The 72089-nt window shown below is 47.7% G+C and overlaps 1 pseudogene; it reads left to right on the top strand.

The window, feature by feature from the left end:
- The first annotated feature begins 25758 nt into the window (after positions 1-25758).
- On the top strand, positions 25759-26724 carry LOC146754476 (olfactory receptor 14C36-like; annotated as a pseudogene).
- Positions 26725-72089: the final 45365 nt, after the last annotated feature.

The raw sequence follows: 72089 nt of genomic DNA, 5'->3' as shown, positions 1-72089 counted from the left end.
CCGTTCCCAGCCAGCGGCCGCCTGCCCCTCCGCACACGTCCCTCGCCGCGTTGTCGGCCTCTACGGCGCCCCCGCCCTCTGCTTCGCCCACGTCGTTCTCTGCGCCTTGCCATGCCGCCCCCCCCCCTCGTCGTGCGCGGCTGCGTCTGTGCAGCCCGTGTATAACGTGGTTAAAGATGCGGATGGACCGAAACCAGAGGATCGTTGTGACCCCGGTCCTGTAGATCCAGAAAGCGAATCGGATGCATTTCCTCCTGATGATACTTTGTTTGGAGCAGGAATGACAAATTTCCCTACAGCGTACTGTGATGTCTTAGAGCAATGCAGAAAAGAAACAATATTAAGGGGTGATGCTGACACGTTGCAAACCTTTCCTAATCAGGTCCCCCATTTGGAATCCCTGCCTTGTGAGGCAGTGAAGGAGCTAAGGGAGTCAGTGAGAACATTCGGAGTTCAGTCAGCCTTTACATACAATCTTTTGGTTGCAAACAGTGACAGTTACTCTATGACCCCTCACGATTGGAAAACTGTGTTAAGAATGATCCTCTCTCCTACGCAATACACCGTGTTTGTGACTGAATACCAGCTACATAATTTGACTGATACCTCTTTGCCTCAAACTGGGACAAATCCATGTGGCACAGCACCTCTTCAACTGTGTCAGACAAATGTCACTCATGTTCCTGAATTTGACTGTCTAAAATATGCACATATAACGATAGATACTCATTCTTCTTATGTATTTGCCACAGCACATACAGGTGAACACAGTCATGACACCCGTAAACACTGGTTATCTGCTTATGCTGCTATGGGAATCCCACATACTACAAAAACAGATAATGGGCCTGCATATACCTCTAAGGCCACTCAAACTTTCCTCCAAGAAGGGTGTGTTAAACATACTACAGCCATTGCTCATTCTCCCACTGAACAAGCTATCACTGATCACATTTATCAAACACTGAAATCCATTCTTATTATTAAACAAAAAAAGGGGGAATATGGGAGACACACTACAAGAAATATTATGCAAGGTTTTGCTTGTGCTGAATTTTTTAAAAATATTATGTAAGGTTTTGCTTGTTTTGCTTGTGCTGAAGTTTTTGAATCGTGTTCATACAGATACAGCTTATGTGGATCGTCATTTTGAGGCTTCCCCAATGCTAAAGGAACAGCCTATGGTTAATGTTTGGAATATGGCCACAGGACTTTGGGACTGTTCCCTACCACTGACAACTTGGGGTCATGAATATGCTCGTATTTCCACAGGGACTGGCCCTATGTGGGTTTCAGCATGATATCTTCGGCCTCATCTGAAGGCAGAAAATAGCATCCAGCCTTTATAGTAATTGTAATTGTGTGTTTCTTCCTTAGTGGTATTGCTTTGTAACTTGCTGTGTTATAGATAATATTAGTAATAGTTTGACATAGTGTGTGATAGTGATAGAACTAGAGGGAATGGTTTTAAGCTGCATCAGGGGAGATTCAGGCTGGACATTAGGAAGTATTACTTTTTCGGAAAGAGTAGTCAGGCATTGGAATGCACTGCCCAGGGAGGTAGTGGAGTCACCGACCATGGGAGTGTTCAAGAAACGCTTGGATGTGGCACTGAGGAATATGATTTAGCCAGGAAGTATTGGTAATGGTTGGACTAGATGATCTTCTAGGTCTTTTCCAAACTTGATAATTCTGTGATTCTGTGATTCTGTGATTTTCTGTTTTACCAATGCAGTCTCAAGATTTAGAGTTTAAAGCATTAGCTAGGATGTTGTGTGCTTCTTCTATTTTAGTAATAGATCAGATGTGTATTAAACAGGATTTAATCTAATCAATGCTAGAATCTACAGGAATAGCTCTTTTAATGTTTTAGTACTGTTTGGTTATGATGTTATTAGCCTATTAATTAGCTTTTCTTAATTTGCAAAGACAAAACCTGGAAAGGAATCCCAGGCAAAGAGATGACCCTGTATCATAGAACGGATACCTCTTTTACATCCAATTAATTGGGATCTGAAAATAAAACCATGCATCATTTTAGACAAAAGTGCATGCTAATAGAACTAAATTTGATAGTTTATTCTGTTTTCCAAGCAGGTGTTCCACTTGGGCTCTATATCATGCACTGACCATGCAGATATGGTGTACAACTGGAAGAAATCCTTCAGACCCTGAATGCAGGAGAGAATCTGTGATGGGTGAGAGAGGAAATGTGCACCTTGAAGCAGGGGACGCCCTGCTGGCACTACCTGTCGCATCCACCACCAACATGGCTTGCTGTTTCTCAAGGGTCAATAAGTAATAATGCCCCTAGTGATACTTTAGTACATTTGTCCTCTAAAATTGGTTCTATTTGACATGCTATTCCATTAAATTGTGCGATCATTAATTAATCAATTATTAGCCCGGATAACTCAGTTGGTAGAGCATGGTTATGAGCATCCTAAAATCATTTATTGCACAAATTTTAGTGGTCATTAAAATCAATATATCAGAGTATATGAAAATTGAAGACTTTTCCTGATCAGTTACAGATTAACACAATGGGACCTTCACGGATTTATTTTTAGGTTGCAGAAACTTAGGTTGCAGTACAAACATGTTTGTTCTTTTTAGTAGGTTTAACAGTAATGTTGTTAAGTTGTATTTGACTTGTCTCTTTTTTCACTTTTAGAGTATTGTCAGTCGAGGCCTTGATTGAGTTATAATAGTTATGTTATTAATTGTAGTGTTGCTATTCTATAGGCAGTATTGTAAGAAGGATTCTACGGAGCGTCAGTCATGGATCCAGATGAGAAGTTCACAGAACAGCAGCTACGAAGCAGTATAAAACTACATGAGAACTGACTGAACAAATGAACTGAACTGCTTGTTAAATATGATTAATCGGTCGTTAAATCAAACCCTTTTTCATCCTAAAAGAAAACGGGGGAAATGTAGAGAGTGTTTTTTACAGCTAGTTAGCTGAGAAGGGTCGTAAACACGGTGCATCTAAGCAAGCAGCCATAACACCTGCAAGGACAGCAAGAACAACAGGATGCCCTGGGATGGTGAGAAACTAGCCATGGTTCTGGGAACTCAGCAAGGGAGTAGCTTTCAGTTGATAACAACAAGCTGTTAAGATACTCGGGGATGGTATGTAATTGGGAACCAATGATGAGCTCTACTTTTGCAATATGTATGAGCTACTTATCCGTATTATAAAGGTACACGCAGCCAAGGAATAAAGGAGAATAGCTGATCATATGTCAATGACAGGTGTGGTCGTCTGCTTTTCTCCCACCGTTCTGCAACAATTCATATCTGCAATATTACTTCCTTATTCTTGTCAACAAAAATTGATAATTTCAACTAGTTCCATCCATGGAATGGCTCCTTTCCATGAAAGGAGAGGCTGAAATCACTTCACATATGACAGTTAACAAAACTAGCAATTGACTGAAGAAGAATTGGGAGTCTTAGAGCTGTGTTTATATTTGACAGAATCACAGAATCACAGAATCACAGAATTATCAAGGTTGGAAAAGACATAGAAGATCATCTAGTCCAACCATTACCAATACTTCCAGGCTAAATCATATTCCTCAGCACCACATCCAAGAGTTTCTTGAACACTCCCATGGTCGGTGACTCCACCACTTCCCTGGGCAGTGCATTCCAATGCCTGACTACTCTTTCCGAAAAGTAATACTTCTTAATGTTCAGCCTGAATCTCCCCTGACGCAGCTTAAAACCATTCTCTCTAGTTCTATCACTGATTACACAAGAGATGAGGCCAACCCCCAGCTCACTACAACCCCCCTTCAGGAAGTTATAGAGAGCTATAAGGTCTCCCCTGAGCCTCCTCTTAGGAGGAGACAGACCCTTTTAGATTTCTGCTTCCAATTCTTTCCCCTTCCTTCCAAACAAGAAATATAAAATCCCTGCCTTGGCTCTCCTTTTTAAAAAGAACCATCAGAAACATTCAGTTTTGCAGTGGAGCTGTGATCCCCTGCCCCAGGCAGCAGCTGTGGCAGCACAAGCCCTGCCGGGGGGCTCCTTCCCCCCACACGTCTTCCCGCAGTGCCCTGGGCAGCTCCCCGGGCAGGCTGAGTGCTGAGCCTGGCAGGCAGTAGAGTCCCATACCCGGCACACAGCCCCTGGGGCACAGCAGGGACCCTGCTCTGCAGGACAGCCCTGGGCACCTGCCTGCAGCCCCGGCTGCACAGCCTGCAGCCGTGCTGGGACACGCAGCCCTCAGGGCTGAGTTGCAGCACAGAAGCCCTCAGCTGGAGCAGAAGGCTTTTAACACAGTAAATGTATGTGGAGTACCTGCAATCAATTCTGCTACGGGATGTCCCGCATTTTGTACCTCTTTGAAATGATGTACCTCATTTTGTACAACCCTCTTTGAAAAGCATCTGCATGGTCTGCAGTGAAACTTACCTTGCCATGTTCTGTGAGTAATGCTCCTGCTGTGTGCTCACAGCCTGATCACACCGTACACATCCTGGAAACTCTCTCCCCTTTCTCTCCTCTCTTTCTGTCAGCTGCAGGCTGTGCTGTGCACAAGAGCTGCTCCTGGGCACAGCTGTCTCTCTGCAGCGCTGTCCACTTGTATGAGCTCCCTGTGTCCCAGGAGCCCGGCCCAGCTTGGCACACCCAAGGATTTGAGTTTCTCTACCTCACTGCTTCCCCGGGAGATTTCCCTGGGTCTCCAGGGCTGAAAGCTGATGATAGACAGCAGGCTCATCTCTGCTAAATGCACTTGGATGTCAGATCAGTTATTCACCAGTGGAAAGACTGATTCCAGAAGCATGGCTTTGAGTTGTGGAATCAAACTCGATAACCCCGAGTAAGGATATATAGTAGGAATACATTTATTAGGCACCTGGTGTAAGGGGATCACTCCTATCTTGCATACCTGCAAGCAGAATTATTACATATTTGAAAGCCAAGCTTATTCATATCCAACAATTTTCCTGGAACTCATCTTCATATTCATTATTTTCCTGAAACTCATTTACATTTTGCCTGCTTGTACCAGGGGGCGGACACATGTGCAGGACATATGGGTCAAGTGTACTTGGTGCATGTGTCTGTTCTGTGTGCCCTGGGCTGTGGATGTCCAGAACGTAGGGGGATAGCCTAGCTGGTTTGCCATTCAATCAACGTAGGTCCTTAGCATCATGGCAACATTTGGTGACCCTTACGTGATTCAAGTGGGTGCACTCTCATGGTGAGAGAAGGCTGCTCATTATGGCTTCATTGAAGTGAGTAGTGAGTATGCTAAAAGGGACAGGGCAGAATGTGAAAGATCCAGTCCATGAAAAGGAATTGAAGCCGCTAATACATTGGATGATGAAGAAGGGGTTTGGCTCAACCCCTGGGGAATGCATTAGTAAAAGTAATTTAGAGAAGGTGGGAGGATAACTATTCCAGAATTATTCTTGCGCTGGTAGTAAGGAAGCAGCAAATCTGCTTCCAGCCTTTGGGTCATTACGTCTTTTTTCCTGGACGAAGGAATCACAACAGCTATGGCAAGCAGCGCATTACTGCTTGTCTAATAAGGTTTGTCCTGAGTCCAAGTCTGACAACCTTGCCACACCCTCAGATGTGGCACTAGACAAGGGGAATCAGATGGAGCCTGCGGCTGGTGAAATACCAAATACTGATGCCGAAGAGACTTTAGATCAGGAACCATCAACAGGGGTGGGAGAAGTCAAAGAAGTCGGGCGAGAACAATTCAAGAAGAGCCATGGTGGTTGCTGTAACCTCAGCCTTAATGTATCCTAAATCCCTTGTGGATAGCAGTGACTCCCTGGCACTATGCATTGTCATTGTGTTTGCAGAATCAGACCAGATTGGACAGCCAGGGAGTCCTATACTCCAGACAAAGATGTTTCAGTTCAAGACTAGATTTGTTAAATCCTGAAATACGCTCTTCCAGGAACTCTAGGGTAAGACCTCTACAGTGCCCATCCTTTCTTCTTTCACTTCTGCTCTACCATGTGGCATCTAATTTCTGGAAAGAGTTGGCCACTCTGACTTCTCACCAGGAGAATGGCATGATATGCCTGGCCTTATCATCTGTAGGAGACACTTTCTCGCTCAGCTCATTTGGGGTTCCCCTCCCTGGGTATTTCTTGAAGCCAGGGAACTACAGTGCAAGACTTAATACCTCAGTTATGACCTTCAGTGCGTTGGTAAACACAACCGACTACCTGACATGCCATGACACATCGTGAGCGCGAGCCCTCATTTGCACCTCCTCAGAGGCCATGTCGTGCAACATTCCAGGGGTGTTTCGAATACTGGCAGATGATGAGGATGAGGAAAAGGAGGAGCTTCAGAGGAGTTGAACCCTCCATTGGCCACTAACCAATGTCACCGGGATCGCGGTAATGACTGAGGTTCTTAACACGCTCAAAAGTAATAGAACCTCCGATGGGGAAAAGTACACGTGTGCCCCAGTGGCGCAGTGGTTAAGGACGCCGCCTTGCAACACTGGGGCCCAGAGTTCGAATCCCCCCTGTGGCGCAAGTGGTAGAAGTGCCGCTCTGCTACACAGAGGCTCGAATCCCGGGGGCTGGACTCGATGATCTCTAAGGTCCCTTCCAACCCGCATGAGACTATGATACTGTGATGATGATGATACACCACTACCTCCCTGCAGCAAGTGAAGGATGCTGAGCAGAGGCTCTTAGAAAAGAAAGGGTACATAAATCGCGACTGGTGTGGCAGCAAGCTGGGTATCTCTGACTTCTGGAATTGGTTGTGGTTCAGTCGTGTTCTCTGCACTGTGCTCACGTGGCTGGGAATTGGCTCTGTGATCTTATGCTTTGCACCAACCAATGTCCGGCTCGTCCAAGGCCTCATCAGGAAACAGATGATGGCCGCGCAATACGTGCTACTTGCAAACCAAGAGTCATAAGTGCTATAGTTGAAGCTGAGACATGATTGTTGTGTTTTGTCACGGAGTTCTCTCTAGAGCTCACTCTGTGAAAGCAGGAACAAACCTGGGGAGAGAAGGAACAAAGTACCTCCCCTCTCTATCAATGCTGTGTGGCGGCCCAGCCACGTGCACTCCAGAACGTGGTGGGTGAACAGTTGGCCAATTGGTCAAGACCAAAGGACTAAAGTCATTGGGCTCAATGAGGCTGGTAGATGGTCCCTATCAGGAGTCCCCAGGGCTCCATTTTAGGGCCACTTCTTTTTCATGTTTTTGCGGATGACTTGCATGCAAGACTAGAAGATGTTCTGAGCAAGTTTGCTGATGAGACCAGATGAGGAGGTGCTGTTGCCTCGACTGAGGGTGGACAGGACTTGCAGAGAGATGTGGACAAGTCAGAGAACTGGGTACCAGTTGGTACTAAGCACCAAGTGCATAAAATATAACAAGTGCCTGATTGTGCACCTGGGTAGGGGCAACCCTGGACATAAACACAGAATGTATACAGGACACTGGAGAGAGGTCTGACTGAAAAGGACTGGGGGTCCTGGTCAACATCAAATTGAATGTGAGTCAGCAGTGTGCCCAGGCAGCCAGAAAAGCTAACGGTCCCCTGGAGCGCATCAGGCAATTTATTGCCAGCTGGGTGAGGGAAAGGATCGTCCCTGTCTTCTCTGCACTGCCGCAGCCTCACCAGGAGCACTGGGTGCACTTCTGGGCACATAAAGGACATCAAACTATGGGTGAGTGTGTACAGGAGGGCACTGGAACTGAGAGATCTGATGTTCAGAGTTGCATTGGGATTGACTGCTTGTTCAGACTTGGCCCTTCTCACATCCCACATCCTGCAATGAAACACAGGGTGCATATGGGACATGAACCTCAGAGCGTCCTTGCACCCCATGCAGAGCCTGGGATCTTCTGTCCCCATGTCTTTCATTTAACATAATACAGACTTCCAACTCACTGCCCCAGGAAGAATCCTTAGTCAGCATGAGGTCCTGCCTGCCAAGGGTCTGGGGATCAGGGCTTGGCCTTTCTGCTTCATAAGGCAAAGGAGGGATTTCTCAGCATCAGAGCCACCATGCCAGTGCCTTTGCCTGACTGGAGTCATGGCTTCCAATTATCTTCTCTAACAAGTCCCTTGGGAAGCTTGCTTGGTAATGTTCCTCAGTGGCCCCATTCATACTCCAAGAAACTTGACTGTTACTTCTGACTTTGTCTTGTTGAGCACTCTGTGCAAATTTCTCTCTGCACTGGAAGTTGATGGACTCAGCAGCAAATGCGCCCTGGGGCCCATTATAGCGTTTAGAGCCTCCTGTGCCTTGTGCCTTCCCATTATCTTCTTCAGGTTTTCAGAACTTGTTCAGCAAAATGGAGAGATATCTGGAGAGAGCTTAAAGAGGAAGAATACAGCAGACATTTATAGTCTATTTATTTATAGTTGTGTTAAAACAAGACATTAAAACAGCACTGTGCAACTGATAGTGATCAGGATGTCCCAATGATTTCTATTCTCTTACTGTGTTGACAAAGCTCCTCAACATCCCCACCCCATTTCTACTCACCTGTCCCCATGGGATTTGCATCATTTTTTCTCACATCACTCTTCTCCTCTGTCACCCGCTAAGTGTTAAACCTCCTTTGCACCAACTCCCACTGGCTTTCCACAGAGAACCGGATGCACATGGAAAAGGAATGACTTCTCTTTTTTTGGCCATCAAACGGAAGGAAATGTGATGCAACTGAATCAACACTAAAACACAGTGATCAACTTCATGCCATGTACAAGCTGCGTCTATTGAGGTTTGTCTTTCACAGGGAATATTTGTACAGGAAATGAGATAGACACAGATAGGATGGGATAGATAGAATCATGGTGAAAGAGCTGACAACAGAATCCATCAGACTTTTGAGGAAGGGAGCAAATTCCAGTAATCTCCCTGGGATAGATCTGTCAGGTAGTTGGGAGGTATCAACTTAAAACTGAACAGGACTCATGAGTTCTTCACACATTGAGATGGGTTAACACATTCTCATTGATTTCTATCTTTGTCTTCAACTCTTTTTTTCACCTTTATTGGCATTAATGAACATCTTTTAGGCATTGTGCTTTATAAAAAAAGTAAGAGAAAAACAATAAGAAAAAGAAGAAGGAAAAAAAAAGAAAAAGAAAAGAAAAAGAAAAGAAAAAGAGTAAGAAAAAGAAAAAGAAAAAGAAAAAGAAAAAGAAAAAGAAAAAGAAAAAGAAAAAGAAAAAGAAAAAGAAAAAGAAAAAGAAAAAGAAAAAGAAAAAGAAAAAGAAAGAAAAAGAAAAGGAAAAAGAAGATAGAAAGCGATAGATGGAATCATGGTGAAGGATTTGACAATGCAGTCAATCAGACTTTGGAGAGATGGAGCAAATTCAAGTAATCTCCTTGAAAGCCAGAAATCAGACAGATAATTGGGAGGTATCTGACTGAACAAAGATGGGGAAATATGGCAGGCAGTGGGAGGAGCGTGTGCCCAAATGGTATGCTGAAAACATGCCCTTAACCACGGCCATTTAGTTACAGGGCATTGGCTCTGGCACCGCTGTCTGTGTCCCTGAACCTGAAGGCATCTGAAGACACCAAATCCTCTCAAATACTCATATTTCTAACTTAAAATGGAACAGGACTCATGAGAATTTCTCATTTGAGATGGGTTAACACATTTTCATTGATTTCGATCTTTGTCTTCAATTCTTTGTTTCATTTCCACTGACATTAAGGAACAGCATTTAAGCTTACAACCTCAAAATAAATAAATAAATAAATTAATTAATTAATTAATTAATAGATCCATTTGCATCTTGCACATGGCCTGATGCCCCTTTGACCTTCACAATTCCCACCAGATCTTCCATGCCGGAGAGTATGAGATCCAGCAGAGAACCTCTCCTCTTTTGTTCCTCCATGGCTTGGTCAAGAATCTCCCATCTGTGCTCTCCACGGATCTGCTGGATGGCACATGCCCTGCTGTTCAGTCCCTGCAGAAGACACTGGAGTGCAAAAGGCCCCCAAAGGTGACAAGGGCCTGAAAACATCAGATTCCCAACAGTCTGCATAAGGCACCTTCCATTTACTCTCCATGATCAGGAAGACAGGAACAGACACTGTTCTCTCCTCCGTTGGCTATTTCCATTAGCTCTGACTTGGCTGCTCTTCCATCCCCAGGCAGAGCTCAATGCACTCTCACAGAGGGCAGTCGCCCTTCCTTGTCTCCTCGCCCATTCATCCTAAAGACTCTGTATTCCCCTTTCGCTACAGTGCAGTTGTGGAAAACATTAAACTGTGTCCCCATGATCCAAACAGGAGCTCAGGCCTGCAGCTCTACCAAGATTTCTAGCTTATTGTGTGTTGGTATTTGCATTAGTGCAAATCCACAGAAGTAAACATCCTAATTGGAAAGCATCACTGGACATAGCCTGACTGGATAGCTCATCTATGGTATTAGTGCGCAGAAGGTGGCACACAGACATTAGACCGATCATGGGTCTTGGAGGTGACACACGGACACACCATGGGCATGGCTTTGCTGAAGGCCCTGTGCTGCTTTTGAAGCTGCATGTGAATTCACCAGACAGCCGGTACTACCCCCTCTCTGGCCCTCAGCTGATGCCCAGGAAGGAGGTGTCTATCTCAGTGATTTCCCACACGGTTTACAAGCACAGGCACACATCAGGAGCAGCCCAGGCACCTTGGGCATCACCCAGTGTCTGTGTGTGAGCAACTGCCTCCCAGCTGAAGGACAGAGGACTCAGAGCAGGAGCTCACATGCAGGCGACTCCTCGTGCACTTCTGAACTGAACCAGAGGAATCCCAGCTCCTGTGGGTGTGTAGGGAGCTGAATCCCATTTTCAGCTTCAGGATTTCTGTCAAGGGTTGAGACTCCTGAACTAACTCAGCTGGATCACTGTCCTGCACAGGGAAAGTCAAAACCTCCCTGTCCTTGTCTGGGTGCCCTTACTGTTTCATCAAACGATCTCTGGTAGTACTCCCCATATGTCTCCAATCAGTCACTGACAACTGGACATGTGGTGGTTAATTGAGCAGATTTCAAAGCACAGTCATGATGCTGTTGTCTTTCAGGAGCTGTTGGCCATGAGGACCCAGGGACATGTCAGGGGAGATGAATGAGAAGGATAAAAATGACATCCTCTGCTGCTGAGCTGGGCCGAGCTCCTGGGACACTGTGAGCTCATAAGAAGTGGGCAGCACTGCAGAGAGACAGCTGTGCCCAGGAGCAGCTCTTGTGCACAGCACAGCCTGCAAGCGTGTCACGGTTTAAACAAAAAATCCACCTACGTCTGTGACAGGGGCCGTGGGCCCCGGAGGGGCCCTAGGCCAAAAGGAAAAAAAGTTAATTAGGAAAAAGAAAACAGCGGCAACGATCTAAGGAGGAACACTTATTTACTAAATACTATATCGAAATACAGGATAACACAATATAATACAATATAATTGAAAATTGAGCTAACGAATCAAGCAAAATAGGAGAGAGAATGAGTCCCGTAACCGAGAGGCCTACTGTGAAATCGAGGCGAGACGGTGAAGGCTCCCACACACTCCCCTGAACTCCAGAACTCGAAAGACATCAGTCTGTTCTGCGACCAAGTTAATATAGAGTCCAGGTCCCGTGACTTATAGTCTTGTTCTCTGGGAGATGTAGTCTTCTTCTATAAGTTGCAGATTCAGTAAAATTATTCATGCTTTATATGATGTTATGATGTGGAATACTGATAGCAAAATTACAAAATTATTAAACCATGACATTCCACCCCTTATTCTACATCATTACATTATGTTTATACATACATACACACTCATACGTATAGTTGTGAACAATCAGCAACCTTATTTTCTCAACAATTTATATTTATTCCATACAAATCCCTAAGTTGAGAACAAAACTCTATAACTTAACCTACTATTTATTAATTTTGAGAAAATGGCAAAACTGCCAGAAAAAGGAAAACATGTCAGTGGTGGTAGAGAAAGGCAGCGCTAGTAGGGCGTCCCCCACATCAAGGTGCACTCATCCCTTCCCAGCCACCACAGCAGATTTCCTTTTGACTTATACTTCTTTCCATGTGTGCTCTACACATGCATGGCCAGAGCACGATATACAGTCCAGATGGAAAACTTGCTTACAGAATGCCTAATTAAGGTATATAGGAAAAAGTGTTTCCTTAACATTCATCCGCTCTATCTTAAGTCCTGTACCTAATTGAACATTCGTCAAATATTTTCTGAGACTCTACCGATATATCTACAAGAAATCATTGGCTGCACTCCCCCAACATCAAATTCCCTTGTGGTACACATTGAACATTCCCGTTTTTGTCCATCACCCACCACGTGCATCCAGGTCCCTGGTCAAAGACAGTACCCCGGAGAGGTTTGCCCTTTCCAGACGCTGGAAGGACCCAAACCGTTTTTCCCAACACGCTCTTTATGTGTACTACAGGAACCTTATCTCCCTCCACGGTACGTAGGGAGCTGGATTGGTTAGGACCATTACGATTACTAGATCCTCGAGTGTTGACTAACCAGGTGGCTTCTGCTAAATGGTTCTCCCAATTTTTATATGTGGAGGGTGTTGCGCTCGGACCGGAGGGCGTTATGCTCGGACTGAAGAGTATTGTGCTCGGGCTGGAGGGTGCCGCGCTCAGACTGGAGGGCGTCATACTTGGACTGGAGAGTGTTGTACCCGAACCAGAGGGCATTGTGCTCAGTCTGGAGAGTGTTGTGCTTGGTCCGGAGGGCATTGTGCTCAGTCTGAAGAGTGTTGTGCTCGGTCCGGAGGGCATTGTGCTCAGTCTGGAGAGTGTTGCGCTCGGACCGGAGGGCGTTATGCACGGACTAAAGAGTGTTGTGCTCGGACTGGAGGGTGTTGCGCTCGGACCGGAGGGCGTTATGCTCGGACTGAAGAGTATTGTGCTCGGGCTGGAGGGTGCCGCGCTCAGACTGGAGGGTGTCATACTTGGACTGGAGAGTGTTGAACCCGGACCAGAGGGCATTGTGCTCAGTCTGGAGAGTGTTGTGCTTGGTCCGGAGGGCATTGTGCTCGGTCTGGAGAGTGTTGTGCTCAGACTGGAAGGTGTCGCAATTGGGTTGGAAGGCATCATGCTTGGGCTGGAGGGTGCTGCGCTCAGACTGGAGGGCGTCGTACTTAGACTGGAGAGTGTTGTACCCGGACCGGAGGGCGTTGTGCTCTGACCGGAGGATGTTACACTCAGACCGAAGGGCACTGTGCTCTGACCGAAGGGCGTTGTGCTCGGACTGGAGAGCGTTGTACCCGGACTGGAGGACGTTATGCTCGGACCGGAGGGTGTCGAGTTTGGATTGCATACTCTCATTCTCGGCCCTGAGACTCTCTCTCTCAACCTCAAAATCTTCCCTCTCGGGAATGGTATTGAATAAGGCCCGATAAGCATTAGCTAGGCCTCAAGTCATTTGTGCCTCCTTAGATCTGCCTGAGCCACAACATTCCTGTCTCAAATATGCGGTCAAACACTCAGGATTCTTTAAGTGTTCAGGAGTAAAGCTCCATGACACTAGAGATGTCTGCCCTCTAAAAGTCTCTCCAAAGTCTCTCCACACTCCCTGCCACTCAGTATTCTCTGATTCTAGGGAAGACTTCCTCCTGATGTAACAAATGTAATAAATCCAAGAAGCAATAAGTAAAAAAGTCAACATTAAGTTCAGGGAGATTGACACAACTGACAGTGTGGTCCACTGGGACAACTGTTCATTCGAAGACTGCTTAAGGGATGCAAAGAAAAAAGGAAGAGCACGCTCAAAAACCACCATTTCCGTACTACTGGTTGCATTAGTTACATTAGTTGCTCCCTCTGGAGCTGCATGCAAATACCAAGTAAGCGTTGCTAACCATGCTTTCAATCTATTATACATTCCTATAAATTCATAGGAAAAAAAGGCTAGCTTAAACATAGTCCAATATTTTTGGAGCATTATAAAAGAGGAACTAATGAAATGCAGTACCTTATAAAGCAAACTTAGTAGAGGGAGCATTTTTTTTATTTATTTATTTATTTATTTTTCAATAGAGAGGGAAAGAAAGTAAAAAAGCAAAGCTCAGCAGTGTTTATAAAATAAACCGGGGTATTGGCAGTCCGCCTGGCCTTTCAAGGTCAAGCTCACAGGTGCAGAATCGCAAACCTAAGATAGCTCCTTAACAAGGAAAAAAACTTGTAGCTCTGTTAACAACTAAAAGAGCAACAGAAGAAAACACAGAAAAACAGCAACTCAAATTGCCCGCATTCTCCACCAAAATCTGTCATGGTTTGAACGAAAAATCCACCTGCGTCCGTGGCAGGGGCCGTGGGCCCCGCAGGGGCCCTAGGCCAAAAGGAAAAAAAGTTAATTAGGAAAAAGAAAACAGCGGCAACGATCTAAGGAGGCACACTTATTTACCAAATACTATATCGAAATACAGGATAACACAATATAATACAATATAATTGAAAATTGAGCTAACGAATCAAGCAAAATAGGAGAGAGAATGAGTCCCGTAACCAAGAGGCCTACTGTGAAATCTAGGCGAGACGGCTGAAGGCTCCCACACACTCCCCTGAATGCCAGTACTCGAAAGACGTCAGTCTGTTCTACGACCAAGTTAATATAGAGTCCAGGTCCCGTGACCTATCGTGTTGTTCTCTGGGAGATGTATTCTTCTTCTGTAAGTTGCAGATTCAGTAAAATTATTCATGCTTTATATGATGTTATGATGTGGAATACTGATAGCAAAATTACAAAATTATTAAACCATGAGAAAGTGACTGAAGGAGAGTAGAGAAAGGGGAGAGAGATTGCAGGATATGTACGGTGTGAGCGGGCTGTGAGCTCACTCACAGACAATGACAAGGTAAGTCTCACTGCAGACCATTTAGCTGCTTTTCATAGAGGGGTAACTTAATCTAGTACATCACGTAGCAGATCTGGCTGCAGGCACTGCATGTTTGTTTACTTTGTTAAAAGCCTTCTGCTCCAGCTGAGGGCTTTAGTGATGCAGTGTCAGAGCACAGCTCTGAAGGCAGCCTGCTTGTTGAGCTGCCCAGGGTGCTGCGGGGAGACATGTGGGGGGAAGAAGCCCCCCGGCAGGGCTTCTGCTGCCACAGCTGCTACCTGGGGCAAAGGGATCACAGTTCCACTGCAAAACTGTATGTTTCCTAGGGCCCTTTGCAACAGGAGAGCCAAGGCAGGGATTTTCCATTTCCTGTTCTTAGGGAAGGAAAGAGGATTGGTGGTAGATATCTAAATGGGTTGTCAACTTTGAACACAGCTCTGAGACTCCCAAATATTTCTTCAGTCCATCCAGAGTTTTGTGAACAGTTGTTCACAGGTTGTTCTTTCAGCCTCTCCTTCCTAAAAGGATGCAGTCTGTTTCAGTTACAGTTGTTTTCTGCAGACATTAATAGTTCACTTGTCCTGTTAACAGGCTGATATCTCTGAGACAATTTAAAGTGTACAGAGGCTGGGGCTGGGGTCTCGAAGAGCAGCTGCAGTAAAGAGGAAAATATCCAGGAGGCTGGAATACAATTATGAAATGAGAAGAAAGAAAGAGCTCCCTAATCTTCTACTCCTTAAGAGATGCTGAAGGTCATGAAAATAAATACAAGTTGTGGAGCTGAATGATCATTTTCCCATGGGAAAGGAAAAATTTATAGTACAGCAGGAGGAGTGTCACTGAGAAAGGTCTGGACTTGTCATTATCTTCTGCACTCTGAACAGGACTCCAAGACCAGGAACAGCAGATGTCCAACAGCAGCTCCATCAGCAAGTTCCTCCTTCTGCCGCTGGGAGACACGCGACAACTGCAGCTCCTGCACTTCTGGCTCTTCCTGGGCATCTACCTGGCTGCCCTCCTGGGCAACGGCCTCATCAGCACAGCCATAGCCTGCGACCAGCGCCTGCACACCCCCATGTACTTCTTCCTCCTCAACCTGGCCCTCCTCGACCTGGGAAGCATCTCCACCACTCTCCCCAAAGCCATGGCCAATGCCCTCTGGGACACCAGGGCCATCTCCTACACAGGATGTGCTGCACAGCTCTTTTTCTTTATCTTCTTTGCCTCAGCAGAGTATTTCCTTCTCACCATCATGTCCTATGACCGCTACGTTGCCATCTGCAAGCCCCTGCACTACGGGACCTTGATGGACAGCAGAGCTTGTGCCACCATGGCAGCAGCTGCCTGGGGCACTGGGGTTCTCCTCTCTCTTCTGCACACTGCCAGTATGTTTTCACTGCCTCTCTGCCAAGGGAATGTTGTGAACCAGTTTTTCTGTGAAATCCCCCAGATCCTCAAGCTCTCCTGCTCAGCCGCCACCTCAGGGAGGTTGTGCTTAACATTTTTAGTTCCTTTTTAGGGTTTGGCTATTTTGTTTTCATAGTGGTGTCCTATGTGCAGATCTTTAAGGCTGTTCTGAGGATGCCCTCTGAGCAGGGATGGAACAAAGCCTTCTCCACGTGCCTCCCTCACCTGGTCGTGGTCTCCCTGTTTCTCAGCACTGCTTCTTTTGCCTACCAGAAGCCCTCGTCCATTTCCTCCCCACCCCTGGATCTGACAGTGGCACTTCTGTACTCAGTGGTTCCTGCAACACTGAACCCTTTTATCTACAGCATGAGGAACAGGGAGATCAAGCACGCTCTCAGGAAGGTGTTGCAATACACACTATTCCATCTTCAATAAAGTGCACGTCTTCCTCACATGATTTCCAGTGATGCTTCTTCATGTGTTATGCATCTTTGATTGTCTGATTGTGTGTCATATAGCAATCCACAAAAAAAATGTTATTGAACTTTTAAATAAAAATTTATTTCACTTCACTAATTTCCGTTTTCTCGCTCCAATAGCTCATGTAAACCCGGAACCACATTCCCTGAATAGGTTAAGGGATACCTAAAATGCTTTCAAAGTAGACTTTTCCTTACCTTTTCTCTCTTCCTACTTTGTCATGGCCTGGGGGAGGTACAGCCACGGACAGCAGCACAACAGGCTCTTTTCATTCCTGCTCTCTTTCCAGTGCTGCAGTGCTCTGAAGTCCTCTCATTTGTGCAGGCCTGAAGGTCATGTGTGTCTCACAACTGTCCTGTGGTCTCTACAACAGCACTCCAGGGCTGCAGTCATTAGGCAGCAATATGAATGGCTGTGTCAGAGCTGGTCTCCTTGCTGGCACTGCCATAACAAGAGGGTCACTTCAGAGCAGCACCAGAGAACTGGAGGCCTCTTCCAAAGCTGGTGTAAGGAATATACCTCAGGAACTGCTCCCTGAGAAGCCCTCGAGATCTTTTGGTGCTCTTCAGTGTGTGACCAGATCAGATGGAATAGTCCCATGGAGATCAGTAAGCGACTCAGGACAGTGCTGTGGTTTAAGGTTTATGGGTTGAGATAAAAAGAAAAGGATAATAATTATGACAAATGTATTTATAAATATATAATATATTTAGTATATTTTCACACATATAAAACATTTGCTGTTGCAAGCATATATGAACTAATCCCTATTCTTACCTGTTTGCAAGTCCAGGACTAGTTGCAGGGCTTTTAACAGCCACAGGGTTCACTGTAGGAGCTGAAGTGTCAGTGAAGAAGTCAGGCTGTTGCAGGAGTTGAAGGACCTCAGAGTTCATTGCCAGAGCTGGAACCACCATAAGGACATGTGATTATGTTGGAGCAGCCACTGGGCTCGTTGGAGGGGTTGGAGAGACCACAGAGCTGTACCTCCTGGCACAGTGCACCTCCCTTGGGTGGCATTTGTTGCATTTTCTTATCGCAATACTTGGAATAGCTACAGGACCTGTAGCAGGAGTGACTGCAGAGCTCATTATGAGGGGTGGAGTGACAGCGGGATCTGTCCCAGAGCTTGGAGCAACCACAGGGCATGAAGCAAAACCTTGGAGCTGCTGCAGAATCTGTACCAGGAGTTGCAGAGGCTGCAGCACTGTCAGCAGATCCAACTCTCTAGATCTGGCACACTGCAGTCATTTGTGCATGTTTGGGATTACCAGGGCCACTGCAGACCTGCCCCCAATATTCTACCAGTTTCTCAGGATCCTTCAGTTGCTCAGAGATGAAGTTCCAAAGACCTGGGGGTGCTCACCGCTCCAGGCAGCTGCCCAGACCGTCCCACACCCCCTGCCATGTAGAGCCTTCTCACCTTGTGGCAGATATCTCACTGATATTCCTGAATAATTGTTTAACCTCAGTCATAGAATCATAGAAACACCAAGGTTGGAAAAGACCTAAAAGATCATCTAGTCCAACCCTTCACCTATTACCAATAGCTCCCACTAAACCATGTCCCTCAACACAACATCCAGTCGTTCCTTGAACACCCCTGGGCTCCCAGAGGAGACTATGTAAAATGTGTAATTCCTAATCATATCGACAATATTACTTCTAAAACCCAAAGAGGACCACAGAGCTCAATGTGCACAAAATTTCACTTTGTCAGCTGCCAATTTTATCATGATACAAACTAAGTTCAAACAGCATACCAAAATAAATACCCTAATCCAGCCCTCAGAGTTGACAAATGCAGCAAGGAAAAGAAGCAGCAAGCAAGGAGCTGTGCAATGCAGCTTCATGAGAAGACTCAACAAGCTATCCAGGTCCTTCTGTAGTTCCCTTCTCCCCTCAGGCATATGAACACTCCCTACCAACTTGGTGTTGTCTGCAAATTTACTGAGTGTGCACTCAATGCCCTCATCAAGATCATCAATGAAGAAATACAGAAGCTATACAGTATTGCAGCGTTTGAGGCACGGACTCAGATGTGAATGATCCAAATCATTTATTACAAGTTCTCACATCCCTTATATACCTTCACAAGTTGTTATTTTCTAACTTTCCCATCCGCCCTTACAACTTTCCCAAACACCTTTACATGTCAACAAAGCATTCTACAAAATACTTTTCAACTGTCCATGCAGGCACATATCCAATCAGAGCTGTGAGACTTCTTCTCCTTGCAGAGGTGTCCTTGGTTCTCATGCTGTTTATCTTGCTCCACAGCTGCTGTTCTGTACAGCTTTTCTTGTATTCCCACACAATATAGATTCCAAAACCCAAAGATGACAACTGAGATGAATTTGCACAAAACTTCATTTTGTCAGCTGCAAGTTTTGTCATGACATAACCAAAGTCAAACAGCATAGCAAAATAAATAACCTAATCCAGCATCCAGATCTGACAAAAAATGCAGCAGGGAAAACAAACACCAAGCAAGGAGATGTGCAGTGAAACTTCCTGAGAAGGTTCAATGAGCTCCACAAAGAGGGAAACAATCAGCATCATGGCCAGCAATTCTCCAGCTCCCACGGAGCCCTGAGTTATCTCGCTCTGGACAAATGTGCTGTTATCTCAACCCTTGGAGCCTCACATCGGGCACCAAAATGATCGTGGTTGTTAAACCCAACATGTGGCTCAGCATCACACAGTGATTGTGCACTGCCCATTCCCAGTGGGATGGGGAACAGAACTGGAGTGAAAAAAAAGTTCAACTTGTGTGCTGAAATGAAGCTATTTACTAAGAGAGATAAAAGGAGAGGTGTAATAGTTACCACTACATATCTTTTCATATGGAATAGTACGTAACAATTGACGCACAAGCCCTTGCACAGCACTACCACACTGATGCCCAGCTGGCCCCTAGGCAGCAGAACAGAGCTAGATGAACTCCCACCCCTTCCAGTACTCCTCCTGCTTGCTGTCAGATGGTACAGAACGACCCTTTGGCCACTTTAAGGCATCTGTCCTCACTCTGTTCCCTTCCAGCACCTTGAGCCCTCCACTGACCATGGCCTTGGCTCTGTACAACACTCCAGAGATTACCAAGTCCAACCCCCCTACCAAAGAAGGTTCCTTACACCATGTCATAGAATCATAAAATCACCAAGTTTGTAAAAGACCTAAAAGATCATCCAGTCCAATATTTCACCTATTACCAATAGCTCTCCCTAAACCATGTCCCTCAACACAACATCCAGTCATTCCTTGAACACCCCCAGGGTCAGTGACTCCACCACCTTCCTGGGCAGTCCATTCCAGTGCCTGACCACCCTGTTTGAGAAGTAATATTTCCTAATGTCCAGCTTGAATCTCCCCTGCGGTAGCTTGAAACCATTCCTTCTGGTCCTATCACTAATGACATGAGACGAGGCCGACCCCCAGCTCACTACATCCTCCCTTCAGGAAGTTATAGAGAGCAATGAGGTCTCCCCTGAGCCTCCTCTTCTCCAGGTTGAACATTCCCAGCTCCTTCAGCCTCTCCTCATAAGGCCTGTGCTCCAGACCCCTCACCAGCTTGGTTGCCCTCCTCTGAACAAGTTCCAGGGCCTCAATGTCTTTCTTGCAGTGAGGGGCCCAAAACTGGACACAGTACACGAGGTGTGGCCTCACCAGAGCTGAGTACAGAGGAACAATCACCTCTCTGTTCCTGCTGGCAACACTGTTTCTGATGCAAGCCAGGATGCCCTTGGCCTTATTGGCCACCCGGGCACACTGTCGGCTCATGTTCAGCCGAGCATCAATCAATACCCCCAGGTCCATTTCCTCTATACAGTCCTCCAGCCACTCTGCCCCAAGCCTGTAGCGCCGTCCAGGGTTGTTTTAGCTGAACTGCAGGACCTGGCACTTGGTCTTGTTGAACATCAACATCCTTTCCCTTGTCCACCAGACGGGTCACTTAATCATAGAAGGAGATCAGGTTGGTCATGAAGGACCTGCCCATTGTGAACCCATGCTGGCTAGGCCTGATCCCCTGGTTGCCCCGCATGTGCAGAGTGATCTCCCTCAAGACAATCTTCTCCATAACCTTCCGTGTCACTGAGGTCAGGCTAAAAGGCCTATAGTTCCCTGGGTCCTCCTTACTACTCTTTTTGTAGATGGGAGTCACACTGGCGAGCCTCCAGTCTTCTGGGACCTCACCAGTCAACAAGCAGTGCTGATAGATGGTGGAAAGCGGCTCGGCTTCTATCCATCTATCACATCCATCCAACACTTCCATCTATACATATCTCAGTCCATCTTTCTATTTTTCTATCAGGGCTAGTACTGTTCTACCCCTGCCCTGGGTTCAGTGCATGATCCATGCTGGTGAGGTGTGGTCTGCAGTGTTGTGAAGGCAGGGGAAGAAGAGGAAGGAGGAGATCAGAGCTGTGTGATACAGCAAAAAGAAATGCTTATCTCTCAGCATCTTCTGGTATCTGAAAGCCATACTGTAACTCACACAGCGAACCTTGTCCACAAGATAAAACAAACAGCCCTGTGGGGGCACAGCCCTTATCTAAACCTGAAGGGGAGGTGGATTTGATCTGAATGCAACCATTCAGGTATGAGACCTGAATTACCTCCTTGGTACAACCTCAGAACCTCAGTCTGATGAAAACCAAAATGTTCCTCTCTCTTTTCCTAGTCTACAGCCTCCAGTGACAAGAACTACTCATACACTAAAGTATTTTCTCTCTCAAGCCCGTTAGGTTGTCCCATATACTCGAGAGCTAAGGGCAACTTACCTTTGCCAACATCAGAAGATAAAGTGGATGTTCACGTTGGCTCAGTGAGTTGCAGAGATAGGACAAAAATTATCTTCTGTGTCACACGTTCCTCCCAGAGAAAGTAGAAAGAAAGGCTTGATGTTCTTTCTGTTTACATACCAGTACACATGTAGGTCTCACAGTGCACTGGCCCTGCAAACCAGGACAGCCTCTCTCCTTCCCCATCCCCAGCGCAGATGCATCCAGCTCTGCCATCTCTCCTCACCCACTGCCAACACCCCAAATACTGAAACCTGCTGATCTCAGAGTGTTTGAGCAAGGGCTGAGTCACTGATGAGATAAAGTCAGGTTGAAGTTAGCACAGAGTGAGTTCAGTACACTACGGTTGATTCTATTCTCCATCAGTTTCCTCAGATTCTCTTCTCTTGCTGACCATTCCCTCACTCCTTATCTCAACTACCCTTATTCCCCTTGTTGTTTTTTTTTTACTTTGTATTATTCTTTAAAACTCTTTCTAATTCTCACATTATCCATCTTACAAGGGAGGGGTGGAACATGTACCTTCAGCAGCCACAGTGTTAACAGAGGACATGATAAACCATTGGTACTCACATCTGATCAACATTATCTAACAATCTATCACACCGCCAGTGCAGATCTATTGCATTCCAACATATCTTATCACCAGTCCATGAATATTTATTGATTGCACTGAGATCACCAGTGTCCTCTCCCCTTTCTATCTCTTTATCTCTTTTGGCTATCTAGGCATTTTTGTTTTGTTCAGCATCATGACAACTATGTGACTAACACAGCCAACAGAGAAGCTGAACAAGCCATGATGCCCCAGCATAGAGTGCCATCACACACATCTATTTACAGCAGACCAGAAGTAGACACGTGTTATTGTGGTCTTTTACTATCAACCCCACTGCACGTGAAGAAAAAAGGGGGGAAGCTGAAAAACTACATGAAAAAAACACGTTCTTCATATACAAGAGGAATTCAGGTTGTCTGCATTAGGTATTAACAATGCGTTGTTCCGGCAAACTAACCCAAGACTCCTCCCAAACACTCCCATCGTTCAGACCATGCTTGTGCTCTTCCTAATATCTGTAGGAGCAGGCACAGCACTGCAGAGGGACTTTAATGTAATGTCACAGGTGTGACTGCCAAGATTGTGAGCAGGAAGGGTAAAATGGGGAAGAAAACCCACTAATGTCTTTTCAGAACTTGTTCCTGGTGCTAGAAACCATCTTACCTACATAAATGAATGGACACCACTTTGTGGTGCGTAACACCTGACAACACATCTGAACTGAAAGGCAAAATAAGACAAAACTATTTTCAGTGGGATAAAAATATACAAGAAAATAAATAAATAAATCACAAGTAAGGAATCAAAATAAACTTTCAGAATCAGAATTCCATCTCCAGAGGTGAGGGAGCACATGGTTATGGTGCTGCCCCATGCAGGGAGCATGGCAAGAGCCAACACCAAGCTGGTGCCTTGCCCTACAGAAGCCTGTTGGCTGGGAAAACTTGCAGCCAGAGTGCCTAAGGCCAATGATACGTAGGCAGGTGGGTGAGCTGGCAGCAGGCAAGGCAAGCTTGCCTGTCAGACAGCCTAGCCAAGGCCTGATTATTTCCACTGAAAGCTTTGGCGGAATCGAAACGTTTCCGTGGAACATTTCAATTCAGTCTAATCAGCATTTTTGGATGGAAAAGTCTTCTGAAGGAAAATTTACTTCCAACTCATTTATTTCCGTGGCCAATGAGTGTGGTGTGGGTGTAAGGCATGGGCATGTCAGAGAGCTGGCAATTGACACATCCTTTGGCAGGCAAGAATCATCTCCCTCCTCAGTATCAACATACCATGCCACCCTTAGCAAACACCAGAAACTGATTTTGGCCATGATTTGGTGCATTTGGGGAGACAGGCTGGAATGACATGCGTGGGGGTGGATTTTACTGCGAGCAAGTCACCAAAGAGCTTATCAGAGTCTTTGGTAGACCTTATCACTGTGAAACCCTCGAAGACCAGAGTGTGAGAGAAGAGCAAGCAGTGCCTGTTTGCTTCTAAGGATGGACAGGAGGTTCCACTGATATGCATTGTTAATCCTGTTATTCTTAAGAAACCTTTCATCCTTTATCACTGTTGTTTGGGAGAAGCTGGGATCAATTAACTGATTAGAAGAACTGTTTGAGGAACAGGAATGTCTTGCTTGTAAGTGAATGCTATATAAGATGTACGCTGAACACAATAGAGACTACACTGATGCTACAAGAAACTAAGAGAGCTCTCTAACTCGACTGAGCACCGACAGACATGCAGTCAAGAACCCTGGACCTAGAGCGAACAGGAAATCCTGTCTAGGCATGGCAATATGTGTGGCCATCTATTGTCTCTTTGACTGTCTTTCGGTTGTGTTTTTTTTTTTAATTATTATTTTGTTCCCCAGAACAGTGCATTTCAGAAATGCACAACCTAATACTTTGTAAATTTGACACCAGATTTAAGTCTAAGACTTTCATCAGTGAAACTGTTTGCTTATGCCAGAATTACAAATACACCCACAGACATGCATAAAAAGGATATTTTTGTCCTACTTTTGTGCAGGTGTTGAAATTACGTGGATGCTATGCTAAGATGGACAAAGTGGGGGTTTCTGTGTGTTGTGTGCGCATGTGCAAAACTCGCCTTCAAAAACCCAGTATCTTTATGACAGTAAACAGGGGAATCACCAAACCAACTGAAGGATGAGAAAAGGGCCCCACAGTAAGGGAGAGAAAGAAACTGTCACAGAAACTGGGACAGGAAGAGTGAAAAGATCGTTTATGTCAAAGCTGTTAGAAGAATGGGGAGTGCAGACACTGAGTGCAATAACAAGGGGGATAAAGGCCATAAGGATGCAACAGCCTGAGAACAGTGAGGTGATTAGATGTCCATAGGGCAAACTGGAACCAGTTTGGGGGCTGCCCCTCCTACAGAGTTGAAAGTTTACAGCGAGGAAGACGATGAGCCTTCATCCCCCACCATCCCCACGACTCACCATGCGCACAAGGGGGGAGGGACTGCATGCTAATGGGGTCTCAGGAATGTAATGAATATGTATTCCAATTCCTGACAGCTATTGATGATGTATTAGTTCAGCCTATATTTGCAGCACACTTTCTCATAATGGTGTGCAAGTGAGGTGGAGCTATCCCCCTTACACCAGGGTGTATGCTCATCACTCATTAAACATACCTGCTTTAGAACTACTTTGTGGTTATGGAGTTCGATTCTGCAAGTCTCCTGGAAGTGTTCAAGGAACAACTAGATGTTGTGTTGAGGGACATGGTATAGTGGCAGCTGTTGGTGATAGGTGAACAGCTGGATTGGATGATCTTTTAGGACTTTTCCAACCTTGGTCATTCTATGATTCTATGATTCCCTGTCCTTGTCTGTGTACCATATTTGTTTCAGCACTCTACGGGAGGACTCACCACATGTCTGGAATTAATCACCAACCACTTGAAATCCGGTGTTTAATTCAACAGATTTCAAAGTACGGTCAGGATGCTGTTGTTTTTCAGGAGTTGTTGGCCAAGAAGACCCAGGGACATCTCAGGGAAGACGAGTGGGAAAGACAAAAATAACATCCTCTGCTGCTGAGCTGGGCCAGGCTCCTGGGACACAGAGAGATCATACAAGTGGGCAGCGCTGCAGAGAGAACTCTGTGCCAAGGAGAAGCTCTTGTGCACAGCACAGCAGGGCTGGGGCATGAGCTGCAGGTGACATGAGGATAGAAGAGAAGGGAGAGAGAGCTCACAAAGTGTGTATGGTGTGAGCAGGCTGTGAGCTCACTGCAGGAGCATTGCACACAGACAACGACATGGTAAGTCTCTTACAGTAGGCAACACAGCTTCTTTTTCAGGAGGGATCACTAGACTGGGGACATCCCATAGCAGATCTGGCTGCAGGCACTTCATGTTTCTTTACTGTGGAAAAAGCCTTCTGCTCCAGCTGAGGGCTTCTGTGATGCAGCGTCAGAACACAGCCCTGAGGGCTGCGTGACCCAGAACGGCTGCAGGCTGTGCAGCCGGGGCTGCAGGCGGGTGCCCAGGGCTGTCCTGCAGAGCAGGGTCCCTGCTGTGCCCCAGGGGCTGTGTGCCGGGTATGGGATTTCCAAAGGGAAAGGAAAACTTTTATAGTATACCAGGAGGAGTGTCTCTGAGAATGGTCTGGAATTGTCATTATCTTCTGCACTCTGAGCAGGACTCCAAGCCCAGGAACAGCAGATGCACAACAGCAGCTCCATCAGTGAGTTCCTCCTGCTGCCGTTGGCAGACACGCGGCAGTTGCAGCTCCTGCACTTCTGGCTCTTTCTGGGCATCTACCTGGCTGCCCTCTTGGGCAACAGCCTCATCAGCACAGCCGTAGACTGCGACCAGCCCCTGCACACCCCCATGTACTTCTTCCTCCTCAACCTTGCCCTCCTTGACCTGGGATGCATCTCCACCACTCTCCCCAAAGCCATGGCCAATGCCCTCTGGGACACCAGGGCCATCTCCTATACAGGATGTGCTGCACAGCTCTTTTTCTTTATCTTCTTTGCCTCAGCAGAGTATTTCCTTCTCACCATCATGTCCTATGACCGCTACGTTGCCATCTGCAAGCCCTTGTACTACGGGACCTTGATGGACAGCAGAGCTTGTGCCACCATGGCAGCAGCTGCCTGGGGCACTGGGGTTCTCCTCTCTCTTCTGCACACTGCCAGTACGTTTTCACTGCCTCTCTGCCAAGGCAATGTTGTCAACCAGTTTTTCTGTGGAATCCCCCAGATCCTCAAGCTCTCCTGCTCAGAATCAAATCTCAGGGAAGTTGTATTTATCATTTTTAGTGCCAGTTTATTCTATGGCTGCTTTGTTTTCATAGTGTTGTCCTATGTGCAGATCTTAATAGCTGTGCTGCAGGTGCCCTCTGAGCAGTGATGGCACAAAGCCTTCGCCACGTGTCTCCCGCACCTGACCGTGGTCTCCCTATTTATCATCACAGGCTTTTATGCCTATCTGAATCCCTATTCTGTCTCCTCCCCATCCATGGACCTGATGGTGGCAGTTCTGTACTCAGTGGTGCCACCAGCAGTTAACCCCCTCATCTACAGAATGAGGAACAGGGAGGTCAGGGATGTGGTAAAGAAAGTGATGACCAGATGTGTTTCAACTGCAGTGAACTGCCCATCTTTTGGAATTCATGACTTGTAATGCAGCTTTCTACTGAATCAAGCTCTCCTTTATTGTTTGTTTGTGGGGATACAAGAAAAGCTGTTCAGAGCAGCAGCTGTGGAGCAAGATAAACAGCATGGGAACCAAGGACACCTCTGCAAGGAGAAGAAGAGTCTCACAGCTCTGATTGGATATGTGCCTGCATGGACAGTTGAAAAGTGTTTTGTAGAATGCTTTGTTGACATATAAGGTGTTTGGGAAAGTTGTAAGGGCGGATGGGAAAGCTAGAAAATAACAACTTGTGAAGGTATATAAGGGATGTGAGAACTTGTAATAAACGATTTGGATCGTTCACATCTGAGTCCGTGCCGAGTCGCTGCATTTGTTTTCTTGGTTGTTTTTTTTTGTTTGTTTGTTTGTTTTTGTTTTGTTTTTTTGTGGTTTGTTTGTGGATGAGCAAGGAGCTCATGCAGAAACTGAAAGGGAAGAAGAAGGTCCTTGAAATGTGGAAAAAGTGTCTGACCACATGTAGTCAGGGCCTGCAGGGATGGAACAAGGAAGTCTGAAGACCACCTGGGATTGAATGTGACAAAAGGATAATGAAAAATGCTTTTTAAAGTACGTTAGCAGTCAAAGGAAGACTAGGGAGACTGTGGGTCCCCTACTAAGTGAGGGGGGTGTTCTGGTAACAAGGGATTCTGAGAAGATGGAGATACTGATGGCCTTCTTTGCTTCTGTCTTGTGTGAAAAAGCTCTCCATCAGGAATCCCAGAACCTAGAGCTTACTGAGAGGGTCTGGGGACTGAGGGACTTCCCTTTAGTCAGGAAAGAGTTTTGCCACACCAATGTTCATAAATTCATGGTACCCGATGGGGTGCATCCATGGGTGGTGAGGGAGCTGGCAGAGGTGATTGCTGAATCGCTCTCTATCATATTTCAGACGTCTTGGAGAACGGTGGAGGTGCCTGAAGACTGGAGGATAGCCAATGTCACTCCAGTCTTCAAAAAGGCAAGAAGGAAAATACAGGTAGTTACAGGCCAGTCAGCCTCACCTCTGTCCCTGGAAAGATGATGGAACAGCTTGTGCTGGATGCCATCTCTAGACAACTGGGAGAAAAGGAGGTTATCAGGAGTACCCAGCATGGGTTCACCAAGGGGAGGTCGTGCTCGACCAACCTTGTGGCCTTCTATGATGTTTTCACATCCTGGGTGGATGGGGAGAGAGTGGTGAATGTAGTCTACCTTGATTTCAGTAAGGCATTTGATACTGTCTCCCACGACATCCTTATAACAAAGCTGAGGAAATGTGGAATAGACTAGTGGACAGTGAAGTGGGTCGAGAATTGGCTGACTGGCAGAGCGCACAGGGTCATCGGTGGTGGTGCAGAATCTGGCTGGAGACCTGTAACCAGTGGTGTCCCCCAGGGGTTGGTGCTGCATCCAGTCTTGTTCAACATCTTCATCAGTGACCTTCACAAGGGGATATTGGTCACCCTCAGCATGTCTGCTGATAAAAAAAAGTTGGGAGGATTGGATGACACGCCTGAAGGCTGTGCTGCCATTCAGCAAGACCTGGACAGGCTGGAGAGCTGAGCAGAAAGAAACCAGATGAGGTTTAACAAAAGCAAGTGTAGAGTCTTGCACCTAGGGAGGAATAATTGCATACACCAGGACAGGCTGGGGGATGAGTATCTGGAGAGGAGCTCTGCTGAGAGGGACCTGGGTGGACACCTGATGGATGACAGGTTGGCCCTGAGGCAGCAGTGTGCCCTCGTGGTTAAAAAGGCCAATGGCATTCTGGGGTGCATTAAAAAGAGCGTGTCCAGCAGGTCGAGGGAGGTGATCCTCCCCCTCTACTCTGCCCTGGTGAGGCCTCATCTGGAATATTGTGTCCAGTTCTGGGCTCCCCAGTACAAAAAAGACAGGGATCTCTTGGAAAGAGTCCAGCAAAGGGCCACAAAGATGGTGAAGAGCCTGGAGCATCTCCCCTATGAAGAATGACTAAGTAAGCTGGGTCTGTTTAGCCCTGAGAAAAGCTGACAGAGAGGGGATCTAATCCAGATTTATAAATATCTGAGGTGTGGGGGCCATAGTGACAAGGCCAGTCTCTTTACAGTGGTACATGGAGACAGGGCAAGGGGAAATGGACTAAGCTGGAGCATAGGAAGTTCTGCACGAATGTGTGGAAGAACTTCTTTACGGTGAGGGCGATGGAGCACTGGAACAGGCTGTCCAAGGGTACTGCGGAGTGTCCTTCTCTGGAGATACTCAAGACCATCCTGGACACCTACCTGGTGTAGGGAACCTGATTTGGAAGGGGGCTTGAACTCCATGATCTATGGACGTCCCTTCCAACCCTTATGATTCTGTGATCCTGTGCGTAATGGGCACTTGAGACCGCAGAGTTATTTAGCTGACCAAATAGATGAGCTCACCAGGAGAAGAGACGGATCTTTCTCTGTTCCCCATCTACTGAAAATTCCAGAGCTTAAGGCATTCCACAACTGTGACACACCTACATTCTCTCACTGATGACACCTTCATTTGATCTGGGCTCTCATCTGAATGGCAGTTCCCTGGGGTGTCCAGCACACTCTCAGCCAGCTGGAAAATGCAGCTGAGGACCTTCAGGAAAGACATGCCCTGGTAGTCTCAGTGCTTGATGAACAACTGTGAGCCCCACAATGGGTCTTGTACCTGTGTGCCACTTTCTGAACACCAGTACCACGATGTAGATGCAAGGCCCAGCCAGGCTAAATCAAATCATGCTTCTGGAAGGGGATGCTCTTGATGAGTCTTTACATTAATGAGAGGACCACAAACAATCACTCAGTGAGCTCGAAATCTCTGTGGCTTTCCAGACCTAGGGTCTCGTTTGGCTCACAGAGACATGTTGGGGTGGTTCCCACCTCTGAACTGTACCAACCTGGATATGGACTCTTTATGACGAATGGGCAAGGAAGATGAGGAAAGTCTGCTTTTTGTGAGAGTGCACTGAGGTCTGCCTGGGGATGGAAGAGAAGCCAGCTGAGAACTGATGGAAAGGGCTCAGAGAGGAGAGTGGAAGGTTCTGTTCTGTGTATATATATATTTGGCAAAATTGTTATCCTTTTCTTTTTCTCCGTCTTAGTCTGTAGATTAGTCTGATCCCTGGGTCAGGGATATTTCTAGAAAACTCCCCAGCCTTATCCGCCACTCTGATTATTACCCTTCATTGATAGTTCAGGCCGGCAGCAATGGGATTGCTGACAGGAGCCTGAGGATTATAAAAAATGATTTTAGGAGACTGGGGAAGTTAGTTGATGGAGCGGGCATACAAGTAGTGTTTGCCAGTATTCCTTTGGTGGCTGGGACAAACACTGAGATGATCAGGAAAAGTCATCTTATAAATGCATGGCTGAGAGGCTGGTGCAAATGCAAAAATTTTGGATTCTTTGATCATGGGGCAGTCTACTTGGTACCTGGCCTGAGGTTGGCTGATGGGAATTGCCTGTCTCCAAAAGGGAAATGGATACTTGCCCAGGAGCTGGTAGGACTTGTAGAGAGAGTTTTAAACTAGATAGTATTAGGTATTAGGAGAGAGGCGAGGGGCTCAGCTGAGGTGCGTCTACACTAATGCACACAGCATGGGCAACAAGCAAGAAGAGTTGGAAGCCATTGTGCGGCAGGCAAACTATGACCTAGTTGCCATAACAGAAATGTGGTGGGATTGCTCCCATGACTGGAGCGCTGCAATGGATGGCTACAAACTCTTCAGGAGGGATAGGCAAGGAAAGAGAGGTGGTGGTGTGGCTCTCTACATTAGGGAATGCTTTTATGCTACTGAGGCCCTTGATCTTGAAAGTCCAGGCGGACTGCCAATAATCCGGGATATTTTGTAAACACTGCTGAGCTTTGCTTTTTTCACTTTTTTTTTCCCCTCTCTATTGAAGAAAAAAAAAAAAAAGTTTTCTCTAGTAAATTTGTTTTACAAGGGACTGCATGTCATTAGTTCCTCTTTTGTGATGCTCCAAACATATTGGACCATTCTTAAGCTAGCCATTTTTTCCTATGAAGCCATAGGAATGTATAACGGATTGAAAGCATGGTTAGCAACGCTTACTTGGTATCTGCATGCAGCTCCAGAGGGAGCAACTAATGCAACTAATAGTTCAGGAATGGTGGTTTTTGAGCGTGCTCCTCCTATTTTCTTTGCATCCTTTAAGCAGTCTTTGAATGACCGGTTGGCCCAGTGGACCACACTGTCGATCGTATCAATCTCCCTGAACTTACTGTTGGTTATTGTAATAATCTCACTCAGTATCTGGAATTATAACCTCAGGAGGAAGTCTTCCCTAGAACCAGAGAATACTGAGTGGCAGGGAGTGTGGAGAGACTTTGTAGAGACTTTTAGAAGACAGACATCTTTAGTGTCATGGAGCTCTACTCCTGAACACTTCAAGAATCCTGAGAGTTTGACCGCATATTTGAGACAGGAATGTTGTGGCTCAGGCAGATCTAAGGAGGCACAAATGACTTGGGGCCTAGCTAATGCTTATCAGGCCTTATTCAGTACCATTCCTGAGAGGTTGAGAGAGAGAGTCTCAGGGCCGAGAATGAGAGTATGCAATCCAAACTCGACACCCTCCAATCTGCACACAACGCTCTCCACTCCGAGCACAATGCTCTCCACAGAATCACACAGAATCACAGAATTACCCGGGTTGGAAGGGACCTCAAGGATCATGTAGTTCCAACCCCCCTGCCTAGCAGGGCCACCAAACATACACCTTTACTAGATCAGGTTGCCCAGGGCCCCGTCCAACCTGGCCTTGAACACCTCCAAGGACGGGGCATCCACAACCTCACTGGGCAGCCTGTTCCAGGACCTGACCACTCTTCTAGTAAAGAACTTTCCCCTAACATCCAACCTAAATCTTCCCTCCTTCAACTTAAAACCATTTACCCTAGTCCTGCTATTATCAGCCCTTTCGAAGAGTTTACTCCCTTCCTGGGAGTAAGTTCCCTTCAGGTACTGAAAGGCTGCAATGAGGTCACCCCGCAACCTTCTCTTCTCCAGGCTGAACAAACCCAACTCCCTCAGCCTGTCCTCATAGGGGAGGTGCTCCAGCCCCCTGATCATCTTTGTGGCCCTCCTCTGGACCCTTTCCAAAATCTCCATATCTTTTTTGTACTGAGGGCTCCACACCTGGACACAGTACTCCAGATGGGGCCTCACAAGAGCAGAGTAGAGAGGGACGATCACCTCCCTATCCCTGCTGACCACCCCTCTCCTGATGGAGCCCAGGATCCCATTTGCTTTCCGGGCTGCCAGAGCGCACTGCTGGCTCATGTTAAGTTTCTCATCTATCAGGACCCCTAGGTCTTTTTCAGCCGAGCTGCTCTCAAGGACAACTCCTCCCAGCCTGTACAGGTGCCTGGGGTTCTTCCGGCCCAAGTGCAAAACCTTGCACTTTGCCGTGTTGAACCTCATTAGGTTCACCCGAGCCCAGCTTTCCAGCCTGTCAAGGTCCCTCTGAATGGCATCCGTTCCCTCCACCGTATCGACTGCACCACTCAGCTTGGTGTCATCAGCAAACTTGCTGAGGGTGCTCTCCATTCCCTCATCGATGTCATTAATAAAGATGTTAAAGAGCACCGGTCCCAAGACAGACCCTAGAGGGACACCACTCGTTACCGGCCTCCACCTGGACATAGAGCCATTGACCACCACCCTCTGTCTGCGGTCTTTCAACCAATTGCTTATCCATCTAGTTGTCCACCCATCAAATCCACTTCCCTCCAATTTGGAGATGAGGATGTGGTGGGGGACCATGTCAAAGGCCTTGCTCAGGTCCAGGTAAATGACATCGGTCGCCTTCCCTTCATCCACCAACGCCGTCACTCCATCATAGAAGGCCACAAGATTAGTTAAGCATGACCTTCCCCTGGTGAAGCCATGCTGGCTGTCTCGGATCACATGCTCGTTCTTTATGTGATCAAGCATGTTGTCCAGGAGGATCTGTTCCATAATCTTCCCAGGCACAGAGGTGAGACTCACCGGCCTGTAGTTCCCCGGGTCCTCCCTGCTCCCCTTCTTGTAAATGGGAGTGACGTGACCCTTCCTCCAATCATCCGGGACCTCACCTGACAGCCATGACTTCTCAAATATGATGGAGAGCGGCTCAGCAACCACCTCAGCCAGCTCCTTCAGGAACCTGGGATGCACGCCATCTGGCCCCATAGACTTATACTCATTCAGTCTAAGGAGGCACTCTCGGACTTGCTCTACCCTTACAGTGGGGAGGGATTTACCTCCTTGGTCCCCACATAGAGGTATGGGGGTGCAAGACTTAGGGACGTGAAAAAGACTAGAATCCTGGCCACCAGTGAAGACCGAGGTGAAGAACTCATTCAGCACCTCAGCTTTCTCTTCATCTGTTGAAGCCATTTCTCCTTTTAAATTTACCAGAGTAGGTACGCCCATTTTGGCCTGTCTCTTCTGGCCAATGTACCTGTAGAAGGTTTTCTTATTGTTTTTCACGTCCCTCGCCAAGTTCAGTTCTGCCTGCGCCTTGGCGTTCCTGATCCCACGTCTGCAAGTTCGGACGGCATCCCTGTATTCTTCCCGGGTGACACAGCCTTGTTTCCAGAGCTTGTACACCCCTTTCTTCACCCTCAGTTCTCTTAGCAGGTCCTTGCTGAGCCATGCCGGTTTTCTACCTCTCCTGCCCACTTTCTTAATCAGGGGAATGGAGACCTCTTGTGCTGCCAGGAGGACATCCTTGAACAGTAGCCAGCTCTCCTCAACGTCCTTATCTTTGAGGGCAGCGCGCCAGGGGATCTTGGCCAGCATTCCATTGAGAAGCTTGAAGTCAGCTCTTCTAAAGTTGAGCATCCTGGTCCTGCTCTTTGCCAGGCCCACATCGCTTGAGATCACAAACTCAACCAGGGCATGGTCGCTGGAGCCCAGGCATCCTCCAACCTTGACGCCTTTGATGATCTCCTCAGCGTTGGTGAGCAGCAGGTCCAGCAACGCTTGACCTCTGGTCGGTCTGTCCAATACCTGAACCAGAAAGCTAACATCAATGGATTCCAAGAGCCTTCTGGAGCTCTTGCAGCTCGCCGTGTGGTTTTCCCAACAGATGTCCGGATGGTTGAAGTCCCCCACCAGGACAAGAGCCTGTGAGCTAGATGCCTCACGCATCTGGAGCAAGAAAGCCTCATCAGCAGCCTCCCCTTGATCAGGTGGTCTGTAGTATACCCCTAATACCAGCTGTCCTTTATTAGTCCAATCTCTAATCCTAACCCACAGGCTCTCAACCTGTTCTTGACTGTTTCTCATGGGGAGCTCCTCACAGTTTATCCAATCTCTGACATAGAGAGCAACTCCCCCACCCTTCCTACCTCGCCTATCTCTCCTAAAGAGCCTATAGCCATCGATGGTAGTATCCCAATTGTGGGAGTCATCCCACCATGTTTCTGTGATAGCAACAATGTCATAATTTTCAGAGTGCATCACAGTTTCCAGTTCCTCCTGCTTGTTACTCAGGCTCCGTGCATTAGTATAAAGGCACTTCAGCCGGGCTGTCCGTCTCACCACCTTCATGAGCGATCCAGGATCCACTAGAACAGCGGCATCCCCAGCATCCCCCTGCCCTACTCCCTCCTTTTGCACTCTGCAATCATTGCCCACGGAGTTTGGTACAATCCCTTGAATGCACCGTTCAACCCCAGTAGCCCTTATTTTGCCCCCTTCCCCCTTCGTTCCTAGTTTAAAGACCTATCAATGAGTCCCGCTAATTCTTCAGCTAATACCCTCTTACCCCTCAGGGACAGGCTGCTTGCATCAGCAGCCATCATTCCAGGTGCAGTGTAGATTGCCCCATGGTCAAAATAGCCGAAATTCTTGTGTCTGCACCAGCTCTTAAGCCATCTGTTTAAGAGATGGGTTTTTTGGATCCTCCCTGTACCTTTTCCTGACACCACGGGCATAGAAGAAAAGATCACCTGCACCCCAGCTCCTTCAAGTATTCGCCCCATTCCCCTGAAGTCTTGATGGACCTCAGGCTTTCCTTGCCAACTTCCTCACTGCCAGCCTGAATTATTAAAAGTGGGTAGTAGTCTGAAGGATGAATCAATCTAGAAATTTTCTTTCAAATGTCCCTGACCCGTGCCCCAGGAAGGCAGCACACTTCTCTGCGGGTAGGGTCAGGCCGGCATATAGGGCCTTCTGTTCCTTGCAGAAGGGAGTCACCTACAACAATCACCCTTCTGTCCTTACGTGTAGAAGCAGTCTTGAGGCTTCGGGGTGACCGCTTCACCTGTGGCAACCTCATGGGTGCACCTGTTTCCATACTCTCACTAGTCCCCCCCTCAAGTTCCAGGGCCTCAAACCGGTTTCGCAGAGGCACCTGGGGAGCCGGGGATGGTCGTGATGGAGGATGCCCCTTCCGTCGAGCAGGTACCCGTTTCCACTCCTCCTCCCTTCTCAAGTTACTGCTGGGGGGAAGAGAGGACAGGGGGCCGGCTGCAGTGTTGCCAGCTGGCTGGTTCCCCTTTACCACCTGTTTGTGAGGTGACAGGGGCTGACATGCTCCATTAGGAGCCTCGACTGTGTGCTGAGAACTTGAGGCTGAGAGGGACTGACACCACCAGTCAATCTCCCTCTCACACTCTTTTATAGTCCTCAGCCTCTCCACTTCCTCCTTCAGGTCAACTACGAGGCTGAGCAAGTAGTTCACCTGGTCGCAGTGAACACAATCACTGCCTCCCTCACCCAGCACTGCAAGGGCCATGCTCTGGCACTCAGTACAGCCAGAGACCTGCACACCAGCATCTTGGGTTGGGGGCTCAGTCTGAGTTTCCTCAGACATTTTGGCCGCAGCCTTCCTATAAGGCATGTGCAGGACCTCAGTCTGGGTCTCTGCAGTCTTCTTGGTTGCTGTCTCCTGTTTCTGTGAGATCGGGACCCTTGTCTTGGCCTCCTCAGTATTTCTGGCAGCAGCCTTTCGCCGGGGAGCACCCATGTAGGAGCAGAATACTTACCAGAGCTGAAACAGGAAGTCAAGAGGTGCACGAGCCCCGCCTCCTCCTGACCGTTTCTGGTGGGGTGGGCAGCGACTAGTCGCTGCCCTCCTTGTGCCCGTTTAAATCTCCCTCCGTAGGCAGGGAATGCCCACACGCTGCGTCAGCGGCTGCGTCAGCTGCTCCCTGAGAGCTGCCGGGCATTTCCAAGGACTCACGTGTGGACAGAGGTATTGGCACATGCCAAAATCGGTCCTACACCCTCTGAAAGCGGATGTTGATAGCAGTAAGAGATAGATTCCCCTTTAAACGGGACTTGGAGCCTGAGAAAAAGAAATGGACTGATATAGAGAAAGGAATCCAATTCTTGAGAGAAAGTGCTTTGGTGGAAATGCTATACAGCCCCCAATTCAATCGTAACGATCCAAACCAATTACATGATCCTGAAGCAGTCCGCGTTCCACGACAAATGTGGCGTGACTTTACAAAGGCAGCTCCAGAAAAGCATGCCAGTGCACTTGCATTAGTATATGGCAAAGGGGAAAGGAAACCCCTTGTGAATGAACTAATTAGCAGACTTCAGGAACTTGAATTATTTATAAGCGCTACAGAAGTTAATCTGTATACTTCAGCCATTGTCAAAATAGTGCAAAGATTAAACAAAATGGAGGGAACACAAAGTGACATTATTGAAAATTGGCTAACGTGCCTAATGTAGATGAATCCACGGGACTCATTGCTCCCCATTCACAAGCTAATTCGCCAATTAGAGAATCAGGGAGTGATTAGCAAAACTCACTTGCCTTTTAACATCCCCATATGGCCAGTGGGTAACACCAGTGGAGAATGGAGGCTGACAGTGGATTACCGTGGCCTGAATGAAGTCACACCTCCATTGAGTGCTGCTGTACCAGACATGCTAGAACTCCAGTATGAGTTGGAGTCAAAAGAAGCTAGGTGGTATGCCACCATTGACATTGCCAATGCCTTCATTTCCATCCCATTGGCTGCAAAATGTAGGCCACATTTTGCTTTTACCTGGAGTGGTATTCAGTATACATGGAACCGTTTACTTCAAGGGTGGAAGCACAGCCCAACAATTTGCCATGGGCAATGCTCCTGAGCACTTGCAGTATATTGATGATATTGTAGTGTGGGGACATACAGCAGCAGAGGTTTTCAAGAAAGGTAAACAGATAATCCAAATTCTCTTGCAAGCCAGTTTTGCCATTAAGAGCAGCAAGGTGAAGGGGCCTGCCCAAGAAATCCAGTTCTGAGGTATAAAATGGCAAGATGGACATCGTCACATCCCAGCAGATGTGACTGACAAAATCACTGCTATGTCTCCGCCCACCGACAAGACAGAGACCCAATCTTTTCTGGGAGTAGTGGGCTTTTGGAGAATGTACGTCCCAAACTACAGCCACATAGTGAGCTCCCTCTATCAGGTAACACGGTAGAAGAATAATTTCTCATGGGGTCCAGAGCAGCAGCAGGCTTTTGAGCAGATAAAACAAGAGATAGACCGTGCCGTGGCCTTGGGGCCAGTACGGACGGGACAGGATGTGAAGAACATCATCTACACTGTGGCTGGAGAGAAAGGTCACACCTGGAGTTTGTGGCAAAGAGCCTCAGGAGAGATCAGAGGCCGACCCCTAGGATTTTGGAGTCGAGCATTGTCACGGGTTACTTAGATTTACCTATGCCCGTGACAGGGGAAGCCACCCCGTAGGGCCCCCCGGGGCCCGGAAAGGAGGGGGAAAAGGGGAATGGGATAAAAACAGCAGCAATCTAAGCAGGAAAAAATTCTTTTAATAAATATGATATCGAAATACAAGATAACACAATATAATATAATTGAGGCTAACAAATCGAACGAAACAGAGAGAGAGAGTCCCCGAAAACTGAGAGGCCTACTGTGAACTCTAGGCGACACGGCTGGAACGGTTCCCACTCTCCGAGAAGTTCGAGAAAAAAAGAAGAACACTCCAGCCTGGGAACAAGATTATATAGCGTCCTGGTCCCGTGACTTATCACTGGCCGTGTTGTTCTCTAGGATATGTAGTCTTCTTCTGTGGACTGCACATTCAATATAAGTATCCATGCTTTACATGATGTTATGATGTGGAATGCTGATAGCAAAATTACAAAATTACAAAACCATGACATTCCACCCCTTATTCTACATTATTACATCATGGTTAATATATATATACATATATATACACGTATGTAAAACTCTGATAGCTAAATTGCATGTAACATAACTAAATGTATAACTATAATAACTAAAATACACTACACATGCAAACATATATGTATATATACATAAAATTATTGTCTGCACTCCCCCAGAATCAAATTCCCTTGTGGTACACATTGAACATCCCCATCCTTCTGCATTACCCACCAAGTGCACCCAGTTCCCTGGGCAAAGACAGTTCCACGGACAGGTTTGCCCATTCCAGAAGCTGGAAGGACCCAAACAGCTTTTCCCAACATGTTCTTTACATGTACAACAGGGACCTTATCTCGTTCTATAGTGTGTAGGGGGCTAGATTGGCTAGGACCATCACGATTGACAGATCCTCTAGTATAGACCAACCAAGTGTCTTCTGCCAGATTCTTCTCCCAGTGCTTAAATGTTCCACCACACATTGCTTTCAACATAGTTTTCAACAACCCATTATATCGTTCAATTTTACCAGAAGCTGGTGCATGGTAAGGAATATCGTAAATCCACTCAATGCCATGATCTTTGGCCCAAGTGGTTACAAGAGAATTTTTGAAATGAGTCCCATTATCAGATTCAGTTCTTTCCGGAGTGCCATGTCACCATAGAACTTGTCTCTCAAGACCCAATATGATGTTTCGAGCAGTAGCATGGGGTACTGCGTATGTTTTAAGCCACCCAGTGGTTGCCTCTACCATGGTGAGTACATAACACTTACCACTGCGAGATCGTGGCAAGGTGATATAATCAACCTGCTACGCCTCCCCATATTTTTACTTTTGCCATCGCACTTCCCCCCAAAAAGGTTTCATCCTTTTGGCTTGTTTAATTATGGCGCATGTTTCACAATCATGAATAATCTGCGCAATAGCGTCCATGGTTAAGTCCACCCCTGTCTCGCTCCAATTTGTAGGAGGGAGGCAAGGTTCTTTGATATGTGTATACCCGGCGTGAGATTAAGAAGCAACGGTTCAAATGTTGGTCCAACCAGTTTATTAAAGTCCTAGGCGTTTTTAGGGAGATGGGGAAGGGAAGGTAAGCGATAGGGAAAGTAGGAAATATAAGCAAGGAGTCTTTGCAGATAGCAAAAGAGATATAGTCACCACCGTGGATCCAGCGAGGTACACAGTAGGTCCGTTGATCTCAGGAACTCGTCTGATCACCGCAGAGGATGGGAGACAGCCAGGGAGCTCTGCAGCAAGCTGGTCCCGGGGTTCTTCCGACAAAGTTTTCCCCTCAGGGAATTCTCCGTCAAAGGTGTCTTTGGAAGTTTGTCTCCAAAGTCCCCAGTTTAGCGAGGGTCTATTATCCCCCATTTCGGTGGGGGTTCTTCTTCTTCTTAACAAACGCTTCTTTGTAAAAAGATTTTAAACTAACTTTTCTGACATTCCTGTCCCACAGATAAGCCAGCAAGGGTTGGAGGTCTCTGTTGCCAGACACAAGATTTACCACCTTCTGCAGGGGTCTGCTCCTCCCGGCAGCACTCCTGGAAAAGACTGCTTGTCTTGTTCCTGCTTATCTTTGCAGTCCTAAGCAGGGATGGCACGATAACACCCACCATTCACCCTCCTGGATAGTTAGCAGTTGCCTGTCAGAGTCTTATAATCAGAAAGGCCTCAAGAAAGCAAACTTTGAGACAATAAAAGAAAAACAGTCTGTCTTTCACAACCCCTCGGTCTCTGGCCCACTTATATGTCGCGTCTCTTCCTTGATGACCTGAGGTCTCATGAGCCCATCGAGCTAGGAATAATTCGCCCTTATTCTGCCAGTCCAAGTCGATTTGAGCCACCTCAATTCTGGCAGCTTTATCTACCTGATGGTTGTTTTGCTGTTCTTCAGTAGCCCGACTTTTGGGTACATGTGCATCTACGTGACGCACCTTTACAACCATATTCTTTGTACAGGCAGCAATGTTCTTCCATAGTTCAGCGGCCCAAACAGGCTTACTCCTCTGTAGCCAGTTATTTTGTTCCCACTGCTGTAGCCACCCCCATAAGGCATTTGCCACCATCCATGAGTCAGTATAAAGATACAGCATTGGCCACCCCTCCCGTTCAGCAACATCTAAGGCCAGCTGGACAGCATTTAACTCTGCAAACTGACTTGATTCTCCTTTACCTTCAGTGGCCTCTGCAACCTGTCGCGTGGGGCTCCATACAGCAGCTTTCCATTTGCGATGCTTCCCTACAATGCGACATGATCTGTCAGTGAATAGGGCATATTTCTTTTCATCTTCTGGTAATTCGTTGTATGGTGGGGCATCTTTAGCACGTGACACCTCTTCTGCTGGTGATGTTCCATACTTTTTATCTTCAGGCCAGTCCATGATCACTTCTAGGATTCCTGGACGATTGAGGTTTCCCATTCGCGCTCGCTGTGTAATCAGCGTAATCCACTTGCTCCATGTGACATCGGTAGCATGATGGGTGGAGGGAAACTGTCTTTTGAACATCCAGTTCAGCAATGGCAGTTGAGGTGCCAAATGGAGCTGCGTTTCAGTCCCAACTACTTCGGAAGCAGCCCGAACCCCCTCATACGCAGTTAAGATCTCCTTCTCAGTTGGAGTGTAGCACTCTTCAGGCCCCTTATATGCTCGACTCCAAAGTCCCAGTGGTCGGCCTTGGGTCTCTCCTGAGGCTCTTTGCCACAAACTCCAAGTGGGACCTTTCTCTCCAGCAGCAGTATAGAGGATGTTCTTTACATCCTGTCCAGTCCTTACTGGCCCCAGGGCTACAGCACGGGCTATCTCTTGTTTAATCTGTTCAAAAGCCTGCTGCTGCTCAGGGCCCCATGCAAAATCATTCTTCTTCCACGTCACCTGATAAAGGGGGCTTACAATGAGGCTGTAGTTTGGAATGTGCATCCTGCAAAAGCCCACTACACCAAGGAAAGATTGTGTCTCTTTCTTGCTAGTTGGTGGAGACATGGCAGTGATTTTGTCGATTACATCTGTTGGGATGTGACGACGTCCATCCTGCCACTTTATACCTAAGAATTGAATTTCCTGGGCAGGTCCTTTTACTTTGCTTCGCTTAATAGCAAAGCCAGCTTGTAGAAGAATTTGGATTATCTGCTCTCCTTTTGTGAAAACTTCCTCTGCTGTATCGCCCCACACAACAATGTCATCAATGTACTGCAGGTGTTCAGGAGCACCTCCGTGTTCCAATACAGTTTGGACCAACCCATGGCAAATGTTTGGGCTGTGTTTCCACCCCTGGGGCAAACGGTTCCAAGTATACTGAATGCCCCTCCAGGTGAAGGCAAACTGTGGCTTACATTCTGCAGCCAAAGGAATAGAGAAGAAGGTATTGGCAATGTCAATGGTGGCATACCATTTGTCTGCTTTTGACTCCTGCTCGTACTGGAATTCCACCATGTCCAGCACAGCAGCGCTCAATGGGGGTGTGACCTCATTCAAGCAACGGTAGTCTACTGTCAGCCTCCATTCTCCACTGCCTTTAAGCACAGGCCATATGGGACTGTTAAAAGGTGAGTTTTACTGATCACTCCCTGATACTCCAACTGGCGAATCAAATCATGAATGGGGAGCAAGGAATCCCTGTTGGTGCGATCCTGCCGTCTGTGCACTGTCTTTGTAGCAATCGGTACCTGTTGCTCTTTTACTCGTAGCAGCCCCACAACAGACGGGTCCTCTGACAGGCCAGGCAAAACAGACAGCTGCTTAATGTTGTCCATATCTACAGCAGCTATCCCAAAGGCCCATCAATACCCCTTAGGATCCTTGAAATGCCCCCTTCTGAGGTAATCAATACCCAGTATACATGGAGCCCCTGGGCCAGTCACAATAGGATGTTTTTGCCAGTCTTTGCCAGTGAGGCTTATTTCAGCCTCCAGCACAGTCAATTCTTGAGAGACCCCAGTCACTCCAGAAATATGGATTGATTCTGTCCCTTCATGACTGGAGGGCATTAGGGTGCACTGTGCACCGGTATCCACCAGCGCCTTATATTCCTGTGGTTCTGATGTGCCAGGCCATCGAATCCACACAGTCCAATAAACTCTATTATCCCTTTCCCTCCCCTGACGGAGGGCAGGGCCCCTCTATTGGTTACCTGTGATGACTGGAGCAACTCCACTGGTGGTTGGTTTGTCTAGTAGTTCTTTCACCCGTGCTCATAGTACAGAAGTAGGCTGGTCATGCCACTTCCTCATGTCTTCTCCACGGTCACGTAGGTAGCGCCACATGGAAACACACGTTGCAATCGTACTGTTGTTCCTTGCTCGAGCTGGGATCGTGTGCGTTTAACAGCTGAGACTTTTGATGATACAGGTGAGGAGTAGGACTGGAATACTTTGATAAGATCCTTCATTAAACCTGGTGGCCTGTACGAGGATTGACATTCATCAGTTGTATCTGATACTATTAATGGATCATTACGATTAGTTGATGGAAACAATTTCTTGTACATTTCATCTAGTCGGTCTTCTAGCCGTGAGATGGCAAAAACCGTGGCACGCAGTTGGGGGAGCTGCTGATCGACGGTTTGAAGCATTGTAATCAGCTTAAAAACTCGGGGCCATCTGTCCTCGAATCCTCTAGATGCTGTTACCAATGACTGCAATTCTCTTTGGTGCTGTACTTGTGATTTTCTGCCACATGTCAGGATCGGCCCTCACTCTCTCCGGATCATGTTCGCTTGGATCAGGGTTGTACAACATATCCACCATGGCCAATTCCCTCAGGTACTGAATACCATTTTGGACGGTATTCCAACTAGTAATTTTAAACTTCAAAGCATTCCTGTAGGGGTACCTTTCTCTCTCAGCTTCTAACAGCCGCAACTAGAGAGTGGCAGCTCCATCCGTACATCTGTTAATCCCTCTGTCAACACCTGCATCTTAGGCAAGGCTTCCTACTTGGCGAGCTTCATTACCATCTAGAGACAAGCTGTTGGCCCCGTTGTCCCAGCAGCGAAGCAACCAAGCAAGGATACCTTCATCTTGGCGCCGTGTAAACTCCTTTCTTGAGCCTTGGATTTCAGTCAGCTTCAGAGGTCAACGATAAGTGATTTCCTCCTCCTCATCAGTCTCTTCTTCATGCCTCTTGGTTTTTCCCTTTGCTTATTTCGGTACTGCTCCATGCCCGGCACCTGGGTCTTCTGCTGCGCCCCCCTCTGCTTCTCCTTCTTTTCGTTCTAGACGCATGGACACCCGTTTCCATTTCTTGCCTTCCTCAGGGGTGACTGATATTGCTACTGATGCCTCCTGTGACTGATCAGAGATAACTTGGGCTTGAATCTCATATCGGAATCTCTCTCTCTCCAGAACAGTATGATACAAAGCACGGTATGCATAAGCCAAACACCATATAAGGTTTACCTCCTTAGATCTCTGACCCATATACTCACTTAATTTCTCAGGGTCCCTTAGGTGTTCAAGAGTGAAATCCCATGACACTGCAGGTCCCCATGCTTCTAAGACTTTTCCTAAACCATTCCATATTTCCTGCCAGTCATCATTCTCTTGTTCAGGAGGAGACTTTTGCATGGAACGAATGTATAGGATTACACATACATTCATTAATATTGATAACATGGATACAAGTATGAACCCTATCTCAGTTATTGAAAGGCATGCAGAAATCTGAGAGTACAGCCTACAAAAAGCAGGTTTTTTTAGCTTGTACACTGAATTAAACATGGTGATGTTTGTAAAATTGCCTATTCCATCTGGGATGCAAGTATTTGTAAGATTCGCAATTCCATCTGCAATGCAAGTGTTTGTAAGATTCACAATTCCATCTGGGGTGTAGATGCCAAAATTCGGACCATACCACATCTCATATAAGTACCAGGCAGGTGTCTCCATCAGTATCCACCTTATTAGGCCATATACCTGCACAATTCCACAACAACAAATTATGGTGTTAATAGTTGATCAATACTTTGAGAAGATCATAATTGCTTTCAATCCCTTAAACAGAGCAACTGGGATGGAGAGTGAATTCATAGCTGGCAGGCTCCGTAAAAGTCAGAGCTAGCTAGCTTTGCTCTAAGGGAGAAAGAAATCCCTTTGTTTTCTATACAAAAGTTAGATAGCAATGCTGAGAATGTGCAGCTGCCCTTGATGTTGACAATTCGTCTGGTATTTCAAGGTCACGTTCTCAGTGAGCAGCTACAAAAAGATAACACTCCCGTAACACAGCTAACGATGCTCATTGGGAGCTAAGAGAGAGTCGTTCTAAAAGCTAAAAATCTCTATGCCCACATTCTCCACCAATAAATCTGTCACGGGTTACTTAGATTTACCTATGCCCGTGACAGGGGAAGCCACCCCGTTGGGCCCCCCGGGGCCTGGAAAGGAGGGGGAAAAGGGGAATGGGATAAAAACAGCAACAATCTAAGGAGGAAAAACTTCTTTTACTAAATATAATATCGAAGTACAAGATAACAGAATATAATATAATTGAAGCTAACAAATCGAACGAAACAGAGAGAGAGAGTCCCCGAAAACCGAGAAGCCGACTGTTAACTCTAGGCAACACGGCTGGAACGCTTCCCACTCTCCGAGAAGTTCGAGAGAAGAAGAAAAACACTCCAGCTGGGGAACAAGATTATAAAGCGTCCTGGCCCTGTGACTTCTCACTAACCGTGTTGTTCTCTGGGATATGTAGTCTTCTTCTGTGGACTGCACAGTCAATAGAAGTATCCATGCTTTACATGATGCTATAATGTGGAATGCTGATAGCAAAATTACAAAATTACAAAACCATGACAAGCATATAAAGGGTATGAGGAGCGCTACACTCCAACTGAGAAGGATATCTTAGCCGTGTATGAGGGGGTTCGGGCTGCTTCTGAAATAGTTGGGACAGAGGTTCAGCTTCTTCTAGCACCTCGCTTGCCAGTAATAAACTGGATGTTTAAAGGACAGGTTCCCTCCACCCAGCAAGCTACTGATACCACTTGGAGTAAGTGGATTTCATTAATTACTTAACGAGCTTGAATGGGAAAACTCAGCCGTCCTGGAATTCTAGAAGTGATCATGGACTGGCCTGAGAGTAAAAAAAATGAAATACCACCTACAGAAGATGTATCATATCATATCATAGTATCATAGTCTCGTGCAGGTTGGAAGGGACCTCAGAGATCATCGAGTCCAACTCCCGGGATTCGAGCCTTTTGTGGAGCTGAGTGGCACTTCTACCACTTGCGCTACAGGGGGATTCGAACCCAGGGCCTCCGGTGTCGCAATGTGGCATTCCTACCACTTGCGCCACCGGGGCACACGTATCACGTGCTAAAGAGGCACCACCATACAATGAGCTACCAGAAAACGAAAAGAAATTTGCCCTATTCATAGACGGATCATGTCGTATTGTAGGGAAGCATCGCAGATGGAAAGCTGCTGTATGGAGCCCCACACGACAAGTTGCAGAGGCCACTGAGGGTAAAGGAGAATCAAGTCAATTTGCAGAGGTAAAGGCTGTTCAGCTAGCTATAGATGTGTCTGAACGGGAGAGGTGGCCAATGCTTCATCTTTATACTGATTCATGGATGGTGGCAAATGCCTTATGGGGGTGGTTGCAGCAGTGGGAAGATGATAACTGGCATCGAAGGGGTAAACCTGTTTGGGCTGCTGAACTGTGGAAAGACATTGCTGCCCAAATAAGGAACATTGTTGTAAAGGTGCGCCATGTAGATGCTCATGTGCCTAAAAGTAAGGCTACTGAAGAACATAAAAATAACCATCAGGTTGATCAAGCTGCCAAAATTGAGGTGGCTCAAATAGACTTGGACTGGCAGAACAAGGGTGAATTATTCCTAGCTCGGTGGGCCCATGAGACTTCAGGTCATCAAGGAAGGGATGCAACATATAAGTGGGCCAGAGACCGAGGGGTGGACTTAACTATGGACGCTATTGCTCAGGTTATTCATGACTGTGAAACATGCGCCATAATTAAACAAGCCAAGAGGATGAAACCTTTTTGGGGGGAAGGGCGATGGCAAAAGTATAAATATGGAGAGGCATGGCAGGTTGATTATATCACCTTGCCACAATCTCGCAATGGTAAGCGTTATGTACTCACCATGGTGGAGGCAACCACTGGGTGGCTCGAAACATATGCACTACCCCATGCTACCGCCCAAAACACCATATTAGGGTTGGAAAAGCAAATCCTGTGGCGGCATGACACTCCAGAAAGAATTGAATCTGATAATGGGACTCATTTCAAAAATTCTCTTGTAACCACTTGGGCCAAAAATCATGGCATTGAGTGGATTTACCATATTCCCTGTCATGCACCAGCTTCTGGTAAGATTGAACGATTCAATGGGTTGTTGAAAACTATGTTGAAAGCAATGGGTGGCGGAACATATAAAAATTGGGAGAACCATTTAGCAGAAGCCACCTGGTTAGTCAACACTTGAGGATCTAGTAATCGTAATGGTCCTAACCAATCCAGCTCCCTACGTACTGTGGAGGGAGATAAGGTTCCTGTAGTACACATAAAGAGCGTGTTGGGAAAAACAGTTTGGGTCCATCCAGCGTCTGGAAAGGGCAAACCTCTCCGGGGTACTGTCTTTGCCCAGGGACCTGGGTGCACGTGGTGGGTGATGGACAAAAATGGGGATGTCCAATGTGTACCACAAGGGAATTTGATGTTGGGGGAGTGCAGCCAATGATTTCTTGTAGATATATAGGTAGAGTCTCAGAAATATTTGACGAATGTCCAATTAGGTACAGGACTTAAGATAGAGTGGATTAATGTTAAGGAAACACTTTTTCCTATATACCTTAATTAGGCATTCTGTAAGCAAGTTTTCCATCTGGACTCTATATCGTGCACTGGCCATGCATGTGTAGAGCACACATGGAAAGAAGTATAAGTCAAAAGGAAATCTCCTGTGGCGGCTGGGAAAGGATGAGTGCACCTTGATTTGGGAGGCGCCCTACTAGCGCTGCCTTTCTCCTCCACCGCTGACATGTTTTCCTTTTTTCTGGAAGTTTTGCCATTTTTCTCAAAAATAATAGTTAATAATAAATAATAAATAAATAATAGTGGGTTAGGTTATAGAGTTTTGTTCACAACTTAGGGATTTGTATGGAATAAATATAAATTTTTGAGAAAATAAGGTTGCTGATTACTCACAACTATATGTATGAGTTTGTATGTATGTATAAGCATAATGTAATGATGTAGAATAAGGGGTGGAATGTCATGGTTTAATAATTTTGTAATTTTGCTATCAGTATTCCACATCATAATATCATATAAAGCATGAGTAATTTTGCTGAATCTGCAACTTACAGAAGAAGACTACATCTCCCAGAGAACAACACAAGCAAAGAGATAGGTCACAGGACCTGGACACTTTATTAACTCTGTCGCAGGCTAGACTGACGTCTTTTGAGTTCTGGCGTTCAGGGGAGTGTGTGGGAGCCTTCACCATTTCGCCTAGATTCACAGTAGGCCTCTCAGTTACGGGACCTCATTCTCTCTCCTATTTTGCTTGATTCGTTAGCTCAATTTTCAATTATATTGTATTATATTGTGTTATCCTGTATTTAATTATATTATTTATTAAATAAGTGTGCCTCCTTAGATCGTTGCCACTGTTTTCTTTTCCTAATTAACTTTTTTCCTTTCGGCCTAGGGCCCCTGTGGGGCCCACGGCCCCTGTCACGGACGCAGGTGGACTTTTAGTTTAAACCGTGACTTCCCATTGATAGGCATATCCTATCCGTTGTCATCCATTCCATTGGTAGGCATAGCCTATCCGTGGTCATACATTCCATTGATAGGCATAGCCTATCCGTGGTCATTCATTCCATGGACATGGGCAGAAATTCCAAGCATTAATTCACATCTCTGGTGGTGGTGGGATGAAGGCTAATAGCCATTCGGGCTGTAAAGGCCCAGCCCTTTCAGGGGGGCTGCCCAAACTGGTTCTCGCTGATGTTACATCCTGCTGAGGCATCTGTTCTGCCATCTTGTCTTCAGAAGCAGCACATCTATTCTACTTTCTAATCTTCCCATGACAGCAAACTCTGCGGCCCACTAAGTTCTGTTTCTGAGCTGACATTCACTCGAGCCCTTTGTCCTTCAGGCTGATTAAGTTGTGCAAGAGGCTGTTTCCAAAACGTAGAACAGCAACACTTCTGATTCACAAGCCTAACCCTGACGCAAACATTATCCCAAACCCTACATCAGACCCTAACCCTAATCCAATACTGACCCTACCCAAACCCAACATAGACACAAACCCAAATACCAAACCCAAAACAAACCCTACCCCAAACCAAACAGAGACACAAACCCAAACCCAAAACAAAACCTAACCCAAACCCAACAGAGACACAAATACAAAATCTAAACCTGAAACTAAAATTAAAGAACCCAAACCAACACAGACACAAACCCAAAACTCAAACCTAACACCAAACCTAAAGAAGCCAAACGTAACAGACACAAATCCAAACCCAAACCGAAAACCAACCCAAAAGAACCAAAAGCCCACACAGACACAAACCCAAACCCCAAACCTAAAACCAACCCTAAAGAACCCAAACCCAACACAGACACAAACCCCAAACCCCAAATCTAAAACCAACCCTAAAGAACCCAAACCCAACAGAGACACAAACCCAAACACCAAACCTAAAAACAACCCTACCCCAAACCCAAACCAGACACAAACCCAAACCCCAAAACTAAATCCAACCCTACCACAAACCCAACACAGACACAAACCCAAACCCAAAACCTAAAACCAACCCTACCCCAAATCCAAACTCAAAATAGACACAAACCCTAACCGCAAACCTAAAACTAACCCTAAAGAACCCAGACCAACATAGACACAAACCCAAACCCCAAACCTAAAACCAACCCTAAGGAAACCAAACCCAACAGAGACACAAACCCAAAACCCAAATCTAAAACCAACCCTACCCCAAACCAAACAGAGACACAAACCCAAACACCAAACCCAAAACCAACCCTAAAGAACCCAAACCAACATAGACACAAACCCAAACACCAAACCTAAAACCAATCCTAATGAACCCAAACCTACATATACAGAACACAAACCCCAAACCTAAAAACAGCCTTGCCCAAAACCCATACCCAACACAGACACAAAACCAAACCCCAAACCTAAAACCAACCCTACCCCAAAATCAAACTCAACACAGACACAAACCAAAACCACAAACCTAAAACCAACCCTACCCCAAACCTAACATAGACACAAACACAAACCCCAAACCTAAGATCAACCCTACCCTGAACCCAAATCCAAACCTAAAACCAACCCTACCTCAAACCCAAACCCTAAACCTAAACCCAACCCTACCCCAACCCAACACAGACACAAACTCAAACCACAAACCTAAAACCAACCATACCCCAAACCCAAAAGAGACAGAAACACAAACCCCAAATCTAAAACCAACCCTACCCCAAACCAACAGAAACACAAACCCAAACTCCAAACCTAAAACCAACCCTACCACAAACCCAAACCCAACAGAGACACAAACCCAAACCCCAAACCTAAAACCAACCCTACCCCAAACGCAAAGCCAACATAGACACAAACCCAAACCCTAAACCTAAAACAACCCTAAAGAACCCAAACAAAACATAGAAAGACACAAACCCAAACCCCAAACCTAAAACCAACCCTACCCAAAACCTAAAACCAACCCTACCCCAAACCTAACATAGACACAAACCCAAACCCCAAACATAAAACCAACTCTAAAGAACCCAAATCCAAACCTAAAACCAACCCTACCCCAAACCCAAATCCCAAACCTAAACCCAACCCTACCTCAACCCAACACAGACACAAACCCAAACCACAAACCTAAAACCAACCATACCCCAACCCAACCCAACACAGACACAAACCAAACCCCAAACCTAAAAACAACCATAAAGAACCAAAACCCAACAGAGACACAAACCCAAACACCAAAAATAAAAACAACCCTACCCCAAACTCAAACCCCAAATCCCAAACCCAAACCCAACAGAGACACAAACCCAAACCCCAAACCCCAAACCCAACAGAGACACAAACCCAAACCCAACAGAGACACAAACCCAAACCCCAAACCTTAAACCAACCCTTCCCCAAACCCAAAAAACCAACCCAAAAACCAACCCTACCCCAAACCCAAACCCCAAACCTAAAACCCCCCACAAACTCTTCTGTGCTTCTATCATCATTAAGGAACACCCCAACCTACCAGGACCCTTCCAACACAAGCCAATCCACGGTTCTTTAATCATCAAGGAGCCTCCCAAGGAGGTCATGCCATCCCAAACCATTCCCTGGTTCTTAATGATCTTCAAGGACTCTTCCATCACAAACCATGCTCTGCATCTGTGACCTTCAAGGACCCTCCTGTGCTGGTGTGTCACAATGACTCTCTGACATCATAGAAGCCCCCCTGGGGAGGGGCAGGGGCAGTGGGTCAGCACGGAACACGCCGGTCCCATTCTGCAAGTGGTGCAGGTCCTGCAAGGATCTGTGTGAACAGTGCAGCAATGAGGGCCCAGTATGACGGCGGAACATAACAGCACTGGAGCGTGTGAAGCTGCTGCAGGAGATGAAGCAGCTGAGCACTGAATGGACGGGCAACATAGGGCAGAGCTGCAGCTGGATGGAAGGCATCCTGCACATTGCATGGCAGCATTGGGTTGGGCTGCAGAGGGATATAGGGCACCCTGCCCATAGCAGGGCAGCATTGGGTTGAGCTGCAGCTGGATGGAAATCAACCTGCACATGGCATGGCAGCAGTGAGTTGAGCTGCAGCTGGATGGAGGGCACCTGCCCATGTCATTGCAGCATTGGGTTGAGCTGCTGAGGGAGGGTACCCTGAGCATGGCATGGCAGCATTAGGCAGAACTGCAGAGGGAGGGCACCCAGCACATGGCATGGAAGAATTGGGTTGAGCTGCAGCTGGATGGAGGGCATCCTGCACATGGAATGGCAGCATTGGGTTGAACTGCAGAGGGATATAGGGCACCCTGCACATTGCATGGCAGCATTTGCTTGAGCTGCAGATAGATGGAGGGCACCCTGCACATGGTATGGCAGCATTAGGTTGAGCTGCATCTGAAGGACACTCTGCCCATGGCATGGCAGCATTAAGCTGAGATGCAGCTGGATGGAGGGCCCCCTAAAAGATGGCATGGCAGCATTGGGATGATCTGTAGCTGGAGTGCACCCTACACATGGCATGGTAACATAAGGTTAAGCTGCATCTGGAGGGCACCATGCAAATGGCATGGCAGCATTGGGTCGAGCTGCAGCTGGAGGACACCCTGCGTATGGAATGGCAGCATTGGGTTGAGCTGCAATGGGAAGGCACCCTGCACTTGGCATGGCAGCATTGGGTAGAGCTGCAGCTGGATAGAGGGCACTCAGCAAACGGCATGGCAGCATTGGTTTGGTCTGCAGCTGGGTGGAGGTCACCTTGCACATGGCATGGAAGCATATGGCGGAGCGGCAAAGGGAGGGCACCCTGCACATGGCATGGCAGCATTGGGTTGAGCAGCATCTATTGCAAACCCTAAATATGGCGTGGCAGCATTGTGTTGTACTGCAAAGGGGAAAATACCCTGCACATGGCATGGCAGCATTGGGTTGAGGTGCAGATGGAGGCCACACTTCACTTGGCATGGCAGCATTGGCTTGAGCTGCAGCTGGATAGAGGGTACTCTACACGTGGCATGGCAGCATTGGGCTGAGGTGCAAATGGATGGAGGGCACCCTGCACATGGCATGGCAGCATTGGGTTGAGCGGCATCTGTAGCAAACCCTGAGTATGGCATTGCAGCATTGTGTTGTGCTGCAGATGGGTGTGTAACCTGCACATGGCATGGCAGCATTGGGATGACCTGCAGCTGAATGGAGAGCTACCAGCCCATGGCATGGCGGTATTGGGTTGAGCTGCAGAGGGATGGCACCCTGCACATTGCATGGCAGTATTGGGTTGGGCTAAAGAATGAGTGCACTCTGCAAATGGCATGGCAGCATTGGATTGAGTTGCAGCTGGAGGACACCCTGCACATGGAATGGCAGCATTGGTCAGAGCTGCAAAGGGAGGGCACCCTGCATGTGACATGGTAGCACTGGGTAGTACTGCAGAGGGAGGAAAACATGCAAATGGCATGTCACAGAATCACAGAATCACAGAATTGTAGGGGTTGGAAGGGACCTCTAGAGATCATCGAGTCCAACCCCCCTGCCAAAGCAGGCACTACCATGTCACACAGGTAGGCGTCCAGGCGGGTCTTAAATATCTCCAGAGAAGGAGACTCCACCACCTCCCTGGGCAGCCTGTTCCAGTTCTCCGTCACCCTGACTGTAAAGAAGTTCTTCCGCACATTTGTGCGGAACTTCCTATGCTGTATTTTCATCCCATTACCCCTAGTCCTATCCCCACGCACTACTGAAAACAGACCAGCCTCACCACTATGGCTCCCACACCTCAGGTATTTATAAACCTGGATCAAGTCCCCTCTCAGCCTTCTTTTTTCAAGGCTAAACAGACCCAGTTCCCTAAGTCTCTCCTCATAGGGGAGATGCTCCAGGCCCTTCACCATCTTAGTGGCCCTCCGCTGGACTCTTTCCAAGAGATCCCTGTCTTTTTTGTACTGGGGAGCCCAGAACTGGACACAATATTCCAGATGAGGCCTCACCAGGGCAGAGTAGAGGGGGAGGATCACCTCCTTCGACCTGCTGGACACGCTCTTTTTAATGCACCCCAGTATGCCATTGGCTTTTTTGGCTACAAGGACACACTGCTGGCTCATGGTCAATCTGTCGTCCACCAGGACGCCCAGGTCCCTCTCAGCAGAGCTCCTCTCCAGCATCTCTTCCCCCAGACTGTACTGGTGAATGCAATTATTTCTACCCAGGTGCAAGACTCTACACTTGCTTTTGTTAAACCTCATCCGGTTTCTTACTGCCCAGCTCTCCAGCCTGTCCAAGTCTCGTTGAATGGCAGCACACCCTTCAGGCGTGTCAGCCAATCCTCCCAACTTCGTGTCATCAGCAAACTTGCTGAGGGTGGTCACTATCCCCTCATCAAGGTCATTGATGAAGATGTTGAACAAGACCGGACCCAGTACAGACCCCTGGGGGACGCCACTAGTTACAGGCCTCCAGCCAGACACCGCACCGCCAACGACAACCCTCTGCACTCTGCCAGTCAGCCAATTCTCGACCCACTTCACCGTCCACTCATCTATCCCATACTTTCTCAGCTTTGTTATAAGGATGTCATGGGGGACAGTATCAAAAGCCTTTTTGAAATCAAGGTAGACTACATCTACCGCCCTCCCCCTGTCCACCCAGCTAGTGACATCTTCATAAAAGGCCACCAGGTTGGTCGAGCACGACCTACCCTTGGTGAACCCATGCTGGGTACTCCTGATAACCTCCTTATCACCCAGTTGTCTGGAGATGGCATCCAGCACAAGCTGTTCCATCACCTTCCCTGGGACAGAGGTGAGGCTGACTGGCCTATAGTTACCCGGGTCTTCCTTCTTGCCCTTTTTGAAGACTGGAGTGACATTGGCCGTCCTCCAGTCTTCAGGCACCTCCCCAGTTCTCCAAGACCTCTGAAAGATTACAGAGAGTGGCTCAGCAACGACCTCCGCCAGCTCTCTCAGCACCCGCGGCTGCACCCCATCAGGTCCCATGGATTTATGGACCTTAATGTTTCCTAGGCACTCACGGACCACCTCTTCCCTGACTAAAGGGAAATCTCCCATTCCCCGGACTGTCTCATCAACCTCCAGGGTCCGGGATTCCTGAGGGAGAGCCCTTTCACTAAAGACAGAAGCGAAGAAGGCGTTCAGTATCTCCATCTTCTCAGAATCCCCTGTTACCATAGCGCCCCCCTCACTTAGTAGGGGGCCCACATTCTCCCTAGCCTTCCTTTTGCTGTTAACGTATTTTAAAAAGCCTTTTTTATTATCCTTTATCTCCTTAGCTAGATTCAACTCCAGGTGGGCTTTGGCCTTCCTGGTCGCATCTCTGCAGTCCCTGACTACATTCTTGTATTGTTCCCAAGTGGTCAGACCCTTTTTCCACATATCATGTACTTTCTTCTTTCCGCGGAGCTTGCACATGAGCTCCTTACTCATCCACACAGGTCTCCTTGCACCTTTTCCCGATTTCTTAGTCACAGGGATGCACCGATCCTGAGCTTGGAAGAAGAGCCGTTTAAACGCTAACCAGCTCTCACAGGCCCCCTTGCCTTCTAGCACCCTGGCCCACGGGATTGCCCCAAGTAGGTCCCGAAGGATATCAAAGTTGGCTCTCCTAAAGTCCAGGGTAGCAATCCTACTTTTTGCTTTGCTTAATGTCAGCATTGGGTTGAGCTTCAGAAGGAAAGCGCCGTGCACATGGCATGGCAACATTGTTTTGAGCTTCATAGGGAGGTCACCCTGTAAATGTCATGGAAGCATTGGGTTGAGCTGCAGCTGGATGGAGGGCACCCTGCACATGGCATGGCAGCATTGCATTGAGCTGCAGGGGGAGGGCACCCTGCACATGGCATGGCAGCATTGGGTCGAGCTGCAGCTGGAGTGCACACTGCAAATGCCATGGCAGAATTAGGTTGAGCTGCAGCAGGATGGATGGCACTCTGCAAATGTCATGGCAGCATTGCATTGAGCTGCAGAGGGAGGGCACCCTGCAAATGGCTTGGCACCATTGGGTTGATCTGTAGCTGGAGGACACACTGCATATGGCATTGAAGCATTGGGTTGAGCTTCAGAGGGAGGGCATGCTGCCCATAGCAGGGCAGTATTGGGTTGAGCTGCAGCTGGACAGAAAGCACCCTGCAAATGGCATGGCAGCACTGAGTTGAGCTGCAGCTGGACGAAGGGCACCTTGCTCATGGCATGGCAGCATGGGTTGAGCTGCTGAGGGAGGGCACCCTGCCCATGGCATGGCAGAATTGGGTTGAGCTGCAGATGGATGGATGTCACCCAACTCATGGCATGGCAGCACTGGGTTGAGATGCAGAGGTACGGCAAACAGCACATGGCATGGCAGAATTGGGTTGAGCTGCAGCTGGATGGAGGGCACCCAGCACATGGCATGGCAGCTTTGATTTGAGCTGCAGCTGGATGGAGGGGATACTGAAAATGGCATGTAAACATTGTGTTGACCTGCAGCTGGATGGAGGGCATCCTGCACATGGCATGGCTGCATTGGGTTGAGCGACACAGGGAGGGCACCCTGCACGTATAATGGCAAAATTGAGTTGTGCCGCTTCTGGAGGACACTCTGCACATGTCATGACAGCATTGGGTTGAGCTGCATCTGGAGGGCACACTGAATATGGCATGGCAGCACTAGGTTGAGCTGCATCTGGATATAGGGCACACTGCACATGGCATGGCAGCATTGGGTTGAGCTGCAGCTGGAAAGAACACTGAATATTGCATGGCAGCACTAGGTTGAGCTGCATCTGGATATAGGGCATACTGCACATGGCATGGCAGCATTGGGTTGAGCTGCAGACGGAGGGCACTCTGCACATGGCATGGCAACATTGGGTTGTGCTGATTCTGGAGGACACTCTGCACATGGCATGGTAGTACTGGGTTGTGCTGCAGTTGGATGGACGGCACCCTGTACATGACATGGCAGCATTGGGTTCTGCTGCTTGTGGAGGACACTCTGCACATGACATGGCAGCTTTGGGTTGAGCTGCAGAGGGAGGGAACCCTGCCTATGGCATGGCAGCATTGGGTTGAACTGCAGAGGGAGGGAACCCTGTACATGGCGTGGTATCACTGGGTTGTGATGCAGCTTGATGGAGGGCACCCTGCACATGACATTTCAGCATTGGTTTCAGCTGCTTCAGAAGGGCACCAAGCACATAGCATGGCAGTTTGATTTGAGCTGCAGCTAGATGGAGGGCACACTGAACATGGCATGAAGGCATTGAATTGAGCTGCAGAGGGAGGGCACCCTGCACGTGGTATGGCGGCATTGGGTTGTTCTGCTTCTGGAGGGCACACTGAATATGGCATGGCAGCACTAGGTTGAGCTGTATGTGGATATAGGGCACTCTGCACATGGCATGGCAGCATTGGTTGGAGGTGCAAAGAGAGGGCACCCTGCACATGGCATAGCAGCATTCAGTTGAGTATCAGCTGGATGTTGGGCATGCTGCATATGGCAAGGCTACAAGGGGTTGAGGTGCAGCTGGATATAGAGCACTCTGCACATGGCATGACAGCATTCGCCTGAGCTGCAGCTGGATAGAGTGCACTCTGCACATGGCATGGCAGCACTGGGTTGAGCTACAGCTGGGTAGAGGTCATCCCGCACATGGCATGGCAGCATTGAGTTGACGTGCTGAGCTGCAAAGGGAGGGCACCCTGCACATGTGTCATGGGTTACTTAGATTTACCTATGCCCGTGACAGGGGAAGCCACCCCACGGGCCCCCCTCCCGGGGCCCGGAAAGGAGGGGGAAAAGTGGAGTGGGATAAAACAGCGACAATCTAAGGAGGAAAAACTTATTTTACTAAATATGATATCGAAATACAAGATAACACAATATAATATAATTAAGGCTAACAAATCGAACGAAACAGAGAGAGAGAGAGAGTCTCCGAAAACCGAGAGGCCTACTGTGAACTCTAGGCGACACGGCTGGAACGCTTCCCACTCTCCGAGAAGTTCGAGAGAAGAAGGAGGGCACTCCAGCCTGGGAATGAGATTATATAGAGTCCTGGTCCCGTGACTTATTGTTACTCCTGTTGTTCTCTGGGATATGTAGTCTTCTTCTGTGGACTGCACATTCAACAGAAGTATCCATACTTGACATGATGTTATGATGTGGAATACTGATAGCAAAATTACAAAATTACAAAACCATGACAACATGGCATGGCAGCTTTGATTTGATCTGCAGCTGGATAGAGGGCACTCTGCACATGGCTTGGCAGCAATGGCTTGAGCTTCAGCTGGATGGATGTCACCCTGCACATGGCATGGCAAAATTGAATTTTGCTGCTTCTGGTGGACACTCTGCACATGGCATGGTAGCACTGGGTTGTGCTGCAGCTGGATGGAGGGCACCCTGTACATGACATGGCAGCATAGGGCTCTGCTGCTTGTGGAGGACACTCTGCACATGACATGGCAGCATTGGGTTGAGCTGCAGAGGGAGGGAACCCTGCCTATGGCATGGTAGCACTGGGTTGTACTGCAGCTGGATGGAGGGCACCCTGCACATGACATATCAGCATTGGTTTCAGCTGCTTCTGGAGGGCACTCTGCACATGGCATGGTAGCACTAGGTTGAGCTGCATCTAGAGGGCACACTGAATATGGCATGGCAGCACTAGGTTGTGCTGCAGCTGGATGGAGGGCGCCCTGCACATGACATATCAGCATTGGTTTCAGCTGCTTCTGGAAGGCACTCTGCACATGGCATGGCAGCATTGGGTTGAGCTGCATCTGGAGGGCACACTGAATATGGCATGGCAGCACTAGGTTGTGCTGCAGCTGGATGGAGGGCGCCCTGCACATGACATATCAGCATTGGTTTCAGCTGCTTCTGGAGGGCACTCTGCACATGGCATGGCAGCATTGGGTTGAGCTGCATCTGGATAGAGGGTACCCAGCACATGTCATGGCAGCTTTGAGCTGAGTTAAGTTGGATGGAGGGTACCTGCTCATTGCATGGCAGCACTAGGTTGAGCTGCAGAGGTAGGACACCAAGGACATGGCATGGCAGATTTGATTTGAACTACAGCTGGATGGAGTGCACCCTGCACGTGGATAGGCAGCATTGGGTTGAGCTGCAGCTGAAAGGAGGGCATCCTGAACATGGCATGGAAGCATTGGGTGGAGCTGCAAAGGGAGTGCACCCTGTACATTGCCTGGCCGAATTGGTTTGAACTGCAGCTGGATTTAGGTGACCCTGCATATGGCATGGCAGCATTTGTTTGAGCTTCAGAAGGTGGTCTCACTGTACATGGCATGGCAGCATTGTGTTTAGCTGCAGAGGGGAGGGTACCATGAACATTGCATGGAAGCATTGGGCTGAGCTGTATCTGGAGTGCACCCTACATATGGCATGGCAACATTGGGTTTAGGTGCAGAGGGGAGGGCAGCCTGCACATGACATGGCAGCATAGTGTTGAGCTGTAGCTGTGTCATGGTTTAATAATTTTGTAATTTTGCTATCAGTATTCCACATCATAACATCATATAAACCATGAATTGTTTTACTGAATCTGCAACTCACAGAAGACTACATCTCCCAGAGAACAACACAAGCATAGAGATAGGTCACGGGGCCTGGACTCTATCTTAACTCGTTCGCAGACTAGACTCAGGTCTTTCGAGTTCTGGCGTTCAGGGGAGTGTGTGGGAGCCTTCACCGTCTCGCCTAGATTTCACAGTAGGCCTCTCGGTTATGGGACTCATTCTCTCTCCTATTTTGCTTGATTCGTTAGCTCAATTTTCAATTATATTGTATTATATTGTGTTATCCTGTATTTCGATATAGTATTTAGTAAATAAGTGTGCCTCCTTAGATCGTTGCCTCTGTTTTCTTTTCCCAATTAACTTTTTCTTATCGGCCTAAGGCTCCTGAGGGGCTCACGGCCCCTGTCACGGATGCAGGTGGATTTTTCGTTCAAACCGTGACAGATTTTGGTGGAGAATGCGAGCAAATTGAGTTGCTGTTTTTCTGTGTTTTCTTCTGTTGCTCTTTTAGCTTTTAACAGAGCTACAAGTTTTTTTTCTGTTAAGGAGCTATCTTAGGTTTGCAATTCTGCACCTGCGAGCTTGACCTTGAAAGTCCAGGCGGACTGCCAATACCCCAGTTTATTTTATAAACACTGCTGAGCTTTGCTTTTTTACTTTTTTCTCTCTATTGAAGGAAAAGAAAAAAAAAGAAAAAAAAGAAAAAAAATGTTTCCTCTAGTAAATTTGTCCTACCAGGGACTGCATGTAATTAGTTCCTCTTTTGTGATTGTCCAAACATATTGGAGCATGTTTAAGCTAGCCACTTTTTCCTATGGAGCTATAGGAATGTATAATGGATTGAAAACATGGTTAGCAATGCTTACTTCGTATCTGCATGCATCTCCAGAGGGAGCAACTAATGCAACTAATAGTACAGGAATGGTGGTTTTTGAGCCTGCTCCTCCTTTTTTCTTTGCATCCTTTAAGCAGTCTTCGAATGACCAGTTGGCCCAGTGGACCACACTGTCAATCGTATCAATCTCCCTGAACTTACTGTTGGTTATTGTTGTGATCTCACTCAGTATTTGGATTTATAACCTCGAGAGGAAATCTTCCCTAGAACCAGAGAATACTGAGTGGCAGGGAGTGTGGAGAGACTTTGGAGAGACTTTTAGAAGACAGACATCTCTAGTGTCATGGAGCTTTACTCCTAAACACTTAAAGAATCCTGAGAGTTTGACCACATATTTGAGACAGGAATGTTGTGGCTCAGGCAGATCTAAGGAGGCACAAATGACTTGGGGCCTAGCTAATGCTTATCGGGCCTTATTCAATACCCTGCCCATGTCATGGCAGCATTGGGTTGAGCTGCAGAGGTAGGGCATGCAGCCCATAGCATGGCAGCATAGAATTGAGCTGTAGCTTGGTGGAGGGCACCCTGCATATGGCATGGCAACATTTGGTTGAGCTGCAGCTTGATGGAGGGCACCCTGAACATGACATGGCAGCATTCTGTTGAGCTGCATATGGAGGGCACATGCCAATGGCATGGCAGCATTTTGCTGAGCTGCAGCTGCATGGAGAGCACCCTGCCCATGTCATGGCAGCATTGGGTTGAGCTGCAATTGGATACAAGGCACCCTGTACATGGCATGGCAACATTGGGTTGAGCTGCAAACAAAGTGCACCCTGCACAACTCATGGCAGCATCTTTTTGAGTTGCTTCTGTAGGATACTCTGCACATGGCAGGGCAGCACTGGGTTGAGCTGCAGCTGCATGGAGGGCACCCTGCACATGACATGGCAGCATTGGGTTGAGGTGCAGCGGGGAGGTCACACTGCACATGGCATGGCAACATTGGGTTGGGCTGCAGAGGTAGGGCAACCTGCACACGGTATGGCAGCATTGGGTCGAGCAGCAGAGGGAGGGCACACTTCACATTGCTAGGCAGCATTGAGATGAATTGCGGAGGGAGGGCACCCTACCCATGGCATGACAGCACTGAGTTGAGCTGCCAAGTGAGTTCACCATGCACAAGTCTATAAAGCAATGGGCTGAGCTGCATCTGAATGGAGGGCACCCTGCACATGCCATGGCAAAATTCAGTTGTGCTGCAGCTGGATGAAGGGCACCCTGCACATGGCATTGCAGCGGTTGACTGAGCTGCACCTGGAGTGCACCCTACACATGGCATGGCAACATTGGGTTGAGGTGCCAAGGGGAGAACACCCTACACATGGCATGGCTACAATGGGTTGAGCTGCAACAGGAGTGCACACTGCAAATGTCATGACAGCAACTGGTTGAACTGCAGCTAGATGGAGGGCACCCTACACATTGCATGAGAGCATTGGGTTGATCTGCAAAGAACTGTCACCCTGCACAAGTAATGCCAGCATTGTGTTCTGATGCAGGGCAGGGTGCACTGCACATGGAATGGCAGCATTGGGATGATCTGCAGCGGAATGGAGGGCACCCTGCACATGGCTTGGCAGCATTGGGTTGATCTGCAAAGTGAGTTCACCCTGAACAAGTCATGGCAGCATTGGGTTGAGATGAATATGGAGGGCACCCTGCCAATGAAATGACAGCACTGGTCTGAGCTGCAGCTGAGTGAAGTGAACACTCCACATGGCATGGCAGCATTGGGATGATTTGCAACTGGCGGGCACACTGCACATGGCATGGCAGCATTGGTTTGAGATGAAGCTGGATGGAGGACACCTTGCCCACGGCATAGCAGCAATGGGTTGAGCTGCAAAGAATGGGTACCCTGCCCGTGGCATGGCAGCATTCTATTGAGCTGCATCTGTAGCGAACCTAAAATATGACATGGCAGAATTGTGTTGTGTTGCAGAAGGGAGCGTACCTTGTACAGGGCATGGAAACATTGAATGATCAGCAACAGGATGGAGAGCACCCTGCCCAATGCATGGCTCATTCAATTGAGCTGCAGAGGGAGGGCACCCTGCCCTTGTCATGGCTCATTTGGTTGAGCTGCAGCTTTAAAAGACACTGCACATTGCTTGGCAGCATTGTTTTGATCTTCAAAAAGCGGTCACCCTGTACACGGCATGGCACCATTGGGTTGAGCTGCATATGAAGGTCACCCTGCACATGGCATGGAGGCATTCTTTTGAGCTGCAGAGGTAGGGCACCCTGCACATGGCATGGCAGAATTGGGTTGAACTGCAGCTGAAGGACACCCTACACATGGCATTGCAACACTGGGTTGAGCTGCAGAGGGAGGGGACTCTGCACATGGCATGGCAGCATTGTGTTGAGGTTCAGAGAGAGGGTATGCTGACCATAGCATGGCAGCATTGGATTGATCTGTAGCTGGATGGAGGGCACACTGCATATGGCATTGCAACATTTGGTTGAGCTGCAGCTTGTTGGAGGACACACTGCACATTGCCTGGCAGCATTGTGATGAATTGCAGAGGGAGGGCATCCTACCCATGGCATGACAGAACTGAGTTGATCTGCAAAGTCAGTTCACCATGCACAAGTCTAATAAGCATTGGTTTTAGCTGCATCTAAATGGAGGACACCCTGCACATGCCATGGCAACATTCAGTTGTGCTGCAGCTGAATGTACTGCACCCTGCACATGGCATTGCAGCGTTGGGCTGAGCTGTACCTGGAGTGCTCCCTACACATGGCATGGCAACATTGGGATGTGGTGCAGAGGGGAGGGCACCCTGCACATTGCATGGCAGCATTGGGTTGAGATGCAAAGAACTGTCGCCCTGCAAAAGTAATGCCATCATTGGGTTGAGCTGCATCTGTAGCGAACACTAAATATGGCATGGCAGAATTGTGTTGTGGTGCAGAGGGGAGGGTACCCTGGATAGGGCATTTTGCTCCAGATTGCTCCAGATGCGTGAGGCGTCTGTCTCACGGGCTCTTGTCCTGGTGGGGGACTTCAATCATCCTGACATCTGTTGGGAAAACCACACGGCGAGCTGCAAGAGCTCCAGAAGGCTCTTGGAATCCATTGATGATAGCTTTCTGGTTCAGGTATTGGACAGACCGACCAGAGGTCAAGCGTTGCTGGACCTGCTGCTCACCAACGCTGAGGAGATCATCAAAGGCGTCAAGGTTGGAGTCTGCCTGGGCTCCAGCGATCATGCCCTGGTTGAGTTTGTGATCTCAAGCGATGTGGGCCTGGCAAAGAGCAGGACCAGGATGCTGAACTTTAGAAGAGCAGACTTCAAGCTACTCAATGGAATGCTGGCCAAGATCCCCTGGCGCGCTGCCCTCAAAGATAAGGACGTTGAGGAGAGCTGGCTACTGTTCAAGGATGCCCTCCTGGCAGCACAAGAGGTCTCCATTCCCCTGATTAAGAAAGTGGGCAGGAGAGGTAGAAAACCGGCATGGCTCAGCAAGGACCTGCTAAGAGAACTGAGGGTGAAGAAAGGGGTGTGCAAGCTCTGGAAACAAGGCTGTGTCACCCGGGAAGAATACAGGGATGCCGTCCGAACTTGCAGATGTGGGATCAGGAAAGCCAAGGCGCAGGCAGAACTGAACTTGGCGAGGGACGTGAAAAACAATAAGAAAACCTTCTACAGGTACATTGGCCAGAAGAGACAGGCCAAAATGGGCGTACCTACTCTGGTAAATTTAAAAGGAGAAATGGCTTCAACAGATGAAGAGAAAGCTGAGGTGCTGAATGAGTTCTTCACCTCGGTCTTCACTGGTGGCCAGGATTCTAGTCTTTTTCACGTCCCTAAGTCTTGCACCCCCATACCTCCATGTGGGGACCAAGGAGGTAAATCCCTCCCCACTGTAAGGGTAGAGCAAGTCCGAGAGTGCCTCCTTAGACTGAATGAGTATAAGTCTATGGGGCCAGATGGCGTGCATCCCAGGTTCCTGAAGGAGCTGGCTGAGGTGGTTGCTGAGCCGCTCTCCATCATATTTGAGAAGTCATGGCTGTCAGGTGAGGTCCCGGATGATTGGAGGAAGGGTCATGTCACTCCCATTTACAAGAAGGGGAGCAGGGACGACCCGGGTAACTACAGGCCGGTGAGTCTCACCTCCGTGCCTGGGAAGATTATGGAACAGATCCCCCTGGACAACATGCTTGATCGCATAAAGAACAAGCATGTGATCCGAGACAGCCAGCATGGCTTCACCAGGGGAAGGTCATGCTTAACTAATCTTGTGGCCTTCTATGATGGAGTGACGGCGTTGGTGGATGAAGGGAAGGCGACCGATGTCATTTACCTGGACCTGAGCAAGGCCTTTGACATGGTCCCCCATCACATCCTCATCTCCAAATTGGAGGGAGGTGGATTTGATGGGTGGACAACTAGATGGATAAGCAATTGGTTGAAAGGCCGCAGACAGAGGGTGGTGGTCAATGGCTCTATGTCCAGGTGGAGGCCAGTAACAAGCAGCGTCCCTCAAGGGTCTGTCTTGGGACCGGTGCTCTTTAACATCTTTATTAATGACATCGATGAGGGAATGGAGTGCACCCTCAGCAAGTTTGCTGATGACACCAAGCTGAGTGGTGCAGTCGATACGGTGGAGGGAACAGATGCCATTCAGAGGGACCTTGACAGGCTGGAAAGCTGGGCTCGGGTGAACCTAATGAGGTTCAACACGGCAAAGTGCAAGGTTTTGCACTTGGGCCGGAAGAACCCCAGGCACCTGTACAGGCTGGGAGGAGTTGTCCTTGACAGCAGCTCGGCTGAAAAAGACCTAGGGGTCCTGATAGATGAGAAACTTAACATGAGCCAGCAGTGCGCTCTGGCAGCCCGGAAAGCAAATGGAATCCAGGGCTCCATCAGGAGAGGGGTGGTCAGCAGGGATAGGGAGGTGATCGTCCCTCTCTACTCTGCTCTTGTGAGGCCCCATCTGGAGTACTGTGTCCAGGTGTGGAGCTCTCAGTACAAAAAAGATATGGAGATTTTGGAAAGGGTCCAGAGGAGGGCCACAAAGATGATCAGGGGGCTGGAGCACCTCCCCTATGAGGACAGGCTGAGGGAGTTGGGTTTGTTCAGCCTGGAGAAGAGAAGGTTGCGGGGTGACCTCATTGCAGCCTTTCAGTATCTGAAGGGAACTTACTCCCAGGAGGGGAGTAAACTCTTCGAAAGGGCTGATAATAGCAGGACTAGGGTAAATGGTTTTAAGTTGAAGAAGGGAAGATTTAGGTTGGATGTTAGGGGAAAGTTCTTTACTAGAAGGGTGGTTAGGTCCTGGAACAGGCTGCCCAGTGAGGTTGTGGATGCCCCGTCCTTGGAGGTGTTCAAGGCCAGGTTGGACGGGGCCCTGGGCAACCTGATCTAGTAAATGTGTATGTTTGGTGGCCCTGCTAGGCAGGGGGGTTGGAACTACATGATCCTTGAGGTCCCTTCCAACCCGGGTAATTCTGTGATTCTGTGATTCTGTGATTTTAGCACTGAATGATCTGTAGATGGATGGAGAGCACCCTGCCCACGGCATGGCTCATTGGGTTCAGCTGCAGCTGGAGGAGACACTGCACATGGCATGGCAGCATTGTTTTGTTCTTCAAAGGGAGGTCACCGTGCACAAGGCACAGCAACATTGGGTTGAGCTGCTTATGAAAGTCACCCTGCACATTGCATGGCAGCGCTAGTATGGCGTCCCCCACATCAAGGTGCTCTCATCCCTTCCCAGCCACCACAGCATATTTCCTTTTGACTTATACTTCTTTCCATGTGTGCTCTACACATGCATGGCCCGAGCACGATATAGAGTCCAGATGGAAAACTTGCTTACAGAATGCCTAATTAAGGTATATAGAAAAAAAGTGTTTCCTTAACATTAATCCACTCTATCGTAAGTCCTGTACCAAATTGAACATTCGTCAAATATTTTCTGAGACTCTACCTATTTATCTACAAGAAATCATTGGCTGCACTCCCCCAACATCAAATTCCCTTGTGGTACACATTGGACATTCCCATTTTTGTCCATCACCCACCACATGCACCCAGGTCCCTGGGCAAAGACAGTACCCCGGAGAGGTTTGCCCTTGTGTACTACAGGAACCTCATCTCCCTCCACGGTACGTAGGGAGCTGGATTGGTTAGGACAATTGCGATTACTAGATCCTCGAGTGTTGACCAACCAGGTGGCTTCTGCTAAATGGTTCTCCCAATTTTTATATGTTCCGCCACCCATTGCTTTCAACATAGTTTTCAACAACCCATTATATTATTCAATTTTACCAGAAGGTGGTGCATGATAGGGAACATGGTAAATCCACTCAATGCCATGATTTTTGGCCCAATTGGTTACAAGAGAACCCCGGTGGCGCAGTGGTTAAAGACGCCGCCTTGCAACACTGGGGCCCGGAGTTCGAATCCCCCCTGTGGCGCAAGTGGTAGAAGTGCCGCTCTGCTACACAGAGGCTCGAATCCCGGGCGCTGGACTCGATGATCTCTAAGGTCCCCTCCAACCCGCACGAAACTATGAAAGAGAATTTTTAAAATGGGTCCCATTATCTGATTCAATTCTTTCCGGAGTGCCATGCCTCCACAGGATTTGCTTTTCCAACCCTAATATGGTGTTTCGGGCGGTAGTATGGGGTACTGCGTATGTTTCGAGCCACCCAGTGGTTGCCTCCACCATGGTGAGTACATAACGCTTACCACTACGAGATCGTGGCAAGGTGATATAATCAACCTGCCATGCCTCTCCATATTTATACTTTTGCCATCGCCCTCCCCCCCAAAAAGGTTTCATCCTGTTGGCTTGTTTAATTATGGCGCATGTTTCACTGTCATGAATAACCTGAGCCATAGCGTCCATAGTTAAGTCCACCCCTCGGTCTCTGGCCACTTATATGTTGCATCCCTTCCTTGATGACCTCTCTCGTGGGACCACCGAGCTAGGAATAATTCACCCTTGTTCTGCCAGTCCAAGTCTATTTGAGCCACCTCAATTTTGGCAGCTCGATCAACCTGATGGTTATTTTTATGTTCTTCAGTAGCCTTACTTTTAGGCACATGAGCATCTACATGGCGCACCTTTACAACAATGTTCCTTATTCGGGCAGCAATGTCTTTCCACAGTTCAGCAGCCCAAACAGGTTTACCCCTTCGATGCCAATTATCATCTTCCCACTGCTGCAATCACACCCATAAGGCATTTGCCACCATCCATGAATCAGTATAAAGATGAAGCATTGGCCACCCTTCCCTTCAGCCACATCTGAAGCCAGCTGAACAGCCTTTACCTCTGCGAATTGACTTGATTCTCCTTTACCTTCAGTGGCCTCTGCAACTTGTCGTGTGGGGCTCCATACAGCAGCTTTCCATCTGCGATGCTTCCCTACAATACGACATGATCCGTCTGTGAATAGGGCAAATTTCTTTTCGTTTTCTGGTAGCTCATTGTATGGTGGTGCCTCTTTAGCATGTGATATCTCTTCTGTAGGTGGTGTTTCAATTTTTTTACTCTCAGGCCAGTCCATGATCACTTATAGAATTCCAGGACGGCTGAGTTTTCCCATTCGAGCTCGTTGAGTAATTAATGAAATCCACTTACTCCAAGTGGCATCAGTAGCATGATGGGTGGAGGGAACCTGTCCTTTAAACATCCAGTTTATTACTGGCAAGCGAGGTGCTAGAAGAAGCTGAACCTCTGTCCCAACTACTTCAGAAGCAGCCCGAACCCCCTCATACACGGCTAAGATATCCTTCTCAGTCGGAGTGTAGCGCTCCTCAGACCCTTTATATGCTCGACTCCAAAAGCCTAGGGGTTGGCCTCGGGTTTCTCCTGAGGCTCTTTGCCACAATCTCCAGTTGGGACCTTTCTCTCCAGCAGCAGTGTAGAGCATGTTCTTCACATCCTGTCCCGTCCGGACTGGCCCCAAGGCCACGGCACGGGCTATTTCTTGTTTTATCTGCTCAAAAGCCTGCTGCTGCTCAGGACCCCATGAGAAATTATTCTTCTACCGTGTTACCTGATAGAGGGAGCTCACTATGTGGCTGTAGTTTGGGACATGCATTCTCCAAAAGCCCACTACTCCCAGAAAAGATTGGGTCTCTGTCTTGTCGGTGGGCAGAGACATAGCAGTGATTTTGTCAATCACATCTGCTGGGATGTGATGACGTCCATCTTGCCATTTTATACCTAAGAACTGGATTTCCTGGGCAGGCCCCTTTACCTTGCTGCGCTTAATGGCAAAACCAGCTTGCAAGAGAATTTGGATTATCTGTTTCCCTTTCTTGAAAACCTCTGCTGCTGTATGGCCCCACACTACAATATCATCAATATACTGCAAGTGCTCAGAAGCATTACCCTGTTCCAAGACAGCTTGGATCAATCCATGGCAAATTGTTGGGCTGTGCTTCCACCCTTGAGGAAAACGGTTCCAGGTGTACTGAATACCTCTCCAGGTAAAAGCAAACTGTGGCCTACAGTTTGCAGCCAATGGGATGGAAAAGAAGGCATTAGCAGTGCCAATGGTGGCATACCACCTAGCTTCTTTTGACTCCAATTCATACTGGAGTTCTAGCATGTCTGGTACAGCAGCACTTAATGGAGGTGTGACTTCATTCAGGCCACGGTACTCTACCGTCAGCCTCCATTCCCCTCTGGTTTTACGCACTGGCCATATGGGGTTGTTAAAAGGCGAGTGAGTTTTGCTAATCACTCCCTGATTCTCTAATTGGCAAATTAGCTTGTGAATGGGGAGCAATGAGTCCCTATTGGTGCGGTACTGCCGTCTGTGAACCACTTTGGTGGCAATTGGTACCTCTTGGTCTTTTACCTGGAGCAACCCCACAGCAGAAGAATCATCTGACAGACCAGGTAATGCTGACAGCTGCTTAACACCGTTTGTGTTAACAGCAGCTATCCCAAAGGCCCATCGATACCCCTTGGGATCCTTGAAATATCCCATCCTAAGGTAATCGATTCCCAGTATACATGGAGCCTCTGGACCAGTCACAATAGGGTGTCTCTGCCAGTTTTTACCAGTGAGGCTTATTTCGGCCTCCAACATAGTCAATTCTTGGGAACCCCCAGTCACTCCATGGATATATATTGGTTGTGTCCCTTGGTGACTTGAGGGCATTAGGGTGCATTGTGAACCAGTGTCCACCAAGGCTTTATATTTCTGTGGTCGAGATGTGCCAGGCCACTTAATCCACACAGTCCAGTATACTCCATTGTCCCTTTCCCCTCCCTGACTGGGGGCAGGGCCTCTCTACTGTTTGCTTCGGTGGCTTGCAGCAACTGGAACTTTCCCTTTCTTGGAAGAGTTCACCTTGGTGGTTGTTTCACCTTGTAATTCTTTCACTCGTGCCTGAAGTGCAGAAGTGGATGAATTACACCACTTCTTCATGTCCTCCCCATGACTACAGGGAAAAACAACAAGGCAAGACTTGTAGTCTTATCGTTGTCATTTGCTTGAATACGAGGACGTCTTTTTTTAATGGTTGAGATTTTCGATGATACAGATTGAGAGGAACTCATGTTGATTAGCTTTCTCAATAGGCAATCATGGAAATCCTGGTTTCCATCATCTTGTACCACCGTGGATTCATCTACATCAGGCACATTAGCCAATTTGTCAATAATATCACTTTGTGTTCCCTCCATTTTGTTTAATCTTTCCACTATTTTGACAATTGCTGAAGTTTACGGATTAACTTCTGTAGCGCTTATAAATAGTTCAGGTTCCTGAAGTCTGCTAATTAGTTCGTTCACACGGGGTTTCCTTTCCCCTTTGCCATTTACCAATGCAAGTGCACTGGCATGCTTTTCTGGAGCTGCCTTTGTAAAGTCACGCCACATTTGTCGTGGAACGCCGACTGCTTCAGGATCATGTAATTGGTTTGGATCATTACGATTGAATTGGGGGCTGTATAGCATTTCCACCAGAGCAGTTTCTCTCAAAAACTGGATACCTTTCTCTATATCAGTTCATTTCTTTTTCTCAGGCTCCTAGTCCCGTTTAAAAGGGAATCTATCTTTTACTGCTATCAGCATCAGCTTCCATAGGGTGTAGGACTGATTTTGGCATGTGCCAATACTTCTGTCCACACGTGAGTCCTTGGAAATGCTACCCAGTTGGCGAGCTTCACTGCCATCAAGCCACGCACTGCTGGCACCATTGTCCCAGCATCAAAGTAACCAAGTGACCATATTTTCTTTTGGCTGACGTGTGAAATCCTTTCTTAGATCTCGAATTTCACTCAGTTTAAAAGATTGATCAATAATGGTCTTAATACTTTGCTCACCTTTTGCTCTATCAAGAGTCCCAGGTGTTGATGGTGGCTGCTGTGTTGATGAGGCTGCCCCATCTATAAGTTTGGACTCGAGAAATTCTCGTAAATAAAATCTAGCTTTTGGCTCCTCTTCTTCTGACTCTGACTCTTCTATTATTTCCTCCAGGTAACCCTCCTTCTTTTTCCTCTCTCCTAACTTTCTCTCTCCTAACTTCCTCTGCTCCTCTAACATCTTCCTAAACTCCTCTAACATCCTCTGCTCCTCCAACCTCCTCTGGTCTTCTGAGTCCCCCTGCTCTCCTGAGTCCTGCTCTCTTAACTCCCTCCGCTCTTCTAACTCCTTCTGCATTTTCTCTAACTGAGTTGAAACTCGTTTTGTCTTTCGCCCTCTTACAGGGGCAACCAACATTGTATCTGGTGTCCCCGATGGTTGGTCCAATTGGACTACATGTGCCCCCGGTGGCTGGTCAGATTGGACTTCATGTGCCCCCGGTGGCTGGTCAAATTGGACTACATGCGCCCCCAGTGGCTGGTCAAATTGGACTACAGGTGCCCCTGGTAGTTGGTTAAATACATTCAGCTCACCCCGGAGGGCACATAGCTGGTTTCGGAGAGTGTTCAGCTCGAACTGGACGGCACCGAGCTCAGTCTGGAGGTTGTCATAGTTGGACTGGAGAGTGTTGTACCCGAACCGGAGGACGTTATGCTCGGCCCGGAGGGCATTGTGCTCAGTCTGGAGAGTGTTGTGCTTGGACTGGAGGGTGTCGCAGTTGGTTTGGAAGGCATTGTGCTTTGGCTGGAGGGTGCCGCGCCCAGACTGGAGGGTGTCATACTTGGACTGGAGAGTGTTGTACCCGGACCGGAGGGCATTGTGCTCAGTCTGGAGAGTGTTGTGCTCGGTCCGAAGGGCATTGTGCTCAGTCTGGAGTGTGTTGTGCTCGGTCCGGAGGGCATTGTGCTCAGTCTTGAGAGTGTTGTACTCGGACCGGAGGGTGTTGTGCTCGGACCGGAGGGCGTTATGCTCGGACTGAAGAGTGTTGTGCTCAGACTGGAGGGTGTCACACTTGGGTTGGAAGGCATCGTGCTTGGGCTGGAGAGTGCCGCGCTCAGACTGGAGGGCATCGTACTTAGACTGGAGAGTGTTGTACCCGGACCGGAGGGCGTTGTGCTCTGACCGGAGGATGTTACACTCAGACCGAAGGGCTCTGTGCTCTGACCGAAGGGCGTTGTGCTCGGACTGGAGAGCGTTGTACCCGGACTGGAGGACGTTATGCTCGGACCGGAGGGTGTCGAGTTTGGATTGCATACTCTCATTCTCGGCCCTGAGACTCTCTCTCTCAACCTCAAAATCTTCCCTCTCAGGAATGGTATTGAATAAGGCCCGATAAGCATTAGCTAGGCCCCAAGTCATTTGTGCCTCCTTAGATCTGCCTGAGACACAACATTCCTGTCTCAAATATGCGGTCAAACTCTCAGGATTCTTTAAGTGTTCAGGAGTAAAGCTCCATGACACTAAAGATGTCTGCCCTCTAAAAGTCTCTCCAAAGTCTCTCCACACTCCCTGCCACTCAGTATTCTCTGGTTCTAGGGAAGACTTCCTCCTGAGGTTATAAATCCAGATACTGAGTGAGATTACTACAATAACCAACAGTAAATTCAGGGAGATTAATATGATTGACCGTGTGGTCCACTGGGACAAGTGGTCATTCGAAGACTGCTTAAAGGATGCAAAGAAAAAAGGAGGAGCAGGCTCAAAAACCACCATTCCTGAACTATTAGTTGTGTTAGTTGCTCCCTCTGGAGCTGCATGCAGATACCAAGTAAGCGTTGCTAACCATGCTTTCAATCTATAATACATTCCTATAACTTCATAGGAAAAAAGGGCTAGCTTAAACATGGTCCAATATGTTTGGAGCATCATAAAAGAGGAACTAATTACATGCAATCCCTGGTAGAACAAATTTACTAGAGGAAACATTTTTTTTTTTTTCTTCAGTAGAGAGGGAAAAAAAGTAAAAAATCAAAGCTCAGCAGTGTTTACAAAATAAACTGGGGTATTGGCAGTCCGCCTGGACTTTCAAGGTCAAGCTTGCAGGTGCAGAATTGCAAACCTAAGATAGCTCCTTAACAGAAAAAAGACTTGTAGCTCTGTTAAAAGCTAAAAGAGCAACAGAAGAAAACACAGAAAAAACAGCAACTCGAGTTGCCCGCATTCTCCACCAAAATCTGTCACGGTTTGAACGAAAAATCCACCTGCATCCGTGACAGGGGCCGTGAGCCCCTCAGGAGCCTTAGGCCGATAAGAAAAAGTTAATTGGGAAAAGAAAACAGAGGCAACGATCTAAGGAGGCACACTTATTTACTAAATACTATATCGAAATACAGGATAACACAATATAATACAATATAATTGAAAATTGAGCTAACGAATCAAGCAAAATAGGAGAGAGAATGAGTCCCATAACCGAGAGGCCTACTGTGAAATCTAGGCGAGACGGTGAAGGCTCCCACACACTCCCCTGAACGCCAGAACTCGAAAGACCTGAGTCTAGTCTGTGAACGAGTTAAGATAGAGTCCAGGCCCCGTGACCTATCTCTATGCTCGTGTTGTTCTCTGGGAGATGTAGTCTTCTGTGAGTTGCAGATTCAGTAAAATTATTCATGCTTTATATGATGTTATGATGTGAAATACTGATAGCAAAATTACAAAATTATTAAACCATGACATATGGGCAGCAT

Source organism: Coturnix japonica, chromosome W (assembly GCF_054131305.1).
Source record: "Coturnix japonica strain WE chromosome W, WE-NBRP24, whole genome shotgun sequence".
Taxonomy (NCBI): Eukaryota; Metazoa; Chordata; class Aves; order Galliformes; family Phasianidae; genus Coturnix; species Coturnix japonica.
The sequence above is the reverse complement of the archived record's forward strand: the minus strand, read 5'-3'. Positions and strand labels throughout refer to the sequence as shown.